This window comes from Miscanthus floridulus, chromosome 9 (assembly GCF_019320115.1).
Source record: "Miscanthus floridulus cultivar M001 chromosome 9, ASM1932011v1, whole genome shotgun sequence".
Taxonomy (NCBI): Eukaryota; Viridiplantae; Streptophyta; class Magnoliopsida; order Poales; family Poaceae; genus Miscanthus; species Miscanthus floridulus.
The window spans coordinates 9061812-9133900 of NC_089588.1; the positions used below are offsets into that span (position 1 = coordinate 9061812).

Sequence of the window (72089 nt, forward strand, 5' to 3'; positions counted from 1 at the left end):
GCTTTGGCCTCAAACACATCTACACCCACAACTGTTCTCATTCTCTTGTGTCCTTCTACCTTCAAGAACCCTATAGCAGTTTCCTCTTCTCCACCTCTCATGATCTAAACCAGCACCCATGGCCAGCGAAGATAACCGCGGCAAACGTGCAGCGGAGGAGATCCCGGAGGAGGAGATGCCAATGAACCAGTGCCTCCGCTGCATGAGGTAATACCAAACGCCCTCTGCTCATGTCAATGAATCATCCTCTAACTTGTCCATAGATTTGTCTTGAATAACAGACTCCTTCCTCCTCCTCCCAGGGCCGGTCGGCCCTCCAATGCTGCACCTACCGCCGCCCCCATGTCGGAATCGTCGTCGGACTCCTTCGACTCGTACAACGACGATGATGCCCAGTGCTTCCTCTAGGAGTGGAGAGCTGCCAAGGATCGTTATTCTGAGGCAACTTGGGAAAACGGTCAGCTTGAGATCCATCTCGAGGCCTCCTAGGCCACCCTCCTCGCCACAGAGGAGGAAACAAATGCCACTCGGGTGAGGTTGTCCATGTCCGATGCCATGGTGGTGGGTAAGCCTAATTCCAAGAAAACCCTCATTTCCATATCTTCATTGCCCCTTTCTTGATAAGCTTCTTGCCTCTTTGATTGCTAGCGCTGACGGTACAGTTGGAAAACCTCCAACTAGCGGTGAACACAGCTACATTGGTCGTCAACACCCGAGGCCCTCTGCTCATCAACTGTCTACACAACATCCTGGCACGCACCTAGGAGATTGCCCTTCATAGCGTTCATCACGGCGCAGCGGTGGCTCTAGCCGCAGTGCAAGTCCAGACCGAGCATGACCTTCGCACCATGGAGCTGGGCTTCCCAATGGCCAATGATCCCGACATGTACAAGGAGCTGATTGAGGACTTTGACGATGTTGCGGTGGCTATTATGGATATCACACCAGCCCAAGATGTTGTGAACAAAGTGTTCGATTAGTTTGTACTAGGAGCAAACAATGAATGAACAAAGTTTTTGCCTTTCCTTATTAATTCATCTCTGAAACTACCATAGTATGAACCTGATTGTCCTTGTGTGTGTTTTTGCTCTATAGGCGATACATATTGTATCAGCTTTTACCCCTTCAGTTTATTTTCTCTTTTGAACTAGAGGCGATACCCTCCTGGTACCGGCTATTAGAGCCGATGATTAAACAAATCGCCTATCAAGTATTAATCCAAACGCTAGGATAATACTTCTTTAGAAATTTTCCATTGATTGCTCAATCAAACTCCTCTTCCTCTTCTAGCGTTTCTAAAATATAAGCATTGCCAGGCGCACAACGTTCAATCTGATAAGAACCTTCCCAATTAGGCGACCATTTACCAAACCTGCTATCTTTAGACCCAATCGGCAATCTTACTTTCCAAACTAACTCTCCTTTGCAAAACTATTTATTCTTGACCTTTTTATTATAATGCCTTGCAACTCTTAATTTATTGGCCTCAATATTTTCAAGAGCATGTAGCCGATGACAACTTAAGTCCTTCAAATCATCCATCATAAGGTTTTTATAGACTTTGGCTATTTAATCATTTTGTAATGTAACACGTCTTGATCCAGTCTGAATCTCCCAAGGAAGAACTACATTATGCCCATATACTAACTCATAAGGTGATGATTTAATCGATCCATGGCATGCCATCATATATGCCCATAATGCTTCATTACGTGTCAGGTACCACTTCCTTGGTTGCTCTTCAATTTTCTTCTTAATCAACTTAATCAAAATTTGATTGGATGCCTCTGCCTGACCATTAGCTTGAGCATAATAAGAAGAAGAATTTAGTAATTTAATTCCCATATTGGCAGCAAAATCTCTAAATTCTTCTGATGTGAACATTGTCCCTTGATCAGTAGTAATGGTTTGAGGAATTCCAAAACGATAAACAATATGCTCCCTAACAAAATCAACCATATTCTTTGAAGTTACTGTTTTCAAAGGAATCGCCTCAACCCACTTCATAAAAAAATATGTTGCTACTAATACAAACTTGTGCCCTCTACTTGAAGGTGGAAAAATCTAGCCAATTAAATCAATTCCCCAGCCTCGGAACGGCCATGGCTTAATTATTGGGTTCATAGCTGATGCAGGCGATTTCTGAACATTACCAAAACTCTAACAATCCTGACATCCCTTGTAATATTCAAAACAATCTTCTAATATTATTGGCCAAAAATATCTAGACCTACGAATAACCAATTTCATTTTATAAGCCGATTGATGAGCTCCGCATATTCCTTCATGCACTTCTCCCATCAATACTCTTGCTTCTTCTTGACTTAAACATTTAAGCAAAACTCCATCAACTGTTTTGTAATACAACAGATCATCCAACAAAACATACTTAGTCGATTTATATCTCAATTTTCTAGTAACCTTCTACGATGGATTCTTGAGGTAATCGACTATTTCAACTCTCCAATCATTAGCCAAGGTCTCACTACTTAAGATTTCTTGGAACACTCGATAGCCTGATGCATTCTGAGCTAACCGATTGGCCTCTTAATTCTGTGCTCTTAGAATATGCTGAAGAGATGTAAGAGGAAACCCCTCAAATAACTTTCGACATTCATCATGATATCCCTTCAGAATATCATCTTTACATTCGTACAGGCCGATCAACTGATTAATAACTAACTGTGAATCTCTAAATATTTCAATCGACTCGGCCTTTACTTCTTAAAGAAGTTGAAGTCCCTTAAGAATAGCTTCATATTATGCTTGATTATTGGTGGTCATTGGTTTAGTTTGAAAGGCAAACTCAAAACTTGCCCCCCGAGGCAAAATAATAACAATACCAATGCCACCACCTTGCTTGCATGATGATCCATCAAAGAACAATGTCCAAGGCATAGGTTCCACATAGCCGATGCTTGGTTTATGATGTTGAGTAATAAAATCGGCCATCACTTGCCATTTGACTGCTTTAGCTGATTCATACCTCAAATCAAATTTTGATAATGCAAGAATCCACTTTCCCATTCTCCCATTTAATATCAGCATTGACAACATGTGTTTGATCACATCAGCTTTAGACATAACTGTACACTCAGCCGATAATAAATAATATCATCATTTAGTGCAGGAGAAATACAAGCATAAGCATAACTTTTCAATAGGAGTATATCTTGTTTCTGGATCCAAAAGTCTTCTACTTAAATAGAAAACAACCCATTCCTTTTCTTCAAACTCTTGCATCAAGACCGACCCAATCGTTTGGCTTTCCCTATATTCATTAGCCGATATTTGCATCTCCAGATCAACTGTTCTAGTTTCTCTTGCCTAGCTGATGTTAAAACTTTTGCTTTCCCTTTGAACAACTTAGCATCAACCATGTTCTAATCCTTTGGGAAAGGATTATCATCAACTTTCATTTTTCGAGCTGTATCAAATTTAAGCTTCCCTTGTGGAATAGCCCTCTGAATATGTTGTCGAAAAATCCTGCAATCATTAGTAGTATGAGAAGTAGTGTTATGGCACTTGCAGAACTTCTTATTCTTCAACTGATCGGGAGGTAATATAACATGATTGGCAGGCAGTTTAATATGTCCCTTCTCAAGCAAGAAATCAAAAAGTTTGTCTGCTTTTGTAACATCAAAATCATAACTTTCTTCAACTTCTTTTCCCTAAGGATTTGGAACCATTACTATGTTTTTACCCCAATTCCATTCAGCTGTGGCAATTTCCTCTTCTTCATCATCATCATCGACTAAATATGGATTATAAGCTTCAGCGATTGCAGCATTCTTCTAGAATCAGGTATCTCTGCACATATTCTGGAATTGGCTATTAAGTGCTGCCACCCGTTGAGCCAATTGATCTAAATTGTCAAATTCTTGCCCAAGCAACTTTTCTCTCCATATCGGCAACATTCCTTGAGCAGCCAACGTAGCTAGCTGATCATCAGTCAAATTCAACAAAAAGCATAAGTTTCTTATTTCTCGGAACCTCTGAAGGAACTCAGCACTCGATTCATTAGCTCTTTGCTTTGTAGTTGCCAAATCTATGATCTTTCTTTCCCCTGTCCCAGTGTGGAAATATGTATGAAATTTCTTTTCAAGATCACTCCAAATAGCAATAGAATTAACCGCTAGTGATGAAAACCAAGTGAAAGCTGGTTCTGATAGGGACAAAGAGAAGAAACGAACTCGATGCGCTTCTTCAATAGAGGCTTCACCCAACTAAGTAAGATATCGACTGACATGTTCTATTGTACTTGTGCTATCTTGACCAGTGAACTTAGTAAATTCTAGAAGCCTATAGTTCATAGGAAGGGGCACTAAATCATACCACTCTAGATATAGACATTTGTACGAAAAGGTCTACCCTTTTGGTTTTAAACCAAACTAATTTTTCATCGTTTTGGTTACTCTGAGCAACAATTCATCAGCATTTGAGCTCGAATTTCTTGGCAATTGCTGACCCATCTGCAGATTGAAATTTGAGTGCCTCGATATCCTAGATTTGGAATCATATTGAGAGTATTATAATCTAAACCATAATGATATCCTTGTGGAATATCTATCTGTCGGGCCCCTTGCTGATTTACTATTTGAAATCTCTGATTAAAAACATTAGGATCTATATCTCTATGAATCATTTGAACTGATGGTGCTATCTTTTGAGCCGACGATGGTATTTGGCCTAATGTACCAAAATTAACCATCTAATTCTGAACTTGCCCTGTCAGCTATTGCACATGCTACACTGATGATCCAGGATTATATTGCATTTGATTAGTAGTAACACCCTAAATTTGTTCAGATGAATTTTGAATTGCCTGGGCATCATCACTCTTAGCTAGTGCTGCTTCTTGGTGGCCAGTACCAGCTTGATTAGTTCCCTGAGTCGACGGATGCAAATATTGTAATAAGCCGGTCCAACCTGATCAAGTGAAAATCCATGAAACGCCTTCTTCATGTTATTGTGGAATGTATTCAAGAAAGCTATATTATGATTCAGCATTGCATCATGAACAGACTTGTTGACAGCTTCTACAAAGAAATGCCTATCATCAGCTTCGTCTGTATCTGACTGTCCATGCATCAAAACTCTCGGTAGTGGATATTTGTGAATAACTTTATTGTCACGTGTTTTGGTGTATGACAACAAATACTTGTTCTGAAACTCCTCTATAGCCTTATCAATGACATCTTTATCCTCATTAGGTAAGTCTTCATATGGCACCATAAGAATGTCCTTGTTGTTGTGAACCGCCATGACGATTGTGGTCCCACCGGGTGTGCCAAAAAGTGTGGTGACACAAAAAATATGGCGATGTGATTAACACACAGCAAGCTAGAAGATCTGAGTGGAACGAGACTAGAGATCTGCTTGGCTTCAACACAGAACCAGTCGATTCTGAAAACCCAACGACGTGCTAGTCAATTTGACCTACAATTGACAAGGAGAGAAAATCTTATCAGTAATTTAAGGTGGAACATGTCGGTGTTGCACCAAACAGTTCCAAATGTACGGCTACATTACCGATTCAGTGAAGCTATCGACTAAATTATCGATATCCAGCGTATCCATGAAATGAAAATCTTTAAATTGAGGATTATTGGTGAATATTAAAATGATAATGATATGAATCAAAATAACCGATGCTCATGAAACATCAGAAAGCATCATCGGCAAGATGGAACATGATCGATATAAAGCGTCGAGACGATAAGTTTGATGAAAAGAGTATAGCATGCGAACAAATCGACTATCTAATATAAATGAATCTACAAACAATTTTGAGTCTAATCTATTATCATCAATAGTGAGGTTTGATCGGATCGATGTAGCTATGATAATAATAATAAACTAAAGCCAAAGAATCTATAAATCCATCTATATGTTGATAGATTCATGAAAACATGCTATATGCATGAGAGTATAGACAAATCAGCTAAAATAGCCGATGCAGTCATAGCAAACAAACGGAGTACATATCTTGATCATGAACAAGACCACTAATCGATAATTTCTAATCTAAAGTCTTACCAGTGAGGTTCAACCAGATCGATGTAGCTATGATAGTGTCATTAGATTAGATCTCATTAACTAGTGAGTTTATTCAAAATTGAAACATGTTTTTTGATACATACTATGTTTTATTAGAATAGAGATAAAACAGCCGATCTTGCAGAATTAAGCCATCAATTATAAGATTTAAAGTGTGACCAGATCAAAGGACGACCAATTAAGATGATATGATGTCGATCTATCTCTATCTCAATCGAGTGATTTTGTTATAAATAATAAAATATTAATTATAGCAAGATCGATAACTGGTGAATCAACCAAAAAACAGCAAGGAAAAACTTACTAATCTTAGCAGATTCAATAATTGATGATATTGTATTAAACAACAAGTTATTTAACACAAGATCGATAACTTTTATCTATGTTATAATTCGTAAGAGATCAATAAGCTGATGCAGCCTTATAAACTACGATACAGATCGATAACTAACTTATATTATGGCTCATAAAACATCAATTAGCTGATGCAGCTTTACAAGCACAATTCAAGTCGTGACGGTACTCACAAGCAAGCTGGAGGTTGATCAGTCGATCCAACCCTGTTTGCAAAAGAACTCATCGAGATCTACAGTACTCCTACTCCTAATACGATGGTGAAATCCGGAAAGATTGTATTAATTGAGTGTTCATTTTTTTTACAATAACTAGGGTCTAATATTTATACCCGGAACCTAAACATGAATCCTACTCAAATACGACTCATTATAATTCTTGAAATAAAAGAAAACTTCCTAACTTAATAATAACTTGGACCCCAATTTTCCTTATTTGTAGAGTCCGACACATCTTCCTGGCGCCACTCAAGTATAGCCCATTGACGCCGTCTGCTGATGTCATCTATAAAATAGCCGATTCTGACATCGCATCTAAATCAACTGATACCGATTCACATCTAATCGATTCCTTGATGACACAATCCTAGAAGCTTCGAGTTCCCACGTTCTTCTTTCTAAATTTTGGTGTAAACAATATCATTTGGCTTACCCCTGTTTAGAGTAAGTGTTTAGTTAATGATTCCATCATAAGTATACATATTTATCAATATCTCATTAGCCATCGTTCCTCCTAGTGGTAAAAATATAAATAACGATACCTAGAATACTCCCGGTGAAATACTACAATGGTATATCTGTACGCTTGCATAATTCTATATCTTTCTAAGTCACAATATAATACCACAAGTATTTCTGGCGTCGTTGCTATCTTTAGTAGTGACGTTAAGAAATACCAACAAGGGCCATTTTGATTTCACTAAGTCAGTTCATGACTTAGACCGTTATTGGTCTCCAGATCCAGAACAAAGGGTGGACACAAATGGACGTCGCAAGAGTCATCGTATTAGGAATGACATGGATGCTTCGGAGGCTTCAGACAAGCGTTCCTTCTGCCTCGCTTGTGGTGGAAATCATCTGAGGAAAAATTGTGATGCGTACCCCACAAAGAGGCTTCCAGATGGAACGAAAGTGCGGGGTATTCCAAAACACAACTCTAGGCAGGCCGCTCAACACGGCCCTAGCGCGTAGCATTCTATGGGTTTTTGTAATATTTTAGTTTCAGAGTATGGTGCAATATTATTGTTTCGGACTATGGTGTAATATTTTAGTTTTGGAGTATGTTGTAATATTTTACTTTGAGACTGTACTGTTGTGACTTTCCAACTAAATTCGTATTAACATAGATTGTGACGTGTTGAATTACTTATTCATATGTTATTGTATTTTGAAACATGACTTGGTTTTGTAGGATGGCGGGCATGGAACTCATCGACCCTGCTGTCGACTAGAGGCACCGCTCGAACTTCCAGGATGGGCAGCTTCCCCCAGCCCTCCGTCTTCGTACCCACGACGAGTTGTAGCTACTTGACCACCGCTTGGTTCCACGGTTTGTGTACTTTATACCTTGTACGTTCCTGCCTTGCGTGTTCAAATTCGGTAATCAATATTCTTTTTTATCACAAGCTACGTGCTGCTGGTCTACTTCCGTTTGCACGCCTGGTTGAGCGACACCGGCATAGGAGTGCGCGTTTTTCGGTTGACCGTGCACTCATCTCTACTTGGGTTGACCGCTAGAGACCGAAGATGCACACATTCCACCTACCTGTAGGTGAGGTGACCGTCATTCTGCAAGACGTCGCCATGCTGTTCGGTCTGCCTCTCGCTGGTGCCCCCGTCGGCCCTGTAGTAGTGCTGGCGGAGTGGGAGGACTAGCTCCTGCACCGTTTTTAGGGTGTCTTACAGTCGGGCACGGAGAGGATGAGCAGTTTGGCTTCCATGACCGCCACGGGCCACCGAAGGTGTGGTTGTCTCAGTTCCATGCGGAGAGGCTCACGAAGGATGAGGATGACTAGAGGGTCCAGCGATGCTTGGAGGCCCACCTGCTATGGTTGTTCAGCTAGGTACTCTTCACCATTTCTCACCACGACACCATTGACAAAGCACTTGGTCCACTACACGGCGCAGATAGCATACTCACCACTTAAGGCAATACCCCAGTATAGTTGGGGTTCTGCGGTGCTTGCAGCTTCATACCGGGCTTTGTGCGACGCTTGCAATCAAAGGAGTACGACAGGTACGTTGGCTGGTTATCCGTTTTTGGTGATGTTGTGGTCGTTCGAGCTGTTTGATGTTAGGAGGCTGACCCTATCCTCGTACGAGTCGTACGACGATGAGATGTACGCTATCGACCAGGTTGGTGTGGCCGACGAGCTCGATGCCCCGATGATAGGCACACTCTGGTTGTCCCACGACGTAAGTATTTTGTCTATACTATTTGTTCACATATGTTACTATTCTGCTTTCAATGTTCAACAAGTTTGTTCTTCTTTGTAGCCGAGGTGGGCAATAGGCACGAGTAGAGGCACGTACAATGCATACGTCGCTGTGTTGGACCAGCTCATAGCTGACAAGGTTCTGTGGACCCCGTACACAGCACTTGACATACACTCCCGTGCTCCGCGTGGCTTGTTGGAGATATGCTACCGTGACCAGGAGCTGTGGTACATGAGGAAATGACTGGTGTTTGACATCTTCATCGAGCCATACTATCCGGAGCAGGTGGCACGTCAGTTTGGGCGCATGCAGGTCTTCCCCCTTCCCCGACTTTAGCTTGATAGGTCACGCTAGTAAGTCTTATTGCATTCACATTAGTTCTTAATGCTGGTATAGCTTTATTTATTATTAATTGTATTGTAGGATTTCAAGGAAAGGTCAAGGTACAGTGTTTGAGCAGTCGTCGGTGGATAAGATGATGCCTTGGGTCATCGCCTGGGCAGAGGCAGCCACCAACGTGTTGGACCTAGGTGGGCCATTCGACGAGGGCACATACCATGAGTATTTGCGCTGGTTCCACGGAGCCACACGCGTCCGTTGCTTCCCCATGCCGGTAGAGGCCGCGCCTCACGAGGCCAAGATTATCGACACGTTCGCGATGGAGCCACCAGCTGCTTTCCATGAGCTAGTATGTAAATTTGTAAACTACTTTGTCCTATCGTTACTTTGCCAATGAGTCGCAATAATTCATGCAACAATACATACCTAGCTTGCAGACAAATATCTGTAGCGATGTGGGCAACGAGCTACTTTCGTATGCTCAGCGGTTTGAGCAAAACCCTCCAATGGTTGGTAGGATCGAGTTGGTTGCCACCCTTCGACAATTGGGGCAATGTTGCTTGGCAGGAGTACGCCGGGCATCGTGCCGCCACATCATGGACGTAGTTGTTCAGGTCTAGCAGGGTGTGCCTCCAGCTCCAGCTCCACCTCCACCTCTAGTCATAGGATCTGGAGGACGTTCTCGTTCTTCGTACCAGACCGTCAGAGTCCTAGGTACTTCTGCGATGACCTTCTGATTTCTTCATCCATTATGTACATAACATGGTCTATATGAGCTTACAATTTTTTGGTAGGTGAACGTGCTTCGTGCAGTGACTACAAGATGGGTACTAGCAGCTTCGGGACCTTTTACACCAACGACACTCCTCGTTGGGGCCACGATGAGGCTGGGCCCACACAGCTTTCTGGTGCACCTCAGCTGACTCAGCCGACTGAGGGTACGTAGCCTATAGAGTCGACCCGCTAGCACCATCCTCGAGACCAACGCAAGTACTCCTAGGTGCTGTTGCTCGAAAAGTGTTAAAGTTAGTTTTTTGTTTGGTGATGGTTGTGTTCGGAAAAGAGGATCACATCGAGTGTTTCGGAAAAGAGGATCACAGCATGAAATAGTGCAATCGATCGCCGGAGAGCCAACAGTCATGTCGGCTTGCCGAAAGCCGATAGGGTCTGTCGGCCTCTCAGATGCCGACAGGTCTACTATCGGCGCCGACAGGCCTCGTCGGCTGCCACGTTAGCCTCATCAGCTTCTGAGATGCCGATAAGGGACCTGTCGGCCATCCAGTGGTCGACAGGATGCTATATCTGAAATTTTTGCATAACAGCTTCTAGATTTTCAATTATTCATTAAGAAAATATTATTTAAAATGAACACAGAAAATACATTCTTGTATGGAACCAAGTGTATAAGCATCAGGTAAGTAGAATTCCATCAAACATCCATATCCAAGCCAAACTTTCTAGGCCTAACACCCTTAGCATTACAGTATTCCTTGAACAATGGAATTCTTTGATTAGAGGAATTCAAGAAGTTAATTACAGTTCTAAAATTTTCTATGTAAGATTTCAACCTCTTTAATCTAGATTTTATAATAAGATTAATGATATGACAAGCACAACGTTGATGTACAAGACTGTATTTATGGTTACTAGGATCAAAGGATCAGGTGAAGGATCAGGACCCAAGTAACAAGCAAATAGAGGTGTCAAAGTGTTCATAGCCTTAGCATTAGAAGAAGCATTGTCTAGAGTGATAAAGAAAATCTTGTCAATCAGACAATACTCCTCAACCACAGCAGCCATTCTTTCAGCAATGTTTTCACCAGAATGTTTAAACTCAATCAACCTAAGACCAATAACCATTTTCTGTAACTCCCAATCAGCATTCACATAGTGAGCAACAACACTAATATAGTCCTCCTTAGTATTACCAGACCAAATGTCTAAAGTCAAAGCAACAGAAGAAGCAGCAGGCAACACAAAATTCTTAAGCTTATCACGGCGTTCAGTAAACAGCTTACCAAGATCTCTAGTGGTGGTCTGTCTAGAAACTTTGGCAAACCTAGGGTTATGAGCAAGAACAATGTAATCCTCCCATGCCTATGTCTCACCTATACCTAATGGAAGGTAAAGCTTATCAGTGGCCGACAGGATGCTATATCTGAAATTTTTGTATAACAGCTTGTAGATTTTCAATTATTCATTAAGAAAATATTATTTAAAAAAATTCTCAAGTGGAATACTCCTGGCTTTTCAGTTTTCAGCACAAAAAAAAAAGGGTTTCGTTTTGTACACGGGGGATAGAGAGGCCGGGCCCTTGCGTGGCGATGGTGGATTCTCCACAAGGCGTGTGCGCGGCTCAGCTTTGACCGTATTTGATTCAATCAGCGAATGCCGATGGCCGTATTCGAACTCAGGCGTCTGCGCAGCTTCGAGGTACTAGTAGAGACTATAACTAAATACTTTCCCTGTTTCCAAATTAAACGCACATATTTGGACATCGACTATAATGTTTATACAATTTTGTATAGTTTCCTCTTACTTTCTCTATTTTCTTAGAGCTGAGTCTACTTTTTTTTTCCGAAGGGAACGAGACTTATATTAAATTTTGGCACAGTACATCCCCAAATTACATATAAAAAAATCTGAAATAAAAAACACATAATATTCTATCTAGATTTTTTCATCGGCTTTTTCACCAATGACTTTTGCTTATGCCGAATCCAACTACTAACCTCAAAACATTGAACTTGCCGCAAGATCCAACGCTTTGGAACCAGTTCAAAACATATCTAAATCGTTGAAATTGGACATAGCGGCTCAGCTTTGACCGTATTTGTTTAATTAGCGAAATGCTGTGCCGATGGCCGTATTCGAAGCCATAGCCATTACTCAAACTCCGGCGGTTGCGCGGTTTAGGCGTAGAGACTATATAAATATAAATATATAAATATACACTGAATTTCCAGAAAGAGAGGGAGGGGCAGGCGTGGGTGGTCCAGGTGGACTGATATTATTGACGACGAGATGAAGGTACTACTAGTAGTACTCATTCCAAATCTCTAATTTGCCATGTTATTCTCTTTATTAGTTCTCCACGAATACCCTATCTACGAGCCCAAATTTGATACAGTATAGAATTTGCATGTATTCTGGTGTCAATGACCAGAGCCGCTAATTCGCGAACGCTCATTGGATTTAAAACCACCTAACAATATTTAAGCCTCCTTTGACACGGCTTATCCAAAACGGCTTCACCAGTGAAGCCAAAGCCGGTGAAGCCAGAAAAACTGGCTTTTTCCGGCTTCTAGTTCATTTTAACCCCGGCTTATAAAACGGCTTCACGCTACAGTGCTTCGATTTACGCAAAATAGATGAAGCCGAAGTCGACATAAACCATGCCAAAGAGGCCCTTAGACAGACCAAACCTTCTCTTTTTAGAAAAATAATTTCCACCGCTTCCTCTGATAGGATAATGCCGCGTGTGCTCATTTGCTCAGGCTGCATGCGCTGGTAAAGTGGTGTTTGGTTTCTCCTTCTAAACTTTAGTCGTTGTTCTATCGGATGTTTGGATACATACATGAAGTATTTAATATAGATTAAATACAAAACTAATTACACAGTTTACGACTAATTTATAAGACGAATCTTTTAAGCCTAATTAGTCCATGATTTAATAATGTGGTGCTACACTAAACATGTGCTAATGAATAATTAAGTAGGCTTAATAAATTCGTTTGGTGGATTACTGACGGATTCTGTAATTTATTTTTTTATTAGTATCTGAACACCCTATATGACACCTCATATCACACCTTCTAAATTTTAGTCACTAGATCCAAACACCTCTGAACTGCTGCATGCCCACTCATTTTCAACTGATGTGACGTCACGCTGACGTAGCCAAAAAAGCAAAACATTTATTTAAAATTGTTATAACTTCTAAATGGTGTATCTATTTTTAATTCCGTACGTACCAGTGTGTTCTACGCGACGAGACGAATAAAACTAGATCCCACTTATATATGTTTTGAAGAATTTTTTTAATAACAAATTATATGTAATAATTTATAACATATAACTTATAACTTATAGCATATAACATATAACTTACTTATGCTAGGCAGACCGCGTGCGGAAACAGCAGACAAATAGCTTGAAGCTGGAAAGCAGAGACAAAGCCAGCGAGAGCGCGGCAACAAATTGTAAAGGAGGAAGAAAAGGTGACGGGCAAATCTAGCAGGATTCGTCACTCGATCCTCTGCAGGAGCTAGCTAGTCCTGATGATGAGTCTGGTCATCGTCGTCAACGTTCCGTAGCTCCTTTGCTCTTAAATTACTTACTTACGTTGGCACATGACGAGTGCATCCTTACGTCTACCCCCTCCAATTGTCAAACACAGAAATTACAATAGACAAGCCACTATATGAATTGTCTTAGAGCAATAATACTATCTAGCTAATTGTTCAATAGCGTGTGACCATACATGCATAATACTCATTTGTTTCGAATTATAAGATGTTTTGGTTTTTCTAGATATATTACTTTTACTATATATCACGACATATTGTATATCTAATTAAGTACATAGCAAAAGCTATATATCTAGAAAAGTCAAAAAAGTTTTATAATTTAGAACGGAGGGAGAAGATGTGATATCTCTCTACGGTGTCCAAAATGTCGCATATAAGCGTCCCAGGTTGGGCCATCTGTTAATTATGATACCGCATCTCTCTCTCTTCTTTCTTTTCTTTTATCTTTCTCTCTCTTCTTTCTCTCCCTCTTCTACCTCAGATAAAATCATATATTGCACCTCTTTTAGACAACTGATGTCACCATTCTATACAGGTCCTTATTAGCTAAGTGTCCAGCTAATACTTAGCTATCATATTAGCCAATGCATGTTTCAATCCATATCAAATAATTTTAGCAACTAACAATTAGAGCTAACGGATCTAAACAGCAAAATTGACCGATGTAAGATCTTCCAACATTCCGATCTAAACACCCGCCGAGTTATTCCCATCAAAGAATATGTCGGTGCAGAAAGTGATCAACACGTAAATATTTGTAGTTTTGTCATACGTTGTGATCGGAGGTGGCCTAGCACTCGATGACACAGGGTATATACTGGTTCAAGCAACGTGCCCTACGTCCAGTTTAAGTCAGTCGGTGACTTTATTCCTGAGCCCAGGTGCTCGAAGTTTGCAGTGGGGTTACAAACGAGAAGGAGAAAGATGAGGGGGTACAAGAGGTCCGGTCAGAGTCTGGTCTGAGGGGCCGAGAGTGACCGGAGCTCCGTTATGTGTTAAGTGTTCAAGCGTGTGCTTGTGGTTTGAACCGGGTGGTTCTGTTGTTGTGTCTTAATGAACTGATCGATCCCTATAAACTGAGTTGTGTTGGAGAGAGTGCATCCCCTTTTATAGATGAAAGGGATGGCCTTACAAGTGAGAGGGAGAGAGTGCATATGCTTACTAAGTCTTGTTGCCCACGCCGGTGGGTACAAGATGATGATAGGCGCCCACAATACTGTTTAATGTCAGATGCATGTGGGAGGTTGTGTTGTCTTCTTCAGGTATGGCAGACGTCGATGCCTGCCACACTGTTGATACCCAGAGGTATGCAAGGGGTTTTACCATGTTCGCCTGGTACGGTAAATGCCGGCGCCCACAACACTGTTGATGCCTCAGAGGCACGTGGGGGGAGCCTTACCGTATTTGTCTGGTATTGATGGCGCCCACAACACTGTAGGGGAAAACGTCAGCGTCTACAACACTGCTTCGGTTCTGTCATGCCAGGGAGGTCGCAGGGTACTATCCTGCAGGTGTATAGGGTACGGTCCTCGGTATTGTGGTTTGACTTGAGTGCCATGCCTTTCTCTGTCCGTTTCCTGGTCCTTACCGAGCGGGCGTCCCCGGTCAGTCGGTCCTAGTCGGCTCTGATTGCGCTAGTTGGAGAGGAGCTATAAGTAGGGGTTCGACGCATTCCCGGTCGGAGAAGTGGGTCGGAGTCAGAAGTGGTGTTTTGGCCAGGCCTTCCGGTCGGAGAGCCCGTCCGAAGGTGGGCTGGAGACCAAAGCGAGCGCTCCGGTCGGAGAGGCGGGCTGGAGTCGGAAGTAGGCGCCGTTCCCCCTTGGCCAGGCCTTCCGGTCGGAGATTGGATCACCCTTCTGGCCTGTCGTTTTAGATACTTGGGCCGACCCAAGAGTTGCGCTTTGATTCTCAATGTTGTCTTGCTGGGCCGAGGCCTTGCTGGGAAGCCTGTCCATGAGGAACCTCGGGTTCATGAACCCGACAGGAGCCCCCGAGCCCCCAAGCGATTCGGGTAGAATCGTTTGGGGGATTTTTGTCTTAACGGTGGGTGCGTGCGAGCGCACCTGCGGGTGTAGCCCCCGAGCCCCCGGGCGATTCGGGCAGGATCGCCTGGGGCGTTTTGTCAGCGGGCATGTGTGTGCGTGCATTTTAGTAGAGTCAGAGTCGTCCTGGCGTCAATGCAGCCCGCGCAGCCGAGGCAGTTAGTTTTAGGGATTGGGCAAGGCGGAGCTCGCGGATCCTGGCGTCGGTGCAGCCCATGCAGCCGAGGCAGTTAGTTTAGGGATCAGACGAGGTGAAGCTCGTGGATCCTGGCGTCGGTGCAGCCCGTGCAGCCGAGGCAGTTAGTTTTTAGGGATCGGGCGAGCCGGAGCTCGTGGATCCTGGCATCGGTGCAGCCCGCACAGCCAAGGCAGTTAGTTTTAGGGATCGGGCGAGCCAGAGCTCACGGATCCTGGCGTCGGTGCAGCCTGCGCAGCCGAGACAGTTAGTTTTAGAGACCGGGCGAGGCGGAGCTCGCGGATCCTGGCGTCGGTGCAGCCCGCGCAGCCGAGGCAGTTAGTTTAGGGACCGGGCGAGGCGGAGCTTGCGGATCCTGGCGTCGGTGCAGCCCGCACAGCCGAGGCAGTTAGTTTAGGGATTGGGCGAGGCGGAGCTCGCAGATCTTGACGTCGGTGCAGCCCGCGCAGCCGAGGCAGTTAGTTTTTAGGGATCGGGCGAGCCGGAGCTCGCGGATCCTAGCGTCGGTGCAGCCCGCGCAGCCGAGGCAGTTAGTTTTAGGTGCCCCGCAGCCCCTGAGCCCTGTTGGGCTTGGTAGGGATCGGTTTTGAGTTTTGTGCATTACCCCGTCCTCGGTTTCTCACAACCGAAGGGGCTGAGCTTTGTCGCTTACCTCGATGGCTCGGGCTCGAGGGACGCACTCGGTGAGCTCGCTAACGGGTATGATCGAGTGGAATCTGAGTCCGTCGTTCATGACAAGGTCGATATAGCCCTCTTGTGACATTCCACTGCTTCTTTGTCTGCACGCCTCATTGGATTTAAAACCGGCGAACAATATTTAGACAGACCAAACCTTCTCTTTTTAGAAAAAAAATTTCCACCGCTTCCTCTGATTGGATAGTGCCGCGTGTGCTCATTTGCTCTTGCTCGGCTGCACGCGCTGGTAAATCAAGCGAACCGCTGCATGCCCACTCATTTTCAACTGATGTGACGTCACGCTGAAACAGTAAGAAAAAAGCAAAACATTTATTTCAAATTGCTATAACTTCTTAACGGCGTATCTATTTTTAATTCCGTTTGTACCAGTGTATTTTATGCGACGAGACGAACAAAACTAGATCTCACTTGCATATGTTTTGAAAAACAAATTAGTAGCAAATTATGTGTAATAACTTATAACATATAATTTATAGCATATAACTTGTAACATATAACTTATGTGAAAAACTTGGAAACTCAAGAGTTACGAAACACAACTTATTTACAAAAAAATATTAAACATAAAGGAACGAATTAACTTATAACTTATGCTAAAACTTACCAACACAAAAATTATTAACACACAAAGAAACGAACTAACTTATACCTTATACCAAAACTTAGAAACACAACTTATATACAAAAGTTATTCTATATAACTTATGTATATAAGTTATTTAATACAACTTGTGTGTATAAATTGTAAATTATAAGTTTATACACATATATTGCTACTAGCAAAATTTTTTTTGAAGGATGTGTAAGTGGGGTCTAGTTTTGTTCGCCTCGTCATATAGAACACACCGGTGTAAACGGAATTAAAAATGGACACACCGTTTAGAAGTTAGATGACATCAACAGCAGGGAAAAGGAGTGGGGGAGGAGGGTAGGCGGTGCCCAGCAGGCCCGGGAGAATTTTTTTTAATTTTAATATTTTTTGGAAACTAATTTTAAATCTAACACGGCCGGGTTTTTTTAAACTAACACTTTTAGCCGCGCCTATTGCTCTGGCGCGGCCAAATGCCTGTACCGCGCGCATGCATGGTGGCGCGGCACAGGGCTGATGTGGCGGTAAACGAGTCCGCTGACCGCTGACGGGGCAGGGCACTGCCGCGCCACCGATCGAAGCATGGCGCGGCTAGGCCAAATAAAACCCCGCAGCGAGGCCGCCCGCCCACCCGCAGCCCAGCCCACCCACCCACCGCCAGCCGCCTCTGCCCTGCCGCCGCGTAGCTCCCACGGCCGCCTACGCCACGCCCGCCTGCCCACGCCGCGCCCAGCCACTCCTACCGCGCAGCGCCCGCGCCGGCCGCGCTCGGCCGCCCACGCCGCGCCCGGCCAGTCCCGCCGCGCAACGGCCGCGCCACGAACGTCGGCGCGTCAAGGCCGTCAGCTCCTAAGGTACCTCCCTCTCGATTTCATGTTATTTTGATTATTATTATTTTAGGATAATTAGTGATTGAGGATCATTAGTGATTTATGATAGTTAGTAATTTAGAATAGTTAGGGTTTTATGATTGTTATTGATTTATGATAGTTTGTCAAATTTAGGATACTTACTGATTTAAGATAGTTAGGCTAGTGAATTTGTTTATGATTTACGTAGGTAGTTTTTAGGTTCGAGGTTGTATGTTCTAGTATAGTTAGGAATTTGGGTTTTGGGATTGATTAGGTATTTATTATTTAGTTTATAGTTAGTTATTTAGTTAGGGATTTTGGGTATACCTACTAGTTTACAAATGTCGGTACTTACTAGTGCGCGATACGTCGATTTTGATGACTTCATGATGTTTCGTCAAATGCTTATATTCTTAGTGAAGTTGTTTATGTTACAAGTGCGTGATATGTCTGTTAATGTTACTTTGAATATATACATGTGCTTTCCTATTGTGTTCGTATTGCATAACAAGTAGTTCAAATTTTATAATGCTACATAATGTTAATTTGAATTTTGTTAATTTGAATACTCTAACGCTTTGTTTATCAATTTGTAATAGGATGGTCCCACCCACGCAGCACCCGTTGTACCCCATTCTTGAGGTGGAGTACGACAACCAGCACCGAGCACATATCTTGAGTGACAACGACGCAGAGGTGGCCTTGCCTCCTTTGATTACTTGGACCCACAGGCTGAGGAGGCTCAGATCGACAGGTTCGCTCGAGTTTGGCTCTGGCACTTTCTTGGTGCTTTCCTCTTCCTAGACACCTTGGGCAATACCATCAGTTGGATCTTCCTTGACATATTATGCTAGCCGTGGAAGAACATAGCGGCGTACAGCTGGGGCAGTGTAGTCCTGGCATGGACGTATCGACAGCTATGCGTTGCCTACCGTCGCACCTCAGGTGTACGCGAACCTTGGGGGTTGCTCGTACCTACTCCAGGTTTGGTGTTGGGAACGATGGCTCGTTGGGAGGCCCCTTAATACTGGTTTACCGGTAAGTACTTCGGTTCATTATATTCTTCGATATGGTTATATATGATGAGTTTATTAATGGCTAATTCATTATCGTGTTCAATGCAGCACTGGAACGGACAGGATACACTCTCTATAGCTCTGTTTATCTAGACAGAATCAGAGTTAGTTAGAGGGAATATGAGGCGCAAGTATAGGAAGTACACGGACAGTCTCGACGTCCTGACACAGCACCAGGTTACGCTCTCTTTACTATCATACCTGTGTCTTGTTCGATGTACACTATATCACAGCCTAACTCAATTACGAAATGTTCAGGTGCATTGGTGTCCTTGGGATGCTCTGGAGCTCTAGTACTATCTCAGTCCTATCACTAGGGATGAGTCAGACGAGTATCACTGCAACGTCTGTCTTATTTTCTTTCACGTGGTCGAGATTCACATGCCCGTCAGGGTCTGCAGACAGTTTGGAAGAATGAGAGGCTGCCCACCACTGTTTTACTCCACCAACTAAGGATTGCACGAGTGAATTATCGATTAATAACAGAGCTACAATTTAGAGGTGTGTGTGCTACAACTAACATCGTTTTGTTGCAGGTATGACCGCAGGAAGAGGTATAAGACCAAGGATTGGCGCGTGACACACAACGCGCACATCCACTTGTGCGAGACCAGGGAACGGCAGCCGGTCCATGCGGGTCCTCCACACGACCAGCACACCTTCGACGAGTACCTGCACTGGCTTCACAGGTCTATGAGGACACATATCAAGCCCCCGTACACTGAGGAAGCGATTGACGAGGACTCGGAGGAAGATGTGATCGAAGATGTGTACGACGTTGTCACTAGATAGGACACACAGCTACGGAGAGCCCCGCTACAAAGATACGTGGTAAGATACTTGAATGGTACAATTTGTTATCCATTTGGTATTAAGTATGTATACTAAAACTGTTCAACCACGTTTCTGTACCTAGGCGACACAATTGTCGAGGTTGTCCAACGAAGCAGCGTACCGGCTTTACGAGTCTAGAGGGCAGGGGCCAGACGTTCTAGAGGCTTTTGTGGAGGTAAACATAAACTAGTCCGTTCCGAAATTGTTTCTTTAGTGTAGATGCGTTTGGGAAATGCACTAACTTTAACGTCTATTTATGCAGAAGATGAAGAAAAGTTGTAGGAAGTTAGCTCAAAAGTTGAGCTGTATGGACACTCCTTATGAGGAACCGCCACTCCCGGCGCGGTCGGGTGGCACATCTTCAGCCTCTTTGAGGACACCAGTCGGCTCTTCTCAGCCGGTGACAGATGGCACTTCCGCGGTGCGTACACCACCACATCATAGCACTGGCAAGGACCCTACAACCGAAGACGACAAGGACGACGATGACGATGACGACCAGTGGGAAGATTGGCCGCAGGACGAGATCGGCATGTCTCAGCTAGGTGGTGCCCCGCTTGGTACCAAAGGAGCCTCACAGGTACTAACAAATGGAGTTTCTTTAAATACGTAGGCTACATGAACTAACGATCATAAAGAATTCTAAGTAATCGTGCATATCACATACTTGCAGGGTACGAGCCGTACGCACCGACAACACGACCACACCGACGTTGGCTACACTCCCAATGTGTTGCCAACAAATTCGAAGAGACAAAGGCGTCCGGGGGATCCTTACACTCCTGGGTCTTAGTTTGTTAGGTCGACCTATTATTGGCGTCCGAAAGTTGCAGGCTTAGTTGGTTATGTTATGTCGAACTTATGTCAAACCAATTAAAATGTTATGTGGCAGCTTGTCAACTTATGTTATTTGCTTCATATCCGTTTCAATGCGTCGAGTCATCACTGCTTGCGAGATTAAGTAGCAACTAGTTTGGAAACCGGCAGTCCCAGGGTATCTCGACGTCGGTGGCCGGCGCCTTGCGCGAGGGGTCGAGAAAGCCGGGGTCCATAGTCGCGTCGCCGCTGATCCTACAATATGGGGCCAAAAATATCATTGGCTTATCAAATTCTCTATTCGGCCGTGAAAAAAATTAAACAAAATATATAAACAAATTCACTATTGAATTTACGTCAAGCAATACTTAGAATAACTCGCACTATCGGCGCGACGCGTTCCGGGATGGCGGCGGGCGCGGCGGCCAGGCTTGCTTGCTGCTCGGGCTGGCATGACTGGCCGCGGGGTTTTATTTGGCCCAGCCGCGCCATGCTCCGTGGCGTGGCACTGCCGCGCCAAGATCGGTGGCGCGGCAGTGCCCTGCCCCGTCAGCGGTCAGCGGACCCGTTTACCGCCACGTTAGCCCTGTGCCGCGCCACCATGCATGGCGCGGCACAGGCATTTGGCCGCGCCAGGGAAATAGGCGCGGCCAAAAGTGTTAGTTTAAAAAAAAACGACCGTGTTAGATTTAAAATTAGTTTCAAAAAGTGTTAAAATAAAAAAAAATCGCCCGGGAGGAACGTGTGGACGATCACTAAAATTCTTTGCTCTGCTCCATCTCGTTGACCGGCGAAGAACAATTCCCTCGCGAGGGAACAAACCTGTAGGGGAACAAACCTGTTTACCTGGAAACAAACCTGTAGGGGAACAAACCTGTTTACCTGACCTGTTTACCTGTCACCCTCGCGAGGGGAACAAACCTGTTTACCTGACCTGTTTACCTGTCACCCTCGCGAGGGAAACAAACCTGTTTACCTGTCACCCTCGCGAGGCCGCAAGATGCGTGCGAACTGAAACTTGCCGGTACTAGGCACGGGGCATATATATGCCACCACTCCCTCGTCGTCCTGCTCAGCTCGGAGAAGGGCTGCGACGTGAAGCTCGCGACGATGGTTGCGCCGGCGGGGCAGCGCATCAACCACAGGTTCGAGTTTCAGGTGCAGGCAATAAGCGCGGAAAAGCTGCCCTTCATCCTTCACGCCGTCGTCGTCTTCACCACCATCGCCCCTATCACCGACGACGACGACGGCGGCGGCACCCTCCGCTACCACGACAACCTCTCCCGCCACATCTTCAACGACCACGTCAGGGGCGTCATCGAGCGCGATACCCTCGCACTGGCGGCGTCCATGACCATGGAGGAGATCCTCCGGGCTACTACCAGCTCGTCCATCAACCCCCACCAGGAGGCCGTCTTCGAGTTCGAGAACGTGCAGCTAGAGCTCAACAAGCAGTTGGGCCGCCTCATCGTCTACGCGAAGCCGCAGTTCGTGGACGCGTCGTGGAACGTGGCCGACTTCTCCTGCATGGCCATGGTGGCCGAGGAGGAGCGAGAGCGACAGGACGGAGAAAAGCAAACGGAGAAGGTGTTGTTGACTGTTGTCCAAATCTCTAATTTGGCTTCTAATTCTCTTTATTTATTACTTCTCCACTAATAATACCCTATCTACGAGCACAGATTTGCTATAGAATTTGCATCTATTAGTATATATAAGAGCTTCCAAAGCATACATAGGCTGATTTTTTCTTCGTGTTCATTTTTTGTCTTGGGCCCAGGTCGAGCGGCCGAGCAAGATCGATGAAGTCAAGGAGTCGTCATGTAGCTGGGCCTGGCAATCGCTGAAGCCCCTCTTTTTTCAGGTAGGATGGAAAATCCGCTTTGGGCCTAGAGCACCTGCACCTGCAACCCCCACGTCCACTGGGCTTGTGTCCAAACGGCTTGCAGATACAGCCTTGCGACTCCTGTGCGATTTTATATTAGACCAAAAAAAATACAGTCACGAATCTTGTCTAAAAAGATTGTTTTTTTCCCAAAGCATACGCATACCCCAGTGGTTAGCAGTTGACGAATATTAAGTGCTAATAACTAATCCCTCCATCCCATTAGATCAACTTTTAGTATTGTTCAAAGTCAAAGTAGTTTCAGGTTAACTAAATTTATAGAAAAAAATATCAATATTTATGACACCAAACACTAGATATATCGTGAAATATATTTTTCATAATGTATTTAGTTAATTTCACAATCGTCATTACCATTTAATATAAAGCCAACCAAACTTAAGATAATTTGACTTAAGGTGATTATAAAAGTTGATTTATTTTGGGACGGACGGACTAGTATGAAACTATTCCCTCCGTCTAATAAAAAGTGGTGTCACTATGGATTCGTACTGGTCCAACTTTCTTAATTTTGACTAGGTTTATAGAAAAATACTAGCAATATTTGTATCCCCAAATAAGTTTATTATAAAAATATATTCAATGATTTATCTAATAATACTAATTATGTACCATAAATATTAATGTTTTCTTATATATATTTAGGTTAAAGTTAAAAAAATGTTTGACTTCTTGGAAAGTGAGAATATGATATTTCTTATGGGATGGAGGTAGTATGGATTAAATAAAATTTTACATAGTTGTTGATTACTCTCAGCATATATCTAAACTTGATGGTATTAGTTTTTTTCCCACAAAAATGCAGGTCATCTATGGCAATGGTATTGATACCGCAGCTGTTCAGCTCGAACATGCGAAATAAAAGTTGGCCCAACTATACTCTGAAGGCCCTGTTGTTCGCTTGCGCCATGTTGTTACGCGTTCAAGAATCTTTCTTCATCAACATCAATCACCATCAAAATATTGTTTGTGCTTGACATTGTGGTCTTCTTCATCATCGATGGAGTACTCTACATAAATATGCCTAATTGGGGCAATGCCTTGGTCTGCATCTCATGCCTCCTTCTACAAGTGGCCTTGTGCCTTCTAACTGTCCCGTTCAACGGATGCTACGCCTTCGCCATCCTCGTCGTGGTGTTCCTGATCCTTATTGTTGCCCTCCTTCAACCAAAGTTTCAGCATTCAGTAAACAAGCATGTGCTGCCCTCCTTCACCACCGGTGATGGTGATACACAGGGTGACAATGGTGATCAAGAGAATCATTACTTGAACCATTTATTCGACATATCAAATGGCATTGCCACTTGTGGCGGCCTGGCCACTGGGTTCATGGGATACTACTACATGGCAGGGCCAGTCACCGCAGCTGGGTTCTTGTTCTTCTCCACTGTACTTCTCGGGCTCTATCTGATGATGGTCATAGCAATGAGATCTGTCTCTCCACCCCATGCCGCCTGCCTCGCCATTGTGCTCAAGGTCCTCCTCCTGCTCACTATCATTACCGCCTCAATCTCATTTGTTCACTACTCAGTGACCAATCCACATGTTGCAAAGTAGACTCCAATCACAGAAAGACCCTCGCCTTGTTCTGACAATGTGACCAAAAAAGGCGGCTCCTCTCATTTCTGTTAGCTGAACTGTGAGTAATGGGTGATACATCTTCACAGGCTGATAGTCAAGGTTTGGAATGTATTCTGGAATAGCTCCAGTCCCTATCTAGCAGGCTGTGAAGAAATATTTTGCTTAATCAAATCGGGTAGCTCAAACTTAATATATGAAGCAAGTTTTAAGTAGTAGATAAACAGGAAGGTTGTGCCAATCACCGTGGCTATAACTAGTTGGTGTGCTTCCATCGGTGGTCTCCCCTTGCTCCCACGGAGGCAGCGACGACAAGGATCCAGTAAACTCTACAGCAAGTATATTGCAAATAAGAAGAAAAACAAAGACAATTCTTGTATTTGAGAATCATTCAAATCCAGTGAGCAATATCAATGGCAGCATTGCGTCTTTGAATTGGAATTGAACAGTTATTCCTGACTAAGTGACAAATTTTAGTAGTTTTAAAGAAGCACGTCTATGCTAGAAGAGCAACAACTGTAGACATGTTAATGTCCAATTCCTTTGTTCTTGCTCTCCTCAATATTTCCCTATATTTGTAGAGTGAGCTAGTCACAAGTGTGCAATAAAGAAGATTTACTGAATCATAAATTTAGCTCACAGTTTGAAAAACAAGTAGATGGTAAGAAAATGTTGCCACAACCCTTTCTTATATCTCCTCGCGTTATCCAAAAATTTAGTTCAACATAATTTTTTGCATCAAACTGCTGAACACATCACACAGGCTGAGAAGAATAAATCAGCTGACCATAGTTTTAGTAATTTCAAAGCCTTGTAAAGGTAAACGGAACCAACGTGAATCTGTGTGGTAATACATTCAGAACCCTCGTTTTGAATTTTGACAAGGTTACAAACTGGCTTTGATATCAACAAAAATAAAAATAAATACAAAATAATATGTGGTCATGTTATGTGAAGGTGAAGCTGAATAAATGGCATGTTTTTTCCCAAATCAAAGACACCTACGAGGTTACCAATCTCATTTGACTTGATTATAACAACTTTAATTGAATGATCATATCTTGCATGGCTTTTTCATTGGCATAACCTGCCAGAAGTAAAATTTATCTACTCAATTTCAAGAAGGAATAAAAAATTACTTACTCAGTTTCAAGGAGACAGAATAGTAAGAACAAAATATTTGACCATTGCCCTTGTGGTGATTATCGAGATTTGTATTCTGTGTTCACAGTCTTGTCGCTTGCCAAGTTGTGACAACACGCCATGGCGGCATAACCTGACGGAGGAGTTGCTTATTAGACATGACACACTATGGTGAAAACTCATGGCACTAAGCATCAGAGATCAATGGCAGGGATGAAAACTTAAGGAGCAGAACTTCATCTTAATCTCACAAATGCAGCTTTAATGGCACTATGAAAAACAGACTTCAAAATATCCGTGTCATATATTGTTATATGCTGTATTGCACAAATGCTTCATAATAGATGCAGTTATGCAAAGGAGCACAAAAATGAAACTTTAACAGGGCTGCAGACATAGCTTCTATTGAAAATGGGACTTAACACATGCAGGGCAGCTGAAGTGAACACATGCAAGTGACATTGTGTTGGACCCAGGGGAGCCTCAGATAGTCGATAGTAGTTGGTAGTCTAGTCCTGCCTTCGTGCCCATGTACCAAGGGTGTATGTGCTATATAGTACCTATAACTGTATCAAGCTGTAAGTGCTATACTGATATATATAGTATTCATTGTCATTAATTGGTAAAGCAAGCAAGTAGTGAAGCATGAGCTCATAATTTAAGAGCAAGCCAGTAAGGCAGTTGTGAATAGATTAGCGGAAACAAATGGGACAAAATGGCATCCCCAGTATCCTCAACTGGCAGGTGGCAGCAGCTAAACCCAACGTGCAGCCAAATCGCCGTCCTCCCTCCCTGATCGCCTGATCGGACGACTGATCACGATAAGTCGACTGCCGGTCAGACGACTAGAATCCTACAAACCCAATCGAGCTAATCGGGTGCGTGTGACCGGTAAGTATGACTAATTGCGATTAGTCAGGCAACTTAGATCTCACCTGCTGTTGCTTTCCACTTCCAGGTTGCAGCAGCATGAACGGGTTCGTTGCCCTCGATGTTGGCGGACGGAATAGCGATGATGGGATTGCTCCTCCTCACTTGACCCTCGCTAGTCCCGCGCCTGGCGCAAACCATGGAGATCAGATGGTCGGCGATTGGACGACGAGGACTGCAGATCATGGGCAGAAGAAATCGCCGCTCCGGTGGCGTCGCCGTCGCGGGCGCTGGTGGCGGGCCTCATCGCAGAGGACGGTGGGGAGGAAGAGCGGGGATTGAAGCGAGGACAGGGAGACTTGCGGAGGCGGAGCAGAGAGAAAATCCGGAATGGTTGGGACGGAGGACGGGAGGAAGGCTTTGCAGGGGGAAATGTTGAAGGGTGCTGTGTTCGTGAGTAGGGCAGGCTTGACTTTGCGGATTGAGGAGGTGGGCCTATGGCGCAACACAACAACTCCTGTAAATTGTAATTATTGGACGCGAAATAATAGGCTTCGTTATTATAGAATTCTAAACATTGACTTTGCTAAAACGACCCTTGAAACGTTGGCACTTTGTTATACATGGCATTTGGTCTTTTTAATCATTTTTCTCAACTAAAATACATGTATTTTACCATGATGTGACTGTATTGCCCTCATGGCTTCGATTGACGTGGGATGGGGTTGTTGGCCGCTCGCCTGACCTGCCTGGCTGGCCACGGTCTGGGCTGGCTGGCCGGCCGCGCCTGAGCATGGCTGGCCGCACCCTTGGCTGGCTGGCCAGCGCCTGGGCTGACTGGCCGCCATGTACAGTTTAATATGTAATATAAATTATCAAAGTAGATCCATACACAATTACAAGTAACAGATAAAACCATGAATTTAGCACAAACGAGTTCATCTCATAAAACCATGATTCTAGCATAAATAAGTTCATCTCGGAAGACCATAATTTAGTTCCAAACGAGATCCAAGTCATATGAAATAAAGCATGAGTTTACATCTCATCACAACTAAAATAATTCATCCAATGTGTAGCTTTCTCTTTGGAGTCATCTTTTTTTGGTGTTGTCGCGGTAGGCATCCTCACGGGACTAGTGGTGTCGGTTTGTGAAGATGTGTCTTCTCCTAATAACATCGCAAGCTTGCTGCACATAAATACGATATGACAATTATATGTATGAAAAAATTAATGTATAGTAAATGTGTTAATATTCCTTACCTTCTGGTGACTCTTCCTGAACTATCCCGTAGGATTTCTTCTCTAGTCGACCTCCGTGGGGTGATAGGTTCTGCTGGCGCAGCTTTTGTAACATTCTTTCTAGATTGCCTACGCTTCCTACAAGTAATCAAATAAATTAATATTGATATTTTCATTTAAGTTTCTTGATAATGAAAATCAATTTTTACCTTTTTTTTGCTGTTCCATTTAGTGGGCACTTGGCACTAGCTTATTTGTGACCTTTTTCTCCGCATTTTTTACAAGTCATAGGTCCTCTGATCATCTTCTTTCCCTTTCCATTTCTTAATAAAAGCATTCTCTTTGCTCTGCATTTGGGAATACATTCTTCACTGCATTCTCCAAGCCCTTGCAAACATCAGACCAAACAGCAAGGAGTGAAGGATCATCTATATCCTTCTTTAATTGTTCCATGAACCAAGTCCAGCTGTCTGTTGTTTCTGAAGCTATGAAACCCTAAGCGAGTGGATACATCCAATTGTGACCATCAACTGCTATAGCTGCCGCCAAGTGACATTAAAAATAAGAAGCAACTGTAAAGTTATGTTGTAAATGGTATGTAAGAATGAATTGACATGTGATTTTTTTTGGGTAAATGGAAAATTCAAATATGACATGAATTAAAAAATGTTTTTAGTGACTAGCCATTTTTAAACAAACCAACACAACTCGCTCCTCCCCACGTGTGGCTACATCCTTCCTCGGGCACTCCTATCCCCCACGCGGGCACCCCTCGGGCACTCCTATCCCCCACGCGGGCACCCCTCGGGCACTCCTATCCCCCACGCGGGCACCCTTCCCGGCACGTCCCTCTCCCTTGTGCGCGATTGCCAATTTGCCATGGTGCGACCTCCTCCTCATCCACACGGCTTTCCTCGGCTTCTCCTGACCCTTTCTTGTGCGGCCTCATTCTCCCCAGCGTGACTTCCCATGGCTTTGATTTAAGAGTTATTGTTGGAGTTCAGTATAGGAAATAAATGACACCCTAAAAAATAAAAGATACTGTACGTTTAAATCCCAAGTTAAGGTCCTATTTTAGGAGCCAAAGTTGCTCCTCTACTCCCGTGTGACATGTTTCACAGGTTATTAAACCGTGAAGACACTATAAAGTGTTAAATTAAGTAAGTATGTACTGCCTTGGCACAAAATAAATGCACACCTTGTTTTTTTATGAGTAAACCAATCTTAAATTTAACTAAATATATAAATATTCATGATACTAAATAAGCATTAGAATATTAATCACGTTGTATGCTTTCATACAAATATATTTGGACATATGAATGTGGATACTTTTTTTTATATAAATTTAAGTCTTGTTTGGTTAGATTTTTGGCTGTGGCTTTTGTCTCTAAAAGTCAAAAGCTCAACCAAATGACCTAAAAGCTACATCTGCTTTTGCCTAAAAACAGCTTTTACTGTAGTATAAATCCAAAATCACCTTTCCTCCTGCCTCTCATTGAATACAGCTGTAGAATCTGTTTATGCAGAGATACACACCCATGCTACGTATGCATAGGCGTAGCTCCACGCGAGAGAGGCAACCCCGGTGAAAAATCACGCTTCTAGTTGGGCTCGAACACGCGACCGGTGGCCTCAGCACCCAAAGCGCTCACCAACCGAGCTACAGTGAGGTCCCACCTCTTTCATCTGCTTTTGAGGCAAAATATTATCCACCTGATTTGTTTTTTTTTTCTTTTCTTCTTTCTTGTCCGTAGACTCGCGAGACACGCTGCACGGCGGAGCGCTCCTCCTCGAGCTCCATCCCGGCGGCGGCGTGGGCCTCTGCCCTTCCCTGTGGTGGCGCGGACCCTGCCCGGCAACGGCGTGGTCCCTGCCCGGCGGCGTGCCGGAGCGGCCTCCGACTCGCTCCTCGAGTCGCAACGCGGCCCCGTGACGAGCTCCTCCGGTCGTGCCGACGAGCAGCCTCCAATCGCGCTCCGATGGCGTGGCCCCAACGTGCTCCAGGCCGCGGCGGCGCATCTCCAGGCGGCCGGCCGGGCGAGCCCCCTCTCCTGCGGTCACGGCAACGGCGAGCCCCCTCCTCTGCTGCGGCGCATCTCCAGGCGAGCCCGCTCCTGTGGCTTGCTCTGTTCCATGGAGAACACTGAACACGTGATGTTTTCTAGCCGTTTTCCTGTGAAAAATAAAACAACAAATACAATAGAAATACGAGAATGTCGGACAGCGCTTTGATCGGCTCTCATGGATGAAAACACTTAGAAAAACTATTTTTCCCCAAAATAGTTCCTTACATACGAATAAAACATTTAATATGACATATTTTAGTAGAAAAGTTTTGCCGCAGATGTTTGCCTGTCTTTTAATAGAAAATTATTTTTTTCTCTCTAAAATAGTCATTTACATGTGAATTAGTGAACATATTATTTTGTTACAAGCAATATGCATATAAACAGATCTTCACATCCTGCTCTAACCAAACGGCCTTCTCCTTTTCTCACAGCTGCTTTTTTATAGCCCACAGCTCATAACAGCTATTCCAAAAACTATAACTCAATCAAACAGGACATTAATTAAATTTAAAATTAGTTGGCTTCTTGAAAATACGATAGGTGCATTTAGTTTATCACGGAACCGGTATACCCCATTGAGAAGGTTTGGAACTTAGACACTCAAATCAATGGGAGGTTTGGTAAAGAAAGCAAGCTGCCAATTAGGCAAGGATGTTACTAGCGTTCGGACGTTCGGAGCCTTCTAACATATTGAACGCCTTCGGTCCATCATGCAGGAGACCGCACCACACGTGAAAAAGCCCGTGCCGCCTCTTTTAGTGTGCCCCACCGTGTGGATCCCATGTTCCGTACCTCCCTACCATCGTGCTCGTCTTCCGGCCTTAGGCGCCCGCATGGCAACCCACGGTACTCCCCAGTAGCTGCAGCAGGAGGTTGCGGCAGGTGGGTCCCATTGTAACAGCTGATCTACTTTTGCAACATCAAGATAAACACACTTGCAACATACATCCAAAATAGTTGAAACACTGCAAAACACAAAAAAACTTGAAAACACATGTGTAGCCATTGCAAACATTCAGATAAAACACTTGTAACATACATATGAAAACGTTTGCATAATATGCAACATCTAGATCTACTTTTACAATATCCAGATGAAACACTTGCAACATACGCCTGAAACATATGAAACATTTAGAATATACACTTAAAACATACGTGTCTAGCTATTGCAACATGTGTAACATCCTGATCTACTTTTGCAACATCGATATAAAACAATTGCAACATATCTTTGAAACATCTCTGAATGAAACATATGCTTGCAACACAATGTCACCTTGCTGCATGAACGAATGGAGGTTCGTTGGCACGCAGAGCTTGATGCCGACACGGCAATTGAGGGCGACGCGGAGTGTGGGGTGCAGCGGGTGGGCGGGTGCAGTGCCCGCGGCGCTGGAGAAGGCCATGGCTAGTGGGCGGGCGCGGTGCCCCGCGGCATGGTGCCCTACCCTGGAGAAAGGTTGTAGAGGAAGGGGATTGAGCGTTGGCGGTGGGAGCGAGCGTCACGAGCGGGGGGGCGCAACGAACTAAAGCGAGCGGCGCTGACCAGAAAGCGCGCCGTCTGGACGGACGGATGGCTTGAGGAGAGCATTAGCCTGTCTCCAACAGGAGACCCATTGCGGAACCCAAACAAAAAATGAGTCTCCAACACAATCTCTATAGTCTCCAACAGAGTACCTATATGGAAGACTCATTTTAGGTGCCATGAGAGGCATAACCCAAATTAGAGTATCCTCTCTCCTGGAGACACATTTGCAGAAATGGTTGTCTTTTAGGTCTTGTAGTCGGAGAAGACCAAAAATAGATATTGAACTCTTTACCTTTAGCGATGTCTAAAGGACGAATATGTCTCGTAGTTTGGGTCGCGGTTCTCGGAGACGGTTTACCAATTAGGCAAGCACGACTCATGACGATGAAGCCATCAATCAACTAGCGTGAGCGGAAGGAGAGCACCAGGCAGAGCGCGCGGAACAAGAGACTATCAGAAGGCCGAAGTGGCAGCAGCCCAGTCCCAGTGCAGGTGTGCTCCTGCAGCCAGTGGTGTCCTCCTCCTTCCTCCCTGATCAGTGGGACATCTAATTATTTGCCACTCTTACGGAGGCCGCCTCTCTGATTGCCAACTTTGTGGTGGCAACTACAAAAATATCCCAGAAAACAGTAACTCGCCTAATATTTTGCCATTTTTGCTGACGTGGCATGCCAGATCAGCCAACCAGCTTGGGAACGGGCCGTTGACGCTCGAATACCGAAGGCAAAAGACCATTCTGCCCCCGCCGTGTATTGCTTAACAAGCGCCGTCTCCTCCCATCTACTCAGTCCACTCGCTATTTTCCCGTCCCTCCCCTTTCATTCCCCGTGGCGGAGCGAGCTCAAGGCGAGCAGGTGGGAGCTCGAGGCGGGCAGGCGAGAGCTCGACGGTGGCGCCAAGTTGCAGGACGGCATGACGCCTACAAGGTTAGATCTACTTCCTTCTTCTACCTACGCGCGACATCTGTGAATGGGGGGATTCCTGATGCTAGAGTTTCCTAATTTTTGTGTGTTGATGTAGGATTCGGATGTAGAGCAAACCATTAGCCACGATGGTGTGGTCTCCGTGCCCCCCGTGGTATGTTTCATTGTTATGGCATGTATGTGAGGGGATCCCGTATGTGAGGGATGTCCTAACTCCCAATTTGTTTGTTTTGCTTGTCACTGTCAGGATTGATCCTGGCAATGCTTTTAGAATCCATGTTAGCATTGATAAATACACTTTGGTTAACGACTATGCAGTGGTTGACCTAGATGCTCAAGAACATGACCTGTGGTTTGACAGTAGCAATGTGTACACACTGAATGGCTTTGTAGATGATATGGCCAGCAAGATCATTTGGGGCCACAGTCAGCAACTGCTTATTTGGGGTGTTGACATTGACAGTGGAACAGAGTGGAAGGTTACTAGCAGTGATCAGTTTGAGGAGATGATAATGTCTAGGATGGATGAGAAGGTAATGCATGTTAGCTGTGATGTTGAGAAAGATGCAGTTGGTCTGAATGATGTTGTTAGTAGAGCAAACAAAGGTGGGTCTTCTACTACTGCTGCCCAATCTGGTGTGACAAATGCAGGACATGAAGAGAATGCAGAAGGCTTAGGTGACACTTGTAGTACTCCTGAAGAAGGTAGAGCTGAAGAAAATATGGTTGATTGGAACACATTGACTATATTGGCTGATGAGAACTGTGATGGTGAAGCTAATGCTATGGTAGATGAGGATCAAATCTATGAGGCTTTTGGATTCAAGGCAGCAGATGAGGCTCCTACGGATGAGGTTCCTATTCCTAACATACCTGCTGATGTGGAGGATGAAATGAATGAGGCAGCAATCCCTGTTAATGATGACCTAGGAGATGAGCCAATGTTTGGTTGGGATAGAGACAACCCTGACATGAGTGTTGGGACACCGTATCCTTGCATGGATGATTTTAGGATGGCAATTAAGCAGCATGCTATTGTGAATGAGTTTCAATTGGGGACAGAGAAGTCTGACAAGGAGAGGTTTAGGGGCTACTGCAGTTCCAAGGGCTACTCGTGGAAAATTAGAGCTAGGACACAGAAGGATGGCAGTGTCAGGGTACCAATACTAACACTTTTTTTGTCCTTTTGATGTAACCTTATTTCTGATATTTGCATGTTGTATCTGAATTTATCTTAACTATTTATGACATTTCTTCATGTATGTGCAGATCCAAATCAATAAGGGTACCCACAAGTGTCCTTCAAAGAGTAGAGTTCTTGGGAGGATGGCGTCCTAGAAGTGGATTGCTGAGAGGGCTATACCACTATTGAAGGATAATCCTGAGATGGGTCCCAAAGCTGTGAAGAAAGAGTTAGAGAAGAAGTACAACATAAAGATTTCATATTAGATTGTATTTTATGGGAGACAAAGGGCTGCAGATAAATTATTTGGTAAGTGGGATGATTGTTTTGATTATTTGTTTAGATTCAAGGCTGAGATTGAGCTTAGGTCTCCTGGTAGTGTAGTTGAGATAGATACAGTTACTGTCGAAGGCAAGGTACACTTCAGTAGATTTTTTTGTGCCTTCAAAGCAAGTATAGATGGATTTAGAGATGGCTGCAGACCCTATATTAGTGTAGATTCAACTGCTCTCAATGGTGAGTGGAATGGCCACATGCCTGCAACCAATGCAATAGATGGCCACAATTGGTTGTACCCAATTGCTTTTGGCTTCTTTGATTCAGAGACCAAGGATAATTGGACTTGGTTTATGGAACAGTCAGGGAAAGCTTTAGAGCCAATGAACCACTTGGCTATATGCACTGATGCCTACAAAGGGCTAGAAGTAGCTGTGAAAAAGGTTTTCCCTAGAGCAGAGCAGAGAGAGTGTTTCAGGCATCTCATGGAAAATATGAAGAAAATGTTTACAGAAAATGCCTATGCCAAGCACATGTGGCCAGCAGCAAGGACATGCACAGTAGAGAAGTTTAATAAATTGATGGACAAAGTTATTGAAGCCTATCCAGGAGTTGTTCCATGGTTGAAGGATCATCACAGTTTACTATGGGCCAGGAGTGGATTCAAGGAAGAGATCAAGTGTGACTTCATAAATAACAATTTGGCTGAATCTTGGAATGCATGGATCCAAGCACACAAAGATCTACCATTAGACATTCTAGCTGATGCTATCAGGCACAAGACAATGGTACTTTTTGAGAAGAGAAGGAAGATATCTAAGGCCCTAAAAGGATTCATACTACCAGCAATAATTCATCAGCTAAATGCAGCCTCAAAGGGACTGAACCATCTGAAGGCAACTAAGGGTGGACCCAACCAAGCAGAGGTGATAGTCATGTACAATGGTGAAGTTGTCAAGAGGTATGTTGTCTACCTGGACCAACATGAGTGTACATGCAGAGAGTGGCAAGCCCTGTCCCCATGCACTGGCAGTCATAACAGCTGAAAGGTAGCCAAATATGGAGCAATATGTGGATGTGGCCTACTCAGTGCACAAGTTCTAAGCAGCATATGCAGGAATGATTCATGTCATCACTGATAAGAGCCAGTGGCCGATAGTTGAGAAGGGATTCAAGCTTCTTCCACCAATTGGGAAGAAAAGAGGACTTGGGAGGCAAAGGAAGAAGAGGGTTAAGGGATGCCTGGAGAGAAGTGGCAAAGCCACAAGGCAGGTTACTTGCAAGGGTTGTGGTGAATTAGGCCATAGAAGGACCAGTTGGAGGTGCCCACTAAGTGGCACCAAAAAAAGGTAACTTACTAACCTACCTTTGCTGAAATCCTTTCACCATTGTTAACTAACCTAATGAAATTGCAGGAAGAGGACAAGAAAGACAAAGACCAAAAAGGGGCTAAAGAAGGGTGCTGACAAGGAGTATGAACCTGCTCCAGCTAGTGAAACTGCAGCAGCACCACCTGAGCCTTCACCAGCTCCACCAGCAGCAGCAGCACCTAAGCCTTCACCAGCTCCACCACCAGTAGTAGCAGCAGCACCTGAGCCTTCACTAGCTCCACCAACAGTAGCAGCACCATCACCATCACCAAGGACTCCAAGAACAAGGGCAGCAGTAGCAAGGGAAAGAGAGGCAGAGGAAGCAGCAGCAGCAGCAAGGTAAAATCTAAACCTAAATTGTGACTCAGGAACTTGCCATCTCGACAACAGCTCACTAAACCACTTTCAAATGCAGGAGGTTGAACTTGGAAGCTCCACAACCCCTTGAAATGATCATTCCAGAGGCTGAATCTCTGCCAAACCCTGCACCAGCCAAGAAGATGACCCCTAGGAGGAAGCAGCTAGCCACAAAGGTGAAACTGATGAAGTAATGAATCCTTGTGATCCATATTTTGGGAACTTTGTTATGTCATTGAAAGGTGCATGAACAACTTGTTATGGTATTGTAAGTTGAATGGACAACTTGTAATGTATTGCCTTATAGGCCTGAACAACTTGTGATGACTTTGCTAGGGTTGTGTCATGTATGCAGACTGAACTTGCTATGTATGCAGACTGAACTTGATATGGTTGTCAAGAGCATATCAGTGGTCTTGCAGTGATTATTTTTGGATATCATGTACAAGTGGAATAACAGAAACAATATTCCATTAACCATTCAGCATTTTCACACATATATGCCCACTGATTGGTCAGACTCATACTGAAACACATAGCTCATTACTCAACTAAGATACAACTTGAAGTAGTTCAACTAACAAACAAGGGAACTAACAACTAGTGAAACTAACATAGAACTACTACATCACATACATAGCTCCAACCACTACACCAACACCCATGACCACTACACCAGCACCCATGACCAAGCTCAAAGCCTTCACTGCGCCAACCAAAGCATCCAGCTTCACCTCCATTGAGTTCTTCTGCACACGCACCAGTGCCCTTGAATCAGCTTCTTCCTCTACTGCGCCATATTGTTCTAGATTCATCACAATCTTCCCCTGGTCCACCAATATGGCCAGGTACTCTCGCTGCCACTCAAAAAACCTACAAGATCCTGGAACCTAAACACATGGAAACATATTTGATGTGGCAATCGATTCAAAACCCTAACAAATCGGAACCCAAAGAATGTGGCTTACCCCTTGCATGTTCCTGGGACATTTGAAGAAGACACGACCCTTGTTGCCTTTCTCATCTGTCTGGGCCACGAGCTCGAGCACCCTCTGCAGTCCACACTCCTCGCACATGATGAGGGGGAGCCCTGTTTGCCTCCCGAGTGGGTACTCCTCTATCCTATCCGGCAGCTGCGGACACCTATTGCGCGTTGATGAGCTCGCTCGACAGGACATGGCGGCTAGGGTTGGGGAGGGCAATGGAGGGGCGGCGGCGACCAAGGACGAGGAGACGAAGGAAGAAGAAGAAGTGCGGAGAGCAGCGAGTGGACTGAGCAGATGGGAGGAGACGACGCTTGTTAAGCAATACACAGCAGGGACAGAATGGTCTTTTGCCTTCGGTCTTCGAGCGTCAACGGCCCGTTCCCAATATGGCTGGCTGATCTGGCATGCCACGTCAGCAAAAATGGCAAAATATTAGACGAGTTACTATTTTCTGGGATATTTTTGTAGTTGCCACCACAAAGTTGGCAATCAGAGAGGCGGCCTCCGTAAGAGTGGCAAATAATTAGATGTCCCCTGATCAGTGAGTTGGGCTTTATCGTAGCGATAAGTGCAAGGGTGTTGTGTCAGTGAGTTGGGCTTCACTTTGCGGATTGAAGAGATGGGCCTCTAGCCAACACAGTAACACTAGCGGGTTTTGGGCTTCGATGCCTATTAGGCTAAGCAGGCCGGTGTCGTTGTTTATGTTCTCACTTCTCCGTCGGTGTCCCGTGTGTGGGGAAGCACGCATGACGCGGACGTTAAAAACTCTCCAAAGACCAACAACAAAAAAAAGGACATATATTTTTGAATTTTTCTGAGGCTGCAAACTGCCCACAGGAATCCACACAGGGGAGGGGGAGCTGTCGATAGTTTCACTAGGCTCATCCCAATCTACAGCCGGTTCATTTGGCTTGGTTTATTCGTTGCTGGTTCGTAAAAAAGTACTGCTGACTGGTTTAGTGTGAGAGAAAAATACTGTTTTAGTTCGGACCATTTTGTAAATAGCACATAATAGGGGGGCACGTGACGTCAGTGTCACGTCAACAAGAAAGTATCTTGGCTGCCGGTGGAACATAGTAACTATGGTAGCCTTAATTTATTGATTATCTTTATATAAGCATAGGCTTCACCTTAAGACCCGAGGGGGCTTTTCTCCCATTTGATTGAAAAAAAATATATGAAAATGATTTTTTTTGCGGAAATGAAAATGATAAATTTTAGGTTCACGTGTACTCCGAAATTCAAGAAATTTTGATTTTTAGTGCACATGAACCTCACATTTGTCATTTGCATATGATTTGTACGCATTATGGATGTGCTAAGTTTCAAGTTTTTTTTTTAAATTGTTTTGATATTTCCTGGGTGGTTCGTACCGTATATTTGTCGAGTAAGCGGGAGTAGGTGACTGACACAGGGTCCAGCATAGCGCTCACGGCCCCACTTGTCATCGTCTCGCACTCGGAAAACAAGAATATTTTAATTGGCAGGCAGGCAGGCTGGAAGCTGGAAGGAGATAAGGTGGACCCGTGCCTGAACTGACTGACTGAACGAAAAACCTTGGCTGCGATACGACGTGCCAACCGAGTGTCCTGCCCACAAGTCAGGCAGAAACAGAAGGCGGGGGCGCCTCTGGTTTCGTCGTCTCTGCCCGTTTTCCCCCTTTTCCATGGCATAGGCGGGCAGGGTGCTTCAACACACACACTCCACTCTCGTCAGCCATAAGCCTATATAAGTAGGCCACCTGCTTCCTGCCATCCATCGCTGCAATCAAGCACGCACCACCAAATCCAAACACAGCAGCCTCCGATTTCGGCACCCATCATCAGCAGACCCGTTTCGAGGGAGGAAGAGAGGATGAGCTCGTCGCTGCAGTCCTGGGTGGAGGAACACAAGCTCTCAACCATCGGTGAGTCAGTCAAAAATCCCCTTTGGATATATGTTTCCTCTTTTTTTTCGATCCCTTCGCAGTTCAGAATTTCAGATCAGATCAGATCAGATCAGATCGTGCGGTCAAGTCAAAGCTAGCGTAGACAGATACACCATTCACAGATAGATACGCTGTTGTGCCGTGCAGGAGCTGTGTGGGCGACGGCGGTGGGCGCGTCGGTGGCGTACAGCCGGCGTCGGGCGCCGGCGCGGGCCACGAGCCTGCGCCTCATCCATGCCAGGATGCACGCGCAGGCGCTCACGCTCGCCGTCCTCGGCGGAGCCGCGCTCGCGCACCACTACTACGGCAAGAGCAGCAGCGCGGGGAAGCGGCAGGAGGACCTGGACTACGGCTTCTACTCCCAGCTACCGCCGGCCACCGACGCCGACGGCAACGAGAACGAGCGCTGGAGCTGGTAGCTGTAACTTTCACTTCACTTGGGAGAAGATAATTAGTAGCAGTAATTAGTAGCAATAATTGGTGGGTGGTTAGCAATGATGCGTGACGTGGCGCCTGGCTTCCTGCCTTCGTCCTAGTCCTAATCCTAATCCTAATCCATCCAGCTAAGACGTCTAGGCCTGGGGTTTCGTTTACTTCACATTATCCATCCACATCTATTGGAGTTGCAGGAGCCCACCCGCCCATGGTTTTCTCTCGTTGGTTTGGTTTCCTACCGGAGACGATGGACGATGCATGCAGCGCTCTTTGATTTCCATGGCTGTCAGACTGCTGTTTGTTGCCTTCGATTCTTCTCCTGTACTAGTAGGACTTGTACCATTTCATCTATTGATTGAATGGTCACGATGATGACGATAATTATGTTTTGTTTTCCTGCAAAAAACATATGGTGAGTGTGATGCGGCCGCCTGTGCTGTGTGTGACTACTGCCTTTGAGTGCAATGATTTGAAGAACAAAAACTATTTTCCACGCGTAATAGACATGCTTTATAGTTAGGCAATAATGTTAAGAACTAATCAAACATTAGTGTGTGTGTGTATATATATATATATATATATATATATATATATATATATATATATATATATATATATATATATATAGTCATTGTCACCGCTATCATAGAGTTAGCGCCTACGATAAGCATATCACACCGACAAGTACATAGCACAAATCTCTACTTATTACTATGAAGAAGGAAGTATCTGCATCATCCACCCGCTTGCGCTGCCTTTTGCTATCAAAATTGCTCCGCTAACGGCATGTGAGAGCATGGGTGATAGCAGCAGATGAGATTAGTCATCAGCGGCCACAAGAACATCCTACATTGGTGGGACAACGAACAAGCACGACCACATGTGTTGCGACGAATCAACGGAACATATTACATCAGAGTCCATAAACATCCTCCTCGAACCATAACCTGAAGCTATGCTCTGCCATCCAGACCATGAGGTTTGGCTGCTAGCTGAGGCATTGCTAGTCCAACCTTGCCAAGCTCAGGTTCCACAAACAAACTAATCTTACATACCTCTATGAAGTACTCATTCTGGTTGTTGATCAGATGGTTTAGGATTTCTGTTTTGGTTAAGGGGACTACACATAGTATCACATCGTGTATAGAACCCAAGTTGTCGTCTGTGTTTGCAACATACTCCTTGCCCTGATATAGAATTAGGTAATAGATTAGCATAGATATTTATAATATCTGGAAAGGCTATAGAAAGTATCATAAGCAAAACATGGAGTTAAAAAAACACATGCAGAATTGCAGAAAGCAAAGCATAGGCAAATTGCGGGGTGCCATATTGGACTGCTAGAATTAGGACAACTAAGAGTCTGTATATAGTTTTCTAAGGGTTACTCTAAATTAACAGATAGATTCTCATTCTCTAAATGTACTTCCCAAGCGCACTACTTCTGTTCAGCGGATGTAACATTTAGCTTGCACTGAAGAAACTCGAGTGCAAATAGTTTTCATTTTATGATCTGCAAATAGTCCAGGCAACTTTTTTAATGTGTAATAATTTTCTACTAAAATCAAAGTGTTGCATATTGGTTTAGAAGAATCAACATAGTAGAAAACTGGTTATCAACTATTGGTTTTGTAGACCATGTAACATATTTTCTACATGGATGGAATTTTCATCTCAATAGTCTACTATGCAACATGCAGATAGTTTATACCATATTCGATCATAATTCACACGTATCAATCCCCTGGCCCATTGTCAACCATACATTGACAACATCATATTCATCTAAAACCATGCCCATCTTCTTTCCTCTTTCAAGCTTCCTGCCTATTTTTAAGAAGGCACTTATGGCCATCAGGAGTTACTAAATTTCTGAATCTCTCAGTCTGCTAGCAATCTATCTTAGAGGTTTTGCAAAGACAAGATATTGGTTTCCCTTTTGCCATCAGCACCCTTCACTCACCTCCCATATTGGACAATGTATGACAACGATGAATGCTGATAATAGTTAAAGATACATGAAACCATTTTTTAGATGAAAGATTACCTCATGAAATACAATGTATCAGTCAAAAGTGGTCACAACTCCTAAAATTGTGTCAAAACTGAAACGCAAATCCATCTAACTCATATAGCTCTGCAGCCAATTGTTCGTGCCTTGTCATTTTACATCTCAGTATAACAATGCTTTCACAATAGATAACTGCAGGCTCAAGACGACAATAACTGAGACCTGCAAGAAGGCATTAAGTAAATGGTTTAAGAGTAAGGCTTAGATTAGTTCATACTTTCGGAGTATTGCATTTCAGTAAGACACTACTCATTGTCAACCATTAATGCACCTTGAAAACCATGGTAAAATTTACCACTATGTGGATGACTATTAAGTTTAGGAGGAGCATCATCGGTACACTTAGCTAATACGGCTAACACTAACCCTATCAAAATAAATGGAAACTCTGAAAGTCAATTAACACAAGATGCATCTCTACCATACTATATTGTAATCAAAATACTATTGTAGAAACAAACGATCCAATTTTTTATCATCACACGAACAAAGTTACAGCTAGAACAAACTTGTATTTACGCGAACAATCACATACCAGCCCTAATGAATCAAATACTGTTAGATTGAAATTGACCCGAATCTTTTCTCTTGTTCACTACATACCTTAATTGACATTGGAGGAGCCAGGAAATCTAGGGGATGGTGGAGAAGAAAAATGATCAGAGGGAGCACTGCACCTGCTATGTGGAGTGGAAAACAGGGGAGATGGCATCGCCTGTGAGGATGGAAGCACGAACACTCGAACAGGAGAAAGTAACAACCGATATGTAGTCATAGCCAGCTTCACTTTGCCGAGGTGGGTCAGCGCCTGATGATTGAGGAGCTGTGCAATCTTCTAGTACCACAACATAGGCCTCCACCTGGGGTTCCCCAAGCAGCACCAAATCAACATCCTCAACATAGCAAACAAGTGTATTACTACCTGATATGGAGGCCTTGTGTACCACCACCGACGAGTCCCCAAGATGCCACCTAGAAGCTCCGTCCGAGCGTATGCTCATGCCGCTGAGGAGCTCGCCTCGGGGAGTCAGGGTTGTTGCTCTGACCACGAGAGCATCGTCGTGCCCCACTACGGCGTGGCCATGGCCGCACACCGCCCTCCCCTGTAGATCGAGGCGCACTTCTCCGGCACGGCGAGGCTGAGGGGAGATAAGAGATGACGGCGGCTAGGGTTTAGGGCGTGACGACGTGACCCAAGCCGTGTGCGGGTGTGACCGTGACCCAAGCCGTCGTGCGGGTGCCGGATGCGGCCGAGCGGCGAGCGAGGCTCTGGACGGCGGGTTAGTTTCTAAAAAGAAAGAAGGTATTTTTGCGAAACGTGTAGTGGCCACGCGTCAGTTTGCGAAGAAGCTAGCAATGCCTCAAATGCTCTCGTTGTAGCTTTTAACAGCTTCCGATTAACTACGGTAATGTCGCTCCACCCATCGCAGCATGCGCCACTCGCCTAATAAAAAAACAAAATTAACTCCTGCACGCGTCGTCCCGCTCCGCTTCGCTCCCGCACGTGGCTCGGGCTCCGCTCCTGCATGCGACGCTCAACTGCTAGCCCTACTAGATGCGACGCACAGCTGTCCTCTCCTGGTTTCGGCGCATGACTACCTGCGAGTCGCGTCGGCATGGCTGTTGGTCCTCCCAGGCGTGCAGCCGCCTAGGAGTCGCAGCGCTCGGCTACCGGCTTTGCTAGGCGCGGCGCGAGGCCACTGCCTCCGACAAACTTCCTATGCCAACGAGTCTCCAATCTCCTGAGCAGTAAGGAGATATTTACGCTGAAACTGCATATTGCAAGCGTCTGTTTTAAGTGTTTCAAATATTTTGGAGGTATGTTGCAAGTGCTTCATATAGATGTTGCAAAAAGTAGATCGGGATGTTACACATGTTGCAATAGTTGTACATGCATGCTGTAAGCTCCCGTTCTCAATGTTTCATCTGTTTTTCCAACGTATGTTGCAAATGTGTTATCTGGATATTGCATATGTTTTCACACATATGATGCAAATGTTTTATCTAGATGTTGCGTATGTTTACAATGGTTTGAAGTGTTTTAGGTGTTTTACAAGTGTTTCAAACGCATGTTTCAAATATTTCATTTGTTTTCAGACGTATTTTGCAATTGTTGCATCTGGACGTTTTTAAACTAGATCGAGTATTGCATCTCCCTCCTCGTCTTTTCTGCTATCTCGCCTCGGTGTCAGGCACCGGAAGGCGGAGGCGGTCCCCACTGACGTGGACGGGCCTCTCATGCTTGTGGGCGGGCGCAACAGGTGGACGGATAGACGGGAGAAGGGACGGGCGCGCGGAAGGCCGGACGGGGGCTAGCGTCCGAATGTCCGCGCGCTAGCCATGTCCCCTTTCTTTTCCCACACCTTCTGACAGGACGCCCAGGTCTCCCTCTCCACACGTGTCAGTTTTTCTTATGACAGGCACACACGTGTCAGAACATATGTGGATGAAGGCCAGGGCCGTGCATTTGGATGTGGCCCAGTGCGCAAGTGCCAGACTCCATTTCATCATGGCCCATAAACCCAGGAAGGAGCCCATGTGTGTGTGGGCCTGCTGTGGGTCACTCCCCTCCACACTGCGGTGATTGGCTCAGCTAATTAATGGGCCATGACGTGGTCTACGAGAGCCGTTTACCACAAATCAATCATGCACTCATATACGTTGCACACCGTTATTCCATTACTACTGCGACAAATACTAGTGTATATATATGCAGCTTTTTTTTTGTTGGGGGGGGGGGTTGCAAAAACTATGTATATGCAGCCATAATGATATGAGCACCATATATAAAAGGACAGTAGCTCAAAGAGAGCCATCCGCATTGAGATGCGTCCATGCATCATGCAAACAATCATATCCCTGTCACTGAAGGAAAAAAAACATGAAAAAACACTAATTATATTGTGCATGTTTGTAGTTAACTAGCAAAACATACATGTGTGCTGCACGGAACGCTCAGTACATCTTGGAATCGGAATCTGTATCGTTCGTTGGATGTGAGTTGTTCTACTAACTCGTTTGGTTGTTTGGGATAGATCGCCATATATCAACACTGGAGATAATATGTTGTAACTCGTTGAGCATAGATCATGAATCTAGATGACATGATTCGGGCCGAGCACAAGGACAATTTGATAAATAAAAAGCGGGATGAATGAAGCAAAGTTTGAGAAGGAAAAAGGCGGATTGAAAGAAATGTTTCGCTAGCTCTTTAATATTAGGTTGAGAATTATTGAGAATTAGAGAATAAAGATAGAGATTATATTGCCACGTAACTTCCGAGCAACAACTATTATGCGGTAACCAACCAACCCAACAAATCCTCCCGTCATTGTTTGAATTATTAGATGCATCAATGGATGTCCTCACTCCAATTGCCTTTACAACTTCATTACTTGCATGATCATTTCCCGCTTTATGTTTCACTACTGGGACAGTGATTATTACACTAATTATTAGTAAGCATGCAAGCTTTCTTTTCTTTTCCTTCTTTTTATGAAAAAAACTACATTTTTTTCATCCCCTTTCATATATACTACTTTTGAGAGAAAAAAAAAACAATCTCATCCCTTTTCTCCCTACTATGACACCAGTACGTTGCAGCAGTTCCATATATACTATTCTTCTGCCATGCATGCGCAGCATGACTTGAAAGAGACCGAGCGAGGGCCCACATGTCGGGTGAGTGGGAGGATAGTGGTTAACACACACAGCCTTGTTATGGAAGCGTTAATTAGGCTAGCTAAGCCGTGCCACCCTCCAAGCCTCCAACATCCACCTTTCATTTTTTTTCCTTTCCCCCAACAAAAGTCCAAGTCTCTAACTCTCTTTTATGTTTAGGTTGCAAAGTCCCTCTCAAGCAACCTACTGCTGGTCGATGATGTGATGATTCTTCTCTTCATTCATTTTATAATCATGCAATCATATATCCTAATCATTTTATCTCAATTTTATTCTGGCGTGTCTACTTGATTATAGGGATTCTCATGAGAGGAAAAGACTGTGCTGTCCTTCCGGCAGCTAAGTTTAAAAAAAAAACTCAACCTGCGAGGGGCAAGCCGCCCCCCGGGCATTATACGTAAGAAGAAGGCCTTCTCACACAGGCCGAGAAAACCCCTGAACCTTGGCCCCGGCCCGACACTGGGAGACGTAATCCGTGAGATGGGCCGTCTCCTTTAAACCAGTGTTTTGGCACCCGGGACCGGCGAGGGGATTTTTTTAACCCCCAGCCTGAAATTCGCTCCCACTGGGAGTCGAACTCAGGACCTGAAGGGTGCCACCGGAGTGACTAGCATATCTTAGTTAACCAACTGGACTAGCCATCCTTTGGTAGCAGCTAAGTTTATATACTACAACATTTTCATTTCATTTGATAATTTGGGTTTCACATTCCTTCTAGCTTGTCCTGTTTATCTCAGTTCCCAAGCTAGCCACGAAACCGATAAAAAGTTATAGAGCCAAAAATGTCCAATCTTATCTGCGAATACTTTATTTGGGGTCAACTAAGCAGATTTTCATCTGCACTAATTATGTCTTAAAAAGTCTTTGGTACAACGTACCCTCTACGTTTCTACAGTCCTGTCCATGAACAGCCTGTTTTAGGTACACAGTAGTTAGCTTAGCTTGGCCAACAATGGACAATTGTACCTAAGCTTGCACTGAAAGTGAAATAATCCAGAAAGACAAATGCCTGCTCGTACTTTATTTAGCACCATATATTTTGCATGATGATTAGTTGTTGTACTACTAATAATCTTTCGTCGATCCATCATATAATCATTCCATCTGAATGAACTGAAAAAAGGAGGAGAGATACGCGGGCGAGGTCAGTTTAGTCAATGTACTACTTTGGCATACAGAGGTGTCCACAGCACACCGACTAGACACAGCACATTTATGAAAACCCAGGAGAATTTTTTGATTTCAATTCCCCTGATTGTCTCAGTCAGCAACCACCGCGTACCAGTTCTAGAAAAAGAAATCGCAGCACACCATCCTGCAGGCTGCCCCTCTTCTCTTCTCGCATTCGTTTTTATACCCTCACCCAACGCAAGGCCGTGGCGACCAGCTTGCTGTTAGCACCACTGCAGAGCACCAGAAGCAGAGGGAGGAGGAAGAAGGAGAGCAAGGCGAGGCGGCGGCGGCGGCAGTAGCGGAAGCATGGACTGCTGCATCTGCAGCCCCATGGCGTCCGTGTACAGGCTTCCGAGGAACACCATCTGTGCTCCCTGCCACGAGGGCGCCAAGGCCATCATCGGATTTCTGAACAAGGCTGGTGAGCAGCAGCAAGAAGAGGGCGGCCATGGCTCTGTGCTCAAGTCCAGAGTGTCCATGATGAAGCCTGACAGCGCAACCAAGGTACGTACGTACGATTTTCCCCAATTATTCAGTTCCTTACTGTTTCTGAATACATTCTAGTTGAAACTGCCATTATTAAATACTAATCCTCTTGTCGAATTTTCATACTGCTAGAATTGCACATCTGAATCTTCTGAACCAACACTGTTGTTTGTTGTGATATCATAAGGTGTGCTAGTTGTTCATTCACGTTTGTTTTGCTAGCATATACCAGTGTTGTTTGGTTTCTAGTCAGCTGCATGTCACAATCTCAGGACGACGTTTGCTGCACGCATGCTTCAATAGAATAGAAAGGTTCTGTAAAAAGTGAGCCCCGGACGTTAACGGGCCTTTATAAAGTTATTAGTTTCAGGCCTTTCAGCAACCGCCTTTTACGCTTGTGTCGTGTTATTAGAACATACGGTTCCGAACTCCCTAAGGTTTTGCTTTGCAGCAAACATCTCAGAAATGCAGTGCAGAGTGTATTTTCCTTGATCCTCGCTCATTCTCAGTATGTTCAATTTTGGTGCCTTTTCAGTAGAGACGTTCAACTCTTTCCCTAACCCCCTGCCATTTCGATTGGTAGAAAATCCAATATGAAAGCCTGAATAATACCAAGACTACTAACATGTAAATGTAATTAAGGAAATGATTTCTGCCTTACAATCCATGCTCAAAGTGTAAAGTAGTAGCAGGCAACAAGATGACACCGAAATCTATCAAAGGTGATTTTTTGCCGAACAGAATTCAGTTCGTTTTCTGAACCAACCAACCAATCAATGCAGGGGATGAAGGACGCGTGGGAGCAGGTGAAGGAGATGAGAGGCAGGGAGGAGGAGGCCCACCAGAGAGCTGCCTTCCTCGCGCAGGGCCTGGCGATGGCGTGGAAGGAGGGAGTCCACACCGACATCGTCGTAAAACCGGGCGCTGGGCCCCCAATCCCGGCCCACAAAGCCATCCTGGTAAGTAAGTGGGCTGCATACTGGTTGCGAACAAGTGGGCCCTCATTCCCTGCATGCATTTCAAACGAAGCCCAGCCAGCCCATGAGATAATTAATCTCACGTCTGATCTGATGCGCACGCACGCACGCAGGCCGCGAGGTCGGAGGTGTTCCGCCACATGCTGGCCGCCGACGAGCGCTGCAAGTCCCCCGCCGGCGACGCCATCTCCCTCCCGGAGCGGACCCACGACGAGCTCGCCCTCTTCCTCGCCTTCCTCTACACCGGCGCGCTGGAGGACGACGGCTGCGGCGGCAGCCTCCAGGTCCCGGAGGAGCGGCAGCTGCACGCGCTTCTCGTGGCGGCCGACAAGTACGATGTCCCGTTCCTGCGGCGGGCCTGTGAGGCGCGGCTGGCGGCGGCCGTGGACGCCTCCAACGTGCTGCGCACGCTGGAGGTCGCAGAGCTGAGCTCCAGCGCGGCGCTCAGGGAGCGCGCCATGGACACGGTGGTGGAGCACGCCGAGCAGGTGGTGTTGTCGCCAGAGTACGACGACTTCGCCGTCAGGAACGCCGGGCTGTGCGTCGAGATCACCCGGGCGCTGCTGCTGGCCAAGATGCCGACTGTAAATATATAGGCGAAAATTGCATTATACAGTTCTTTGGGACACGGTTTGTGTCATTACGAGAGAAACGTCTCCGTTGCAGGTGACCCATCATGGACCGTTCGATCTTGATCCAACGAATGATTTGGCTCGTCGCTCTCTTCTTCTTCCTCCCCATTCTTCCTGCTCGCCCGGCGGCGCTCTGCTCCTCGCCCCCACCGCCGCCGCTAGCCCCGCCACGGCGCGCTAGGGCCGCGAAGCTCCGGCCGAGCCCTAGCGCGCTCGTGGAGGCTGCCTTCATCGGAGCGCCCCTTGCCGGAGCTCTCCCGCTCCGACTTGGCCCGTCTCGCAAAATGGATTTACAGAGACGGACATTTAATTTACGTGGTGGCCTGCTCTCCCTCCACCACCTCTAGATGCGGCGGATGCGGCGGGAGAGGGGGCATGCGGCGATGGGGATCCGGCGGCGCTGGGCCGCTCCCCTAGCGCGGGTGGCTGCGCTGGCAGCGGCGGTGGCCCACTCTCCCTCTACCACCTCCAGATGCGGCGGATGCTGTGGGAGGAGGCGGATACGGCGGTGGGAAGCCGAATCCAACGCCGGGCGACTGGATCCCTGCTGTGCGCGTGGATCCCGGCCTGGCGGCGGTCTTGGGGCGGTGCGATGCCGCCGGGAGGGGCAGGCGAGGTCTTCGGGCTAACAGAGGTCGTGGGGCGACATATGTCATACACGGCGCGTTCCCCAGCGGCGGATCCATGGCGGGCGCGTCCCCGACTGCCAGATCCAGGGTGGGCGGCGGCGCGTGGATGGGCTCGGCGGGCTTGTCCATGTTTTTTTCTTTTTCTTTTTCCTGATTCATTTTCACAGACGGGCATTGTGTCTGCCTGCGAAAACATTGATTTTGACATACGGGCATTATTGCCTACTCTGTAAATGCCAATTAATGCAGACCTTTGCACGCAGGCGGACGGTTTGCCCGTCTGGGAAAACTGTTTTTCCCTGCCTCAGAAAAGAATGCTGTAATAGTGCTCTTCCGTCCACCCCTCCTCTTGGGTCTGCAGCACGGCGCCGCTTCCCCTGCTCACTCGCCCAGGAACGCCAGCGTCCACAGCGCCAAGGGCGCATGACGCTGCACAGCCGCTTGCCGCCCGCTCGCGGTGTGGCCCCACCTGCTCGCTCGAGCTGGACCGAGCTGGAGCAGATGGGCTACAATTCTCCGAAGCAGCGGTGATTCCGCGGACGAAGACTTGCAATGCTGCGCCGCTAGCCCGCCCGCTCGCGGTGGGCCCCCACCCAGGGTTTTGGGATTCAAATCACCAAAAATTTCGGACCTGGCCGAAATGGGCGAATCTCGGAAATTTCAAACTGGGATTCACTTGTTCTGATCAGTCAAAATGTTCAGATTTAGCTAATATTTGACTAAATTTTGGCCACAATTTGATCAATAGGCATGAATATGAAATGATTGAATTATATTTTGAAAGGTTTGCACTTCTATATTGAAATAATAACTTGTAGGCATGTTTGAACTATATATTTAACATAAAATTTGAATTTGACTGAAATTTTTTTGACTGGTATGGTTTTGTTTCGGAGCTCACCGAAATGGGTGGATTTCACCAAAATTCAGTCAATTCGGGCCGAATCCCATAACCTTGCCCCCACCCGCTCGCGCGAGGTGGACCGAGCTGGAGCAGATGGGCAGCGATTCCCTGCAACGGCGGTGATTCCGTGGACGAAGACTCGAATAGGGACGGCGCTAGCGTAGGTGACAACAGTTGAGGACCACAATTGTTTTTTTCCATACAGTCAATTCGATCTCAAGCAGATGTGATGCGATGCTGTTAAAATGCCGATACAATTACTTCTTTAGTCATACAACAAACTTTTTATTTAACAAAAAAAATGTTACCATGACTTGAGCTAGTACTCAGTCAATAAAAATAAGCTCTCATCATCCTCAGGGTATACATGTCATTTTACGCTCAGGGCAGAGAATCTATGAGAAATAATCAAGACTGTCAAACACCTAGACAGTAAATTCTTTAGGTCACATCTTATCAGAAAATTATGATTAGATTAAAACCGATTCTTAGATAAGCGGTTCCAAATAGGCCCCCAAGTTCGATTCTTTTCCTTGTTCGATTCCTAAACAATCTAAAAAGAATCAAGACCGTTTAGGTGGGATTCTCGATTGTTTTCACCTAGAATATGATTCTAAGCAGTCCTAAACACACCCTTTATATTATGCTGGAATTACCGGCTTTTACTTAGGGCTTTAAAAAGCTGCCAATTCCTAGTCTCCTACAGAATAAACACGGCTTGTTTCTAAAAAAAAACTCTAACCTTATCTTATTATTACTAATTAGAGGCTCTAATAGAAGTTTCACGATGCTCTTACTATTACTAATTAGAGGCTTCATGTTAATTCTCACCGGACGCCCTAAGAAAAAAAGATAAATCTTAAAAATTCTTGCAATAATCAGAAATATCCGGCCTTTGATTTGATATACTCTAATCACCATCATCAATAATAACCATTAGATATGTTCTGATGTATAAAAATTACCCACCTCCTAAGATATATAATAAAGTAACCCCTAATCTTGCATCTAAATTACCCACATTTACCATTAGAAAAGATAATTCAAAAATAACCCCCTAAATTAGCATCTAAATTATCCACTTGTGCCATTATGAAAAATACTTGCAAATAACCCCTAATTTTGTATCTAAATTATACAACTCTAACATTATGAAAGATAATTTAAAGTAACACCCCAATATTTTTTTATAGATTACCTACATTTTCTGTAATAAAAGATATTATAATGTAAAACCTTTTAATTTGTAACTAAATTATTCATTTCAGTTGTTATATAAAATAAACAAAAATATCTCTCAATTCTACATGTAAATGCATTAAACTATTACAAAAACTAACTCAATAACCATAAATCACGCTATATATATTTCTAAATTATACACTCTATCACTGTTAAGTTAAAAGTAGGCATAATACTATGTACCACCATGTAAACCAAGTAACATGTTTTTATTAGGATAAATGTTTATTCTAATAGCTTGTCAAGTGGAAAATATTTCTTGACGAACTATATAACAATGACACTGATAAATTCACTTTAAGTTATATTAATACACCATGATAATAAATTTTTAAGTTGTTATCTTAAATAACTTTATACAATTTGACAAAAATGCTTCATATCAATATTAACAATTTATTTTAAGGACTATATTTTATAAAACAATAGTACTATATATAATTATTTGATATAACAAATTTAGCATCTTGAGATTAAGTCCGCTTTTGGCCCCTCAACTATCATGTTCGTCTAATTTTGACCCCCAACTACAAAACCGCCTGATCCAGCGACCCCAACATTCAAAACCATTCACTTTTGGCACTAGGCACGGGTGAGGCTTTTCTACCGACGTGGACCTAGTTTTGACCCCGCCGCGCTAGCGTTGACCGCCACATAGGATGCTGGTGCGGGCAAAAAAAAAGGAGGCCAGCCCACTGAGCTCCCCCTCCCCCTCTCAATTCCCCTCCCCCGAACCCTAGCCACCGTGAGCTTCATCGTTCGTCCACCACTGCCGTCTCTGTCGGCGGTGGTGCAGCCCTTCTTGATGTCGGCCCCTCTCCCGCTGCTGCATCCGTAGTCACCCATCACCTGGGAGTCCTTCGTCGTCGCCATCGCTTGTGGAAATGGCCACCTAAAGCAGATCCAATAGGAGTTTTGGAAGCCAAGCTTCTTGGGGTCGCCATGGCAATTCATCCTCACCCATCCCTTATCGTGAAGGCCCACTAGAGTACACCCTAGCGGTGTTATGCAGATGCAGTGCAAAAGCTGCTAGGTTCATATCGTGGAGTGATTTGAACCTAGGAATGCAGTATCTAAAGTGTGCATGGGCTCATGTAAGTTATTGTCCTCATCTATTCCAAGTTTGTAGATGCATCACTGGTTCAACGTGTCTCTGATTTAGTGGTTATTGGTGTGTTGCATAGGATGGTGGTTGTGACTTCTATAGATGGGTGGATCCACCAAACAGCAGTGTTAGTGCGAAAAGTGACCAACAAGTAAATATTTGTAGTTTTGCCGTGCGTTGTGATCGGATATGACCTAGCACTCAATGACATAGGATTTATACTGGTTCAGGCAATATGCCCTACGTCCAGTTTCAGTCGGTCGATGACTTTATTCCTAAGCCTAGTTGCTCGAAGTTTGCTGTGGGGTTACAAACGAGTAGGAATGAGAAGGGGGTGTTAGAGGTCCGGTCAGACTCCGATCTGAGTGGCCGAGAGTGAGGGATGCTCTAACATGCGGTAAGTATTGGAGCGTATGCTCTGTGTAGCTATCGAGTTATAGAGCTATTCAAGTCCTCAGGTCGTCGTGTCCTCGAGTTGTCTAGCCCTTTCTTTTTTCTCTCTCGAGAGCTTTTAGGAGAGAGCTCATCCCCTTTTATAGTTTGAAGGGATGGCCTTACAAGTTAGAGAAAGAGAGAGAGTGTATACATGTGCTACCTAGTCTTGTTGCCCACGTTGTCGGGTATGAGACGGTTATCAGCGCCCACAATACTATTTATGTTCAGACGCATCTGATAGGCTCTACCGTGTTCGCCTAGTACGGCAAACGTCGGCGCCTACAATACTGTTTGTGCTCTGATGCATCTGGAAGGTTGTATAGTGCTGTTCTGGCATGGCCTGGAGGCACCGTCCTATAGGTATGCAGGGCATGGCAGAGTGTGGTCCTCGGTATTGCAGTTGACTTGAGCGCCTTACCTTATCTGCTCCGCCTGATCCCCAAGCCCTCATCGAGCGGGCACCCCTGGTCAGTCGTTCCCAGTCGGTCCCGACCGTGTCGGTCGAAAAAGAGCAGCGAGCAGAGGTCTGGCGTATCCTCGGTCGGAGAAGGAGGTCAGAGCCAGACTACGGTCCCACCTTGGCCAGGCCTTCTGGTTGGGGACCAAATCATTGTCCTGGCCTGTCATTATGTACCTAGGCTGGCCCAGGCGCGCATTGTCACCGCGTCACCTGCTGGGCTAGGTTTTACAGGGAAGCAGGTCCATTGGGGACCCTGGGTTTATGAACCCAATAGGAGCCCCTGAGCCCCTTTGGGACTTTTGTGAAGTCATGAAGGGGATGTTTACACTTGTTTCACGAGCGCACCCGGTGGGTGTAAGGTTGTGGGTCGCCGTCGGATGAGACGGAGCCCGAACCCGAGGCATCAGGCGAGATGGATCCTGTGGCGTGGCCTTAGGGTCGGGCGAGATATAGCGCGAACCCAAGGGTCAGGCACGGCTGAGGGGTCGAGCGAGATGGAGCATGAACCCAAGGGTTGGGTGAGACAGAGCGCGAATCCAAGGGTCAGGCGCGACCGAGGGGTCGGGCGAGAAGGAGCATGAATCCAAGGGTCAGGGGCGCGGTCGAGGGGTCGGGCGAGACGGAGGTGAGCATAGCCCCCGAGCCTACAGCCGGCTGGAGAATCAGTCGGTGGCTAAGCACCTTGGTACTCTTTTCTGGGGCTATGGACTCCTGTGTTCTTTTCGGTCAAGGTGTTCGCCCGTGTTTGTTTTGATCGCAACCTGCGTGGTCAGTTGGGTTCCTAAGTAGGGACCTGGCAGCTCAAGCCCCCAAGCCCCATTAGGCTCGATAGGGGTCAGCCAGGGGTTGAGTTAATGACACTTGCCTCGATGGCTCGAGTGTCATGCTCGGTGATCTCGCTAACGGGCATGTCCGAGTGGAATCCGGTCCCGTCGTTCATGACGGGGTTGGCATGGCCCCATGTGGCATTCCACTGCTCCTTAACCCACCTCTTGGCAGATGCCTAAGTCATTCTAGAGACTAACTCAGGTGGCCCGCTGGCCTCCCCTCGATGGAGATTCTATGGGCTTGGCTCAAGGTTAGGATCGAACGAGAAGGTCGAGATGACTCTGTTAGCTTTTGAGCAGATTTAGTGAGGGCCACTAGGGCTCATCTATGTTTTCTCCCCTGGCTCTGTTTGATGCGAGGTGGCCTCGAGCCCTTTGTGGGTCGGCCTTCGAACCCCAGTCGATCGTCGCTCATATCGAATGAGACGACTACCGCTTCGTGACAAAAACGCGGAGCGTTGTGATGCAACAATTGGATATGGAATGCTTGGATGTATGGGATGAATGTATGGATGAATATGTGACTAAATGTATGAATGCATGTATGAGGATGGATGAATGAATGCTCATGTACTACGAAAGTAGAACAGAGGTTAGTAAAGTTACCTTGATGGCTTAAGTGACAGGTCCGGGGAGCTCCTATCGGATATGTCCCAGTGGGATTCATGTCCGTCGTTCATGATGGGGTTGGCATAACCCGCATGGGCCATCTCACTACTCCTTACCTATCTCTCGGTAGCCGCCCGAGTCGTTCGATCGACTCGAGTAACCCATTGGCCTCTCCTCGATGGAGATTTTGTTGGTGGGCCCCTTCAAACCCTGCCTGAGAAGGCGGAGGGTTCTTTGCATGCGGTTGTGCCTTGTTTCCCATGCCTAGGTTGCGGTAGTGGTGGGTCCCGCCTAGGCCACGTCCCGTTAGCCAGGCGATGTTTTGTTGGGCAGGCCGCGTCCCGTTAGCTAGGGCCACATCTCGTTGCACGCCTTTCCACATTAAATAGGGGGAAGGGAGAGAGTTTTCCTCCCGTTCTTTCGCCTTTATTCAACCGCTGCCGTTTCTCCTTCCTTCTTTTCTCCAAGCCTATTTGTGTGCCGCGGCAGTTTCTAGGAGAGAGGAGGGCAGAGTGAGGGAGAGGAAAAACTCACAGATTCGTTCATAAATCCAAGGTGCGATGTCAAACTAGAGGCCTTCCAGCGTTGACGAGGAGGTGCTGGCAGCCTTTGCTGAGAAGGTGCTGCTCCCATCGAAGGAGGTGGTGCAATGGAGGCCTCATACACCAGGAGAGGTTGTTCCACAACCCTGGGCTGACGAGGTCATCTCCTTCCTTGCCTTCCACGAGCGTGGGCTCGGGTATCCCATGCACTGGTTCCTGCACGGGCTCCTCAACGAGTGGGGCCTAGAGTTGCAGCACCTCAACCCGACTGGGGTACTGCACATTAGGAACCCGGTGGAGGCGCCATTCCCGATGTTCACTGGGGAGAGGCCAGAGAGGAGAGAAATCTAGTCATGGGGTCCCGCCCGTTGGCAGAACAAGCTGGAGATTACCGAGACAGAGCTTCGGAGGCTCATGCGGCATGGCCTCGATGGGTTGCGAGTCTTCCATACTTTCTTCCGCCACGGGTCACCCTGTTGGTGGAGAGAACACGGCCGATGTGGGAATACTCTGGCCCAGTGGATCCCGACCGCACGTTGCTAGAGGAGTTGCCAAAGGATGAAGTGTGGAGTCATCTCGATCGGGTGTTGCAGTTGAGGGATGAAGACTCCCTCGAAGGGACGCCTAGTCCCCTTCATGCCACGAAGCTATCCAATTTGGTATGCTTTTTTCCCATGACCTTTTCCTTCTTGTTTTGATGTTTTGATTGATTTTGAGTTGTCCATTTTGAAGGGACTCACGGGCTATAAATCCCGGCCGCATCTTCAGAGAGGACCGGAAGGCGTGGTTCGGCAAGCTACCCAGAGGGCGGACGCACTTGCTAAGAAGAAGAAAAAAGCTGAGAAGGTCCAGAGGAGGTTCGATAAGGAGAAGGAGATCAACCAGTGGGTCTAGGTGGGCAAGAGACGGAGCGACGTGGAGGCAGAGCTCGAGTTGGAGGAGGCCACGAAGATGGGTGACGACACGAGTGCCTTAGAGGATGAAGGAGACAGGGGCGCTGCTATGACCTCGGTGGAGCACCGTGAGCCTATGGCCATATCCGTCGATGGTGGGCATGATACGGAGACGCGCGGCAACATTCCTGAGTCGAGGAAGCACGCCGCGAGTGAAGACACTACCCTCGAATGAGAGGCAAAGTGGGTGCAGTCGCCGCGCCCTTTGGAGGCCTTGTCGGCTTTGCGACCCCCTGCACTGAGTGTGGCGGAGCATGCCGATCGGCCGGGGGGACATGATCGTTCCCCTGCCTCTTCAGGGTTGATGCGTGTGCGTGACCCCCTATGGGGAGATGCCCCGCCAGTTGCTCCGATGGTTTCACCATGAGCTGGCGGTCGCAGCCGTTCGCGGGCTGATCGGGAACCGACCGGGTTGCCTCCTCCCTCGGCTGATGCGAGGGGGCATGGGTCGTGACCAGCAAGCGATCCTTGTCTGGTCGGCTCATGGTCAGCCAGTTAGGGCTTCAGAGCTCTACCGCTTTTGTCTAGGTATGCATTCATGCTCCCTTTTGTTCTCATAGTTGAGTTTTTGAGTGTGACTAACTTGCGCTTGTTTGACAGCGGCCAGGGGCTGGCGGGACTGGGAATCTTCCCACCTCCCATGCAAGAAGAGTAGAGACCCAGCCTACAGCGAGTCACAACGAGTGGCGGGGGAAGCAGGTTGGTGGCGGTGTGACCTACCTTACTATGGGTTGCGTCTTCCTGTCCGATCGTGAGCACGACGACAGCTGCGGCGGTGATGGCGGTGATCCCCATGGTGATAGAGGAGGTCATGTCTGAGGTGACTCTCATGGTCCCTCCCCCAATAGTTGTGGAGGAGAGGAGGGAAACCGGGCTCCCTATCTCGCCTGGCGGAGGAGCGCATAGTTTGCCCGCCTGGTCAGAGCTGGAGGGGTCCGCAGGAACCATGGCCAGGCCGAAGGTAGAGCAACCGCCGGTGAGCCATGGAGTCCTAGTGGTGGACATCCCCTTCTCCGGCAAGGAAGACACTGGGGTGGAGCTGCCAGCCATCCCGCTGTCCCAGGACTTGGTGATGATCCGGTCATCGCACGATACTACGATGGCTAGATCTTCCAGCGAGTCGGGGGTGACCCGCAAGCTGGTGTGACCTTGGCCCGACAAGCCAGGAAAGGCTCGATTTGTCCTTCGTGACGAGGAGGAGGTGAAGCTCTAGAACCTGCTCGGGGAGAGAGGACTGTCGATGGAGTCTGATCTCGCCCTTACCAAGGCGAGGCTCAAGGAGGCCTTGGAGAGGGTTGAGCTCGTCCATCAGGCCATGACAGTCGACCTATCACGCATTGTAGAGGTAAGTTTTCTACATTCTTGGTGTTGTCTTTGATTCCTAGGCTTTTAAATGGTTGTCTCAGCACGCCTGCTTCTTGTCTTGCAGGACCTAGAGATGATGTCGATCCACAAGTCCCAATTTCTTTGAGAGGAGCACGGTCGGATGGAGCAAGAAGCGATGGCATCACGGTGGGTCGATGAGCTCAGGCACCAGCAGGAGTCCACCCGTCGTGAGTCTCAAGACCGAGTGGCTGAGACGACGGGAGCACGAGCGGTGGAGCTGCATGCGATCGAGCAGGCGACTACTACCGAGCAGAAACTTGACGTGGTGAAGGCCCACTTAGCGGAGACCAAGGTGGCACTCTAGAAGTCCTTGGAGGCTCTGGAGGTGAAGCGGAAGGCCCGGTCGAACGCCGAGCACGAAGTGGTCGCACTCCGAGGGCAGATGCTCGAGGCAGAGGAGTCGACCGCTCGAGAGGGTGACCCAGCAAGAGGAAGGGATCTCCATTCTTGAAAGCACCCACCTTGGTACATATTTATTTCGCCCTTGGTTGATGCCTTGATTTTTCCTTTCCATTGCTTCTGAATTTGTCGTCTGCTTCTAGAACTAGGTGGAAAGATCAGCTCTAATCTATATCTATCTGTCCACGCACCCAGCCACAAACATACTAAGGATTACCCAAACCTGACTTGATAGGTTACTGTTGGCACTAATCTATATCTATCTATTCTATACTATAAAAGAGCAAAGGAATTATAAATTACCTGTCTCCTAAAAGCCCTCTACCCACCTAAGGTCTCCACCCTCACTAAGGCTCCACCTTCCCTCTCTCCTTGTCTCGCTCGGCAACAACATCGAAGACAGTCTAGAGCCAAATACACTCAGAGTTAGGGGAGAGATGCATGGATAGCCAGCGGTAAGCATGAAGCGAGCCCCCCCACACCACCACGTCAGGAGAGAGGGAGAGGCATGCTCACAGCAGGACTCGTATGTCACCGCGGCTCGCCTCACTTGGATCTCCTGGTGCTCCCCCTCCATTCTCACCACATAGTTATAGAGAAGAAAGAAGTGACAGTTTGATAGGGAAAAGGAGCGGACAACACCCACAGACAAAGATGTATACAAGAAAGAACCACAGCCACTCATCTCACATCCGACGGACCACAAAAGTTGACTAACAAACTATGAGGCGACTGCTACCGAGTAAATCTGTTTTTCAATACAATCCTGGAAAAACTCCTGTCAGTTTGACGTTCAAAGAAGAAAAGAACTCAATCAACCCTATCATATTAGGGTTAATTGAAATGAAGCCATTATAACTTCCACGGTTTTGGGGAATGCTACTACAATTCACCTATTCTCATATGTGCCGTTATAATTTTGATGCTTCACTACCCTATACATTTGGTGCGGCCTTGGCCTAGCTGCAGGGCAATGGATGCATATGGTATTTTCGTATATATGGAACATGCTGCCTCTCCCTCCTTCCCTGTCCGCCGCCGTCCTTATTCTGCATCTGTTGCCCGCTCATTGTCCTTCATATCTTGTGCACCGCGGAGGCCCCTGACATTGGCCTAAAGCTACCTCTATCACCATCCACCTCGAATCTTCTCCTCCACCGATAGTCATCTTAGGCCCAATCCTTGCTGTTAGGGTTAGTGTTTGATAGGGGAGAGGCAAGGATAGGACAACGAGAGTAAATATGGTAAGAGGCACAAAATACCCATGTACCAGTGGGCATCTACCTGGTGGGCGCGGATATGGGCGTGAACCTGTGTGCACAGGCATGGGTGCGGGTACAGAGTTGTACCCAATGGGCAATGGTGAAAGCTCTAGTTTGGTTTTGGTGAATTGATGAAACCCTAAGTGCTAACCTAGTTTATCAAAGTGATTATGATATAGGTAGAACTATTCCAAGTGGTGGAGCAATGGTGAAGATCATGATGATGGTGTGACCATGGCGATGATCAAGTGCTTGGACTTGGAAAAGAAGAAAGAGAAAAATAAAAAGTTCAAGGCAAAGGTGAAACTTGATAGGAGCTTTTTGGTTTGGTGATCGAGACACTTAGCGAGTGTGATCACATTTAGGATCGATAGCCGTACTATTATGAGGGGTGAAACTCGTATCAAAATGCGGTTATCAAAGTGCCACTAGATGCTCTAACTCATTGCATATGCATTTAGGATCTAGTGAAGTGCTAACATCCTTGAAAATGTTTGTGAAAATCTACTAACACAAGTGCCCAAGGTGATACACTTGGTGGTTAGCACATATGATCAAGGGTGGCAAAGTTGGTGTTGAGAAGGGGCTGTCTCGAGGTGACCAGACGCTGCTCTAGCAGTGACCGGACTCAGTAGCCGCGTCCGGCCAGTGACGCGCAATGAAGGCCACCCTCGGTCTTTTGATCGGACACCAAACAGTGAATGTGACTAGACGTGCTAGGAATATGACCAGTCAGGAGGTGATGTACGCTGACGTCAATCGCGAAGTGTTGGCGCATAGAGGAGAAGAAGGACCGAACTCTGGCCTGTGTCCGGTCACACCTAAGTGGACGCGTCCGATCATGAAAAATCGCTTCTAGATGCTTACGGGAAATGATCTGACGCTGGGTTATCATGGGGAACGGCACGTTCGGTCGTTGGATGATGGCACGGGCGCACGCGCGAGCAGGGCTGGCACCGGTGCGTCCGGTCCTGTCTCCTATGCGTTCGGTCGTCACTTGAGTGCTGGCACAAGAGAATCTGACCGTTGGGATGACGCGGTGGAGAATCAAAGGAAGGAACACATGGCGCAGATCCATGGACCGGACGCTAGGGTCCTACGTCCGGTTAACCTGACCTGTGCGTCCAGTCGCCCCGTGGAGGCAGAGCAGTGTGAGCCCAACGACTCTATTTGGTTGGGGACTCTATTTAAGGCATGTGGCCGGCTCTAGCTCACTCTCTTGGCCATTTTGCATTGACATAGCAACCTTGTGAGCTTAGCCAAAGCCCTTCCACTCATCTCCATCATTGATTGATCATCTTTGTGAGATTAGGAGTGAATCCAAGTGCATTGCTTGAGTGATTGCATCTAGAGGCACTTGGTGTTCGTGTTTCACTGCGGGATTCGCCTATTACTCTTGGTGGTTGCCGCCACCTAGACGGCTTGGAGCAGTGAGGATCATCGAGTGGAGGAAGGTGCTTGTCTCTGGCTTCGATCATGGTGATTGTGAGGGGTTCTTGACCTTTCCCCGGTGGAGAGCCAAAAGGTACTCTAGTGGATTGCTCGTGGCTTGTGTGATCCTCATCTTGTGTTGGTTGTGTAGCACCCTATTGAGGGTTTGGCGTGTGATGCCAATTAGCGCGTGAACCTCCAAGTGAGTGAATCGCCATAATGAGGACTAGCTTGCTGGCAAGCAGGCAAACCTTGATAAAAATCTTGTGTCACCTTGTCTGAGGATTTCATTGGTTATCTTGTGATTGATTGATTGGCTCCATCTTGTGATTGGCTCATACCTTGATATGTTGGTATAATCATCGCCATCCTCTCTTGTATTACATTTCTAGTGTGTAAGCTAAGCTCTTTAGTGTAATTAGTTTTGAGAGCAAGCTTGTGTCGAGTCTAGTGGTTAGTGAGGCTCTTTAGTTAGCTTTTGAGAGCTCACTAACTTAGTATAGTGACTTAGCAAATTGTGTGCTTAGTGATCATAATCACTAGTATTGTGGTAGGTGGCTTACTCTTTTAGTAGGCTAGCGCAACACTCGCTTTGCCGTTTGGTTGTCTAACATATTTGCTAAGTGTTGTTGTGGAAATTTTCAATAGGCTATTCACCCCCCTCTAGCCATTAGGACCTTTCAAATGGTAGACGAACAAGAAAATAGCATACCCATACCCGCAAAACCACCAAACCCGCACTGACATGTGGGCCCATTGCAGAGGAGGTATATATTCTTCAGATTATAGGGTTCCAGACACCGAAATACCCAATCCCACTCCCACCAGCAGGTAGCGGCCGCCGTCAGCTCAGCCCGCCACCCACGCGACACGACCCCGCATCTTGGTGATGAGGACATCACTCCTTCGGTTGCACCTATTGATCCTCCAACCATTATGCAAGGTCCAATGACCCGAGCTCGACTGCGATGATTAAATTAGAGGTGAGCTCATTCCTAAGCGATCCTTTTCATAGTTTTGAGAATAGATTGCTACCTAATGATGTTATTTTACTTAGGAACATTGGAGAGGGTCTTGAAGTACATGGAGAAAGGTGTGGGGGCGAGAAAGACCAGCAAGAACGTTGAAGGCAAGCCGGAGGCCCAGTCCAACTTGACTTCGAGTCTACCTCAGCCTTCAGGACCAACGAGCAGTAAAACGGATGCCTAGGACGCATATGGACTTCATTTTCGATGATCCACATATGGATGGAAAGCTAATTTCATAAGCTAACCAATGGATTTAGTTTGATGTGCAAATTCCATTAGAGTCAATGGGAATCGTCAAAACAAGTCACATTCAGAATCTATCCCGGTGCTGCGTCACCGTTTTTGGTCCATTGGACCATGTATCATCTTTGAGCTCATTAGGGGGGGTGCGTCTAGGGGGTGTGACAACCCTTAGGCATTATAATCAGTAGCCACCACACTCATTAGGGGTTGGGTTTTGCTTTAGAACAATCTGTCTTCGAATAGTCATCGTTTTCGATTGTGGAACCCCACTTTCGTAGAGAGTAGATGACAACTGCTTCCGGGTTCTCGGTCTCTCATCGGGTTCCAAAGCGACTGAGGCCGGACCTCCCTCTCATTGCATGCGGCAAGTGTGAGGAGAAGATTGTGATGGAGTACCGAGTGAGGAAGGAGTGTCCCAACAAGGGCCGTATCTTCTACAAGTGTCCAGATCGCAATGTGAGTTATTTTGTCGCATTTGATGATTATGGTTAATTTATACTTATTTTCATGATGATTGCGATTAAAGTTCTAATTTTTTGTTTTAATTTCAGTGGGATGGCACTGGATGTTCAGGCTGGTACTGGGAGGAAGAGTATGTTGAACACATGCAAAACTCTCTTGCACAGGCGGCTACGGCGGCTGATGAGGCAGTGATCCTGCGGAAGAAGCCCATAGATGTTGATCAAACACATAATCTGTCTATTTTAGTTGGGATTGGTCGCGAGATCCTTATGCTGCTGAAGTGCATTTTAGCTTTAGTTTTTTTAGTGGTAGTTGGGATTGTCTACATTGTAGCGAGACTTTCATAAATTAATACCTTGTGTGGTGGCATGCATGTCGTATAATTAACTAATTATGTTCTAGGTTTTAATACGGTATGTATGTCATGTAATGTAGATGAGCCGGCATTGGATGTACAATGCTGATCGCCGCTCCCAAGAGTTCATTGAGGGCGTGCATTCTTTCTTACGTGTGGCCGAGGCAAACAAACGCGATGGTTTCATGTGCTGCCCATGTGCCATATGTAAGAATTTAAAAGAATATGCTAGCTCAAGGAGTCTTCATTCATATTTGTTGAAGTCGGGTTTCATGCTAAACTATATTTGTTGGACGAAGCACGGAGAAACCGGGGTTATAGTGGAAGAAGGTGAAGAACAATGGGACGATGATGACATTACTGCTGAATATGGTGCCTTCAATGATACTGCAATGGGGGAAGCTGAAAAAGAGGTAGTGGTAGAAGATGAGCCCGCTGATGATCTTGGTCAGGCCATTCATGATTCACAAAGAGAATGCGAAAGTGAAAAGGAGAAGATCAAGTTCGAGCGCATGCTAGAGGATCACAAGAAATTGCTATACCCAACTTGTGATGCGGGGCAGAAAAAGTTGGGTACCACACTGGAATTGCTGCAATGGAAAACAAAGAATGGTGTATCTGACAAGGGATTTGGGGAGTTACTGAAAATCCAAAAGAAGATGCTTTCGAAGGATAACGAATTGCCCGTCACTATGTACGGAGCAAAACATGTAGTCTGCCCTTTGGGATTAGAAATCTAGAAGATACATGCATGTCCTAATGACTGCATCCTCTACCGTGGCGAGGAGTACGAGAAGTTAGATGCATGCCCGGTATGTCATGCATCGCTATATAAGATCAGGCGAGATGACCCTGGTGATGTTGAGGGCGAACGTCCCACGAAGAAAATCCCTACCAAGATTATGTGGTATGCTCCTATAATACCACGCTTGAAACGTCTATTCAGAAACAAAGACCATGCAAAGTTGTTGCGATGGCACAAAGAAGATCGTAAGGTAGACAATATGTTGAGACACCCTGCTGATGGGTCCTAGTGGAGAGCAATCGATAGAGAATTCCCGGAGTTTGTAAATGACGCAAGAAACTTAAGGTTTGCTTTAAGTACAGATGGTATGAATCCTTTCGGGAAGCAGAGCAGTAGTCATAGCACTTGGCCTGTTATTCTATGTATCTACAATCTTCATCCCTGGTTATGCATGAAGCGTAAGTTTATTATGATGCCAGTGCTCATCCAAGGCCCAAGGCAACCTGCAACGATATCGATGTGTACCTGAGGCCACTAGTTGAAGAACTTCTACTTTTGTGGAACAGACCAGGTGTACGTGTGTGGGATGAGCACAAACAGGAGCACTTTGACTTGTGAGCATTGTTGTTCGTAACAATCAATGATTGGCCTGCTCTAAGTAATCTTTCAGGACAATCAAACAAGGGATATAATGCATGCACGCACTGTTTCGATGACATTAAAGGTATATTCTTGAAAAAATGTTGAAAGGTCGTGTACCTTGGCCATCGTCGATTTCTTCCTGCGAATCACCCCCTAAGAAAGAAAGGCAAGCATTTTAAAGGTAAGGCAGACCACCAGACCAAGCCGGGCAACCGAACTGGTGAGGATGTACTCAATATGGTCAAGGATGTGAAAGTAGTATTTGGAAAGGCACATGGCAGCAAACCTATTCCGAACGATGCCGACGGTCATGCACCCATGTGGAAGAAGAAGTCCATATTTTGAGAGCTACCCTATTGGCAAGTCCTAGAGGTCCGTAGCACGATCGATGTGATGCACCTGACGAAGAATCTTTGTGTGAACCTGCTAGGCTTCATGGGTGTGTATGGGAAGCCTAAGGACACACTTAAAGCACGATAGGACCTGCGGTGTTTGAAAGAACAAGACAACCTGCATCCAGAGAAGACAGATGATGGACGCCATTACTTAAGTCCTGACAGCTACACTCTTAGCAAAGAAGAGAAGGAAAGCATGTTTGAATGCCTAGCAAGCATCAAGGTACCATCTGGATTCTCCTCGAATATAAAGGGTATAATAAATATGCTAGAGAAGAAATTCCTAAACTTAAAGTCCCATGGCTGCCACATGCTCATGACGCAATTACTTCCAGTTGCATTAAGAGGAATTCTACCTCCAAATGTACGTCTAGCCACCGTGAAGCTATGTGCATTCCTCAATGCAATTTCTCAGAAGGCAATTGATCCAATGGATCTAGCTAAACTACAGAATGATGTAGTTCAATGTCTTGTCAGCTTTGAGTTGGTGTTCCCTCCTTCCTTCTTTAATATCATGACACACCTTCTAGTTCACCTGGTCAAGGAGATTAGCATTCTCGGTCCTGTGTTCCTGCACAACATGTTCCCCTTTGAGAGGTTCATGGGACTCCTAAAGAAATATGTTCACAACCGTGCTCACCTAGAAGGAAGCATCGCCAAGGGCTATGGAACAGAGGAGGTCATTGAGTTTTGTGTTGACTTTATTCCCGACCTTGACCCGATTGGTGTTCCTGAGTCACGACACGAGGGGAGAATAAGTGGAAAGGGGACACTAGGGAAGAAAACATATATTGGTACGCAAGACAAATATTTTAATAAAGCACACTACATAGTTGTGCAAAACTCCTCCTTGGTGGATCCGTATATCGAGACACATAAAGAGTTGCTCCGATCCGAGTTTCCAGGGAAGTCTGAAGCTTTGATTACACGTTAGCACATGGAAACTTTCAGCGACTGGTTGCGAAAAGAATGTTAGGGTGATAAGAGTATTGATGAGCAACTGTATTTGTTGGCTAGGCAGCCATCGTGGCATATCCTCACATACAAAGGGTACGAGATAAATGGGAATACATTTTACACAGTAGCCCAAGATAAAAGGAGCACCAACCAAAACAGTGGTGTCCGCATAGATGCCACCGACCCTAATGGAAATAAGCAAACATATTATGGCCGCATAGAGGAGATATGGGAACTAAACTATGCACCTACTTTTAAGGTACCTCTGTTCAAGTGCCAATGGGTAAAGGCGACTGGAGGCGGGGTAGCAGTCGACAACCAGTATGGAATGACAACCGTGGACCTCAACAATATTGGGTACAAAGACGAACCGTTCGTCCTTGCCAAGGATGTGAATCAGGTGTTCTATGTCAAGGACATGTCTACAAAACCGAAGAGAGGGAAAAACAACAACGACCCAATCAATGAGCCAAAGCGCCACATAGTTCTTTTAGGGAAAAGAAACATCGTCGGAATTGAAGACAAGTCAGACATATCAGAAGATTATGAAAAGGATGACCGAATTTCACCCTTCACAGTGAGCAAAGACCCAAGCATCTAGCTAAATGATGAGAACACTTCATGGTTACAGCACGATCATAACCAAGGGATATACGTTAAGAAGAAGTTCACTACTGTGCCTGCTTGATATATATATATATAGTGATGTTTAATAGTGTGTATTAGAGGTATTATATAATAATTGTGAATTTAGAGATGTTTATTAGGTGTTTTCTTTTTTTTTATCTATGTTCAGATTAAATTTGTGTTTGATGGTGGGATTTCCATGTCGCATAAAGCAAAAAAGCAAAAGCAATGCATCTGATGTGAAAAAATTAGTGAAAATTGTTTTAGTCCCGGCTTGATATGGTGATGTATTAGACCTATTATGTAATAATTGTGATTTCAGATTGTTTTGTCGTGTTTTCATATTTTCTATGGTTTTCATATTTTCTGCTTGACGGTATAGATTTCCCGTGGAGAATGTGTTATGAAAAACCAAATGATCAACGTTAATAAGATGTGAAAATTAATTTCCTGTCGAAAACAATAGTTTTAATGATTTTAATCAAGTAGTATATTTTTGCATGGTGCAAATTGTAATTATTATTTACACTATGTTAAATATTTATACAGTAAAACAAAAGAGTTTAAGTTACAAATTTTTGTTGTGTATAATAATGCAAAACCAAGTCCAGGATTTTTTTTATATTTTTTTGGATAATATTTTATTTATTAGGCAATTAATAACTCTATGTATATTTATGTAAAAGAAATATATAAAAAGGGCAAAACTTCTAGAACTGGCAGAAAGCCAACTGAAGCCCATGGGTGAAGCCATGGCCCGGGACTAAAGGACCTTTAGTCCCGGATGGTGGTAAGAACCGGGAGTAAAGGTCTGACCTTTAGTCCCGGGTGCAGCCATGACCCGAAACTAAAGTTATTTTTTGGCGGACCGCGGAAACGTAGCCCACCTTTAGTCCCGGGTGGTACGTTCCGGGTGGCACCCGGGACTAAAGGTGGGCTACGTTTCCGCGGCCCGCCAAAAAAATAACTTTAGTCCCGGGTCATGGCTGCACCCGGGACTAAAGGTCAGACCTTTACTCCCGGTTCTTACCACCACCCGGGACTAAATGTCGTTTAGTCCCGGTCCATGGCTTCATCCGGGACTAAATATCCCCTACATATATATATCGCCTCGTCTTCTTCTCTGCCTCCATCATCTCTTGTTCTTCGCCGAGAGCCACCGCGCCGCCACTGCTCCTCGTCGCCTCCAGCAACACCTCCACACACGCGCACCTCTCTCGCCGTCTCCGTCGGCGGCCCGGCCGGCTCACGCCTCTCCCGTCCGAGAGCGACACGCAGATCCAAATCCGCCATCGTCGTCCTCGCCCCTCACCCAGATCTGATCTGGAACCGCACCTCCGTCGTTGTCATCACCGCCTCGTCACTCGTCCTCGCCGAAGTGCCTCGTCCTCGTCATCACCGCCTCGTCACTCGCGCGTCGTCCCCGGCTCCACGCGCTGCATCGCCGCGCGCTCATCGTCTCCCTCGCTGGAGCTCCGTCACGCCCCGCTGGCCTCGCCACCGTCGTTCACGTGTGTCGTATGTCAGCATCCTCTCCTTCCTCGTCCTCGGTGATCATGTTGAACATGTATGTCATCACCCATTTAATTTGCTACTCATTTGAGCATAGACAGAGTGCGAAAGTTGGAATTTCGTGTGTAGGACAATGGAACCTGTTTAGGATAAAGGAAAATGTCACAATCTCAATCTGCAATGCAATTATAAACAAGGTAAGACAAAACAAAGAAAAGAAGAAGAAATTAAGACAACAGCCAGGATGCTGAACAAAGAAGAAATTAAGACAACAGCCAGGATGCTGAACAGGAGGACAAGCAGCTAGCGCAAGATACGCGATAGATTTAATGATCAGTGTCGATTTATTCAGCCTAAACTCAATTGAACATGTATATATGTGTATATATGACATACAGTGTATATATGTGTATATATGTGTGTGATATATAACGATGATCATGTTGAACATGTATGTGAGTGATCAGTGGCGGATCTAGAATTTTGTTAAAGGGTATGCCATACCAAAATTTCACATGTATTTCGATAAAATCTATTTACCAAATCGGTAAACAGTTATAAAAATTTGCTACTCAATTCGGCATATAAGTAAGAAAAAATATGATAAGTGTTCAATTTATAGATTAGTTCCTCTATTTTTTATAAGGCGCACACGTATATCAAGAATCGAACTTTAATATCTTTGACCAATATTTGACTAACAAATTTGAATTATTATAATGCAAATTGGAAAATTCTGATACTGTTAGATTTGTAATTAAATGTACTATTCACTTAGAAATCATGCCTTTTATTTTTTAGAATTAATTTTTCCATGAAATGAAAAACTTGCGGACCGTGTTCATCTCGGCTAGCATGTTCTCTGCCGAGCGGTAACGGACGTCAAGGAGGAGCTTTGATTCTACGAGGGAGAGCGGCAACGGTCGTGGAAGACCGTGTTCCCTTCATCGTAGAATCAGAGCTCTTCCGTGGCCAAGTACGGTGCCATCCGGTGGAGAAATGCTCGTCGAGATGATCACGTAAGCAAGGTCAACTAGTACGGATGGTTATGTATTTAAACATGTTTTTGAGCTAGAAATAAAAGGCAACCTAAACGACGCTCAGTGCTGGTGAAACCCCGTCGGATTGGATCGACAAGCGGCGGCTTACGTGATCTTATAAGATGTGTGAGGTCATGAGAGCGTGTGTTGTTTCTCAATTTTGTCGAGCAGGTCACTTAGAATTAATTTTTCCATGAAACGCCCGCGAGCTCGCTGATGTCGAGCAGGTCACTTAGAATTAATTTTTCCATGAAATGAAATACTTAGAAATCATGCCTTTTATTTTTTAGAATTAATTTTTTCATGAAATGAAAAACTTAGAAAATAGTTAGAAAATTATAGAAAATCCGTACTAGTTGAGCTGGCGGACCGTGATCATCTCGGCTAGCATGTTTTCTGCCGAGCGATAACGGACGTCAAGGAGGAGCTTTGATTCTACGAGGAAAAGCGGCAACGGTCGTGGAAGACCGTGTTCCCTTTATCGTAGAATCGGAGCTCTTCCGTGGCCAAGTACGGTGCCGTCCGGTGGAAAAATGCTCGCCGAGATGATCACGTAAGTAAGGTCAACTAGTACGGATGGTTATTTATTTAAACATGTTATAGATATAGTTTTTATTTTGTATAGATATATCTAGTGGAGTAAAAGCTAGATGGCTGCCCCGAGAGACAACATGAATGAAGAAATGATGAATATTATCAACACCGGCACTCAATTTGCCGATGGTGGCCAGCAGGATATAGATGACGGGAGTCAATACCTGGCTCTTGAAGATAACCAAGAAAATATTGTGCAAGAAAATACTGGCGAGGTATATATATTTATATATATATTTGAATATTATATATATATTTGAATATCTATCATCTATTATGTGTACACATGATATTTTTTATACATAGCCCTCTGGATCGACGACCACAACGGCTAAAAGAAAAAATATTCGAGGCCCGAAAAAGCCATTGGAGGGGTGCTACATAATATCGGAATTCAATATCGAGACAGGCGAACCATTTGGTCCACATGCAAGGAAATTCATGCAACACTATGGGTATCTTGTAAGGGACAGACATCCGATCAGTGCTCGTGAATGGAAGCAAAAGATCAACGAGCCTCATGTTAGTTTTGTCTCTGATCTTGATAAGAATTTAATTTGGGATGATATCCTTCAATATTTCACGTTGCAAGCGGATGCTTATGATGATATCAACGATGATGAATTGAAGGAGCTAGTTCGAAAGTGGGCTATGAAGAAGATGGCCACACAATTTCAGACTTGGAAGAAATCCCTATACACGAAATACGTCAAGAAGAACCTAACGCCCAATTTCAATACTACGGGCCCGCTCGCGAAGTTGAGGCCCTACTGGAATGATTTTGTACAGCACAAGACATCGGAAGAGAGTGAGGAACGGGTGAGAAGGAACCAAGAGAATGCCCAACAAAAGGTATACCACCATGGCATGGGATCTGGTGGCTACGCGACTGCCATTCTCAAGTGGGAAAAAATGGAAGCGAACATTCTTGCCAAGGGTATCACACCAGAATCACTTGGCCCAAACGCGCGAAGAATTAATTTTTCGCTCATGGGGGAAGACTGGACCTAGAGACCGGGAAGCTGGTTCATGGCCCAAAACTTGAAAGAGCAACACAAAGATTTTCTTATGCTCTACAAGCTAAAGCTATTGGTGCGTTCAGGCCCAATAGAGAGAAGGATGAACTGACGTATGCCATCGGGACTGTTGAATACAGTGGCCGAACAAGAGGTTTAGGATGAAACATTTCTTGGGAGCATGATTTCCCTAACGACAGAGATACCTACAGAAGTCGGCAGAGAAGGAAGGATGAGGATGCAGCGCGGATCAACAGGTTGTAGGAATATGGTCGTGAGTCACGGGAGGCGTTGCTTCAAGCACAGGAGCGCGAAAAAGACATGCAAGTTAGAATGCAGGACGAAATCATAAAGCAAATGCAAATAGCAATGAGTGCCTAAAGTCAGGCATCAGATCCAGGAATCAACATTAATATTAGCCTCCCTGATCAGTTGAAAAGCAGTTGCGCTTCCACGGAGTTGCCAAATCAAGTTGACGCAATGCTACGTTTTCCCGTGGATGACATCACTACATCGTTTACATCATGTGAGCTACATATTTCAAAAGAGAATGCCACAATCATGGTGGCTCTCGGTGTTTTTTCTCCTCCAGATCCTACCAAGACACCAAGAATTCATGGAGCAATAATACCACCTGAATATGTTAGCGTCTCAGTGGATAGAGTTAACAAATGTTTTAGTGATCCGGCTCTTGATATTTCAGGAGGTGATGGAGAGAAGACTTTAGGAGAAGCAGAGAAGACATTAATACTATGGCGCATGGTAGTAGGTAGTCGTCAGGCCGTATCGATAGGTGTAGAAGAGATTGATCATACATGCATCATATACGTACGTAGCATGTGGGTCTTTGAGCAATATATATATATATATATATATATATATATATATATATATATATATATATATATATATATGGACGAGTATATTTAGTAGCCAGCTACAAAATAAGTTATTCTGTAGTCACCTCCATTTACGATAATTTTATATATTAATTTACTATAATGTCAATACATATTTACGATAGTTGGGTTACTATAACATATGAGAATATTTACCATAATGTTATAGTAAACCACTTAGTAAGGAGTTACTATAAATCTCGTAAATTAACATAGTAATTATCGTAACTCAAAGTTGCTACAGAATAAGTTATTTTGTAGCCAGCTGGAGGTAGTTCTATATATATATATATATATATATATATATATATATATATATATATATATATATATATATATATATATATATATAGTTGTACGTAGCATGGTACGTAGCATGTCGTCTTCCCTGGGCAGTCTCTCCTGCTCCTGCATAAAAGGACCTAGCTCGGTTCACTGTGAGCAGCTCCATCCATCCATCCATCAAGAAGCAATGGCGCAAGCTACTTCCACATCGCTTGTTCTTGCATGCCTGCTGATGGCCACCATCATGGCTCCTGGTGGCACCTCCGGTACCTCGGAGGCCCTGCCCCAACGACGACCGGGGGCGGTGTGCGGCCGCCTGCCACAGCGGCGACGCTGCCAACACTTGGCCGCAGGGGCGGCCTCACCACCACCGACACGGAGGCGCCGCCAACGACGACAGGCGAGAGTGGGCACTGGCCGCCCGCAGCCATGGCGGTGACTCTGTAGGCGGGGGCGGCAGCGGCCTCTCCACCACGGACACGGAAGCGCCGCCCACCACGACAGGCGGCAATGGGCACTGGCCGCCTGCAGCCACGGCGGTGACGCTGCCGCCAATGCCAACAGTCGGCGGCTGCGGCCACGGCCTCTCCACCAGCACGGACACGGAGGCGCTGGGCGGTGGCAAGCTGCCGCTCTGGGTCGAGCGGCTTCTGGCCCTGGGCGGAGCGCGGCCATCGCTCGGAGAAATGGTGGGGACGAAGCGCGTTGTCGTGGCCAAGAACGCCACCAGCGGCGACGGCCAGTTTGCCAGCATCACCGCTGCTTTGGCGGCGCAAGAGGACCAAATTGGTAGCGAGCAAAGTATTCTCACCATATTCATCAAGGAGGGAGTGTACAATGAGACTGTAAACATCATCCGGAAGCATGTGATCCTGATCGGAGAAGGCGCCGGGAAGACGGTGATCACCGGGAACAAGAGCCACCGGTTTCACAACCTCAGCACGCCGGACACTGCTACCGTGAGTAAGTGCCGATCATCCTCAATCACACGCGCGTCTCCTTTGTCGATCACCCATGCATGCATGAGCATGTTTCTTGACTTTGCTTGTTGCGCATGCATGGTGCAGGTGTTCATGGGAAGGGCTTCATGGCCCAGGACCTCACGATCCAGAACACGCCAGGCCCAGAGGGTCTGCAGGCGGTGGCGCTCTTGTCAAGATCGCACTTCTCCGTGGTCTACCGGTGCTCGATCAAGGGGTATCAGGATACCCTCGACGCCGACACCGGAGACCAGATGTATCTGGAGACGGACATCCGCGGCACCGTAGACTTCGTGTTCGGCTACGCCAGGGCGGCCTTCCTCGGTTGCCGGCTCCTGGTTCGCAGCTCCGGCGCCAGCAAGCCCGGCAACGTGGTCACCGCGCAGGGGCGCAGCAAGCCCTTGGACAGATCCGGGTTTGCGTTCCAGAACTGTTCGGTCACCGCCGACGAGGGCGCGAACCTCACGGGGGTGGAGACCTTCCTCGGCCGCCCGTGGAAGGAACACTCCCACGTGATCTTCATGGAGACCTTCCTCGGCTCCATCGTCAACTTCACCGGCTGGGTGGATTGGAACCGGAGCAACGGCCACATTGCAGACACGGTGGTGTATCTGGAGTACGCCAACTACGGGCCAGGCGCCGACACGAGCCGCCGCATCAACACCACCGCCGTGCGCGTCGTCACCGACTGGGGCGAGGCGGCACAGTACA

The 72089-nt window shown here is 45.9% G+C and overlaps 3 protein-coding genes, 1 long non-coding RNA gene and 1 pseudogene across 4 annotated transcripts in view; 4 read left to right on the plus strand and 1 right to left on the minus strand.

Moving 5' to 3' along the window:
• Positions 1-23437: 23437 nt before the first annotated feature.
• LOC136481303 (uncharacterized) lies at positions 23438-26559 on the minus strand. The gene is made up of 3 exons (XR_010764665.1): positions 26158-26559; positions 25223-25355; positions 23438-23662 (listed from the first exon to the last, which is right to left on the minus strand). It is a non-coding gene; the product is annotated as an uncharacterized lncRNA (long non-coding RNA).
• Positions 26560-31988: 5429 nt separating this feature from the next.
• On the plus strand, positions 31989-35471 carry LOC136479184 (uncharacterized; annotated as a pseudogene).
• Positions 35472-37648: 2177 nt separating this feature from the next.
• Positions 37649-38872, plus strand: LOC136481304 (uncharacterized). The gene is made up of 2 exons (XM_066478665.1): positions 37649-37938; positions 38107-38872. The coding sequence occupies exons 1-2, from the start codon at positions 37887-37889 to the stop codon at positions 38376-38378; spliced, it is 324 nt and encodes a 107-aa protein (XP_066334762.1). The 5' UTR covers positions 37649-37886; the 3' UTR covers positions 38379-38872.
• Positions 38873-45273: 6401 nt separating this feature from the next.
• LOC136481305 (BTB/POZ domain-containing protein At1g01640-like) lies at positions 45274-47428 on the plus strand. The gene is made up of 3 exons (XM_066478666.1): positions 45274-45823; positions 46588-46764; positions 46896-47428. The coding sequence occupies exons 1-3, from the start codon at positions 45626-45628 to the stop codon at positions 47376-47378; spliced, it is 858 nt and encodes a 285-aa protein (XP_066334763.1). The 5' UTR covers positions 45274-45625; the 3' UTR covers positions 47379-47428.
• A 23524-nt stretch (positions 47429-70952) lies between these two features.
• The window catches only part of LOC136479185 (pectinesterase-like), a 1277-nt gene continuing 140 nt past the window's right edge, over positions 70953-72089 (plus strand). Inside the window, exons 1-2 of the mRNA XM_066477131.1 lie at positions 70953-71361; positions 71466-72089. The exon at positions 71466-72089 is cut by the window's right edge and continues 140 nt beyond it. Coding sequence (XP_066333228.1) covers positions 70953-71361; positions 71466-72089 — 1033 coding nt within the window. The remainder of the gene's footprint in view (positions 71362-71465) is intronic.

Excerpts from the sequence above, each read along its gene's own strand:
- LOC136481305 (XM_066478666.1), top strand. The coding sequence starts at position 45,626 with ATGGACTGCTGCATCTGCAGCCCCATGGCGTCCGTGTACAGGCTTCCG. Across the intron at positions 45,824-46,587 it reads AGCCTGACAGCGCAACCAAG|GGGATGAAGGACGCGTGGGA; the intron begins GTACGTACGTAC and ends CAATCAATGCAG. Across the intron at positions 46,765-46,895 it reads CGGCCCACAAAGCCATCCTG|GCCGCGAGGTCGGAGGTGTT; the intron begins GTAAGTAAGTGG and ends GCACGCACGCAG.
- LOC136481304 (XM_066478665.1), top strand. The coding sequence starts at position 37,887 with ATGAGCTCGTCGCTGCAGTCCTGGGTGGAGGAACACAAGCTCTCAACC. Across the intron at positions 37,939-38,106 it reads ACACAAGCTCTCAACCATCG|GAGCTGTGTGGGCGACGGCG; the intron begins GTGAGTCAGTCA and ends TGTGCCGTGCAG.